At 44.4% G+C, this 71,929-nt stretch overlaps 1 protein-coding gene and 1 pseudogene across 4 annotated transcripts; both read right to left on the bottom strand.

Annotated features, from left to right (window-relative positions):
• Positions 1 to 1,132, bottom strand: part of LOC105106919 (ADP-ribosylation factor 1-like) — a 17,155-nt pseudogene extending 16,023 nt beyond the window's left edge.
• A 30,201-nt stretch (positions 1,133 to 31,333) lies between these two features.
• On the bottom strand, positions 31,334 to 58,680 carry LMO2 (LIM domain only 2). 4 transcript variants are annotated; one of them, XM_064492460.1, is made up of 5 exons: positions 58,415 to 58,680; positions 51,797 to 51,895; positions 41,228 to 41,453; positions 36,958 to 37,173; positions 31,334 to 32,331 (listed from the first exon to the last, which is right to left on the bottom strand). In XM_064492460.1, the coding sequence occupies exons 3-5, from the start codon at positions 41,266 to 41,268 to the stop codon at positions 32,112 to 32,114; spliced, it is 477 nt and encodes a 158-aa protein (XP_064348530.1). In that variant the 5' UTR covers positions 41,269 to 41,453; positions 51,797 to 51,895; positions 58,415 to 58,680; the 3' UTR covers positions 31,334 to 32,111. The 4 variants fall into 4 exon arrangements, with proteins under 4 accessions (XP_064348530.1, XP_031315676.1, XP_064348531.1 ...); XM_031459816.2 differs by lacking the exons at positions 51,797 to 51,895; positions 58,415 to 58,680 and adding an exon at positions 42,264 to 42,508; XM_064492461.1 differs by lacking the exons at positions 51,797 to 51,895; positions 58,415 to 58,680 and adding an exon at positions 41,709 to 41,846.
• Positions 58,681 to 71,929: the final 13,249 nt, after the last annotated feature.

The following is a 71,929-nucleotide window of genomic DNA, read 5'->3' as shown; positions in this document are numbered from 1 at the left end:
AGGAGGAAGCACCTACCTGTTTCCAGCAGCCATTAGATAGGGAGCAAGAATGCTATTAGAAATCGAATGCTTTTAAATTAACTTTGGTGAATATCTTTGTAAGCAAAGGATAGTGGCCCTGGGGTAGGGAGAGGCTGGGGCCTAGTGTGACTTCCTGCTCTGTGACCCTGGGCCTGGCACTAATACCGAGGAGTTACCTTGCTCTAAGGACAGCATGACAGCACATTTCTCCTTGGTGCCAGGTGCTCTTTAGGCAAAGGTGGTGCCCGAGGCCAGGGTGGACCACACGGCAGCTCTGCTGGCCCCAAGGGTTCCAGAAGAAGTTAGACACGTAGTGGTGTGTTCCCTCAAGTCACCCCATCCTCCCAGGTGAGACATGGCCGCCTTCTGCAGTTCCAAGTCTCTCCCAATGCAAACAGAAGTACAGGACAGGGCAGCACACCACTGCCTTCCTCCTGGGGGGCCGTTGTCATGGTTCCCATAGCCCTGCATTCAGAGATAAACTCGGTATCAGTGGAACCTCTTTTCAAAGTATCTTCACTCTCAAAGAGCATATTAAATGTGCGAATTAGTTCCAGAGGAGCTATCCCCACGCCGGGGATGGTTTCTGCATTTAGTTGATCCCTGTGGACTGGGCTGGGGAGCGGTCAGTGCAGGATCAGGCCCAGCCCTTAATCACTCAGGGTCAGGGGGCCAGGGACTGAAGCACACCTCTGCCATCAGTGCTGCCTTCCAGACCTCAGTTTCCTTTTGGTGAGAGATGGGTCTTCCCCACCACAAACCAGGGAGTGCGCTGGGGCCCTGGGTGCTCCCGGGAGGTGGGAGCTCAGAGGAGGAGGAGGAATGAGCCAGAGGTCCAGGAGAGTGCATGACCAGACAGCACCAAGGCCCCCTGGGCCTACTTGAGCTTAAAGGTCATGAGTTTGTTAAGCAGGGTGGGAGGTTTCTCCAGCCACCTCCAGCTGTGCTCCTGGAGGCAGGAGCAGGCCAGGAGTTGATCCTGACCGGGCTGCCACTTGCCGGCTAAGGCTAAGCTCAAGGACGGGAGACTGCTTGTAACAACAATGGAGTGTGAGCTGGAGAGGAAGAGGTGAGGATGAACTGAGGATGGATTCCACTGTACCCGAGTCATCTTTGGAAAAAAATCACTTAAACTCTCCGATTCGCTCTTTCCTCCTTTACAAAATGGGCATCAAAGCTGTGAGGCTGTGAGCGTTCAACGGTGTACTTGGTGGGCAATTGTTTCCGGCCTGGACATGGTGGGTGTGAGCATCGTGTTAAAGGCAGTCCGTGTGCAAGGACACTGATGGGGTGTTCCCAGGGCAGCAGCAGCTGGGTGTGAAGCAGAAACAAGCACCTGTGGTCATTTCACTTCCCCCAGCTCCTCTCCTCCCGCAGAGCCCCCTGCCGACCCCCCTTCCCCCAGGAGCATCACATATATGTTCTCACAAATGACCCCTCTCTCATCAAGCTTGGCTGCTGCCCTATGGGACCCTCCAAGGCGCTTCTCTGCTCTTCTTGCCAAAAGGTCTGTGATCAGATCTGGCCCAGATGCCCTCAGGGTGAAGGTTCTTCTGGGAGGCCCCTTACACTCCCACGAAATGGCTACCCAAACCGCTGGGGAGAGAGGTCTGTCAGGGCAGTCCCACCACCTCTCCTGCATAACTCACTTCACTTCTTTGAAATGCAGGGTGGGTGTGTGGTCCACTAAGCCTCAGCTTCCTGTCAGTTTCCTTCCCCAACCTGAGCTGTGAGTCTTGTGGACAAAAGCAGTCAAAGATTATCCTCTTCTGCCCCTGTGGAGTGACCGTCTCCAAGCCCAGCCCAGCCCCCTGTGCTGCTTGGCCAGGTCTCCCCAAGTTTCCCTGCTCCCTTCTCTCTCCTCCCCTTTAGAGCAGCGTGTGAATCTGCATCCCCCATCCCCGAACTTTCAGCCCCTGCTTCTGTCCTTCTTCTCTTGCCCAAGGCAGACCCCTGCACTCCTGTCCACTCCAGACTTCTTGGAGGCCTCCATCCATAACTGTCCCCTCTCTCCAGTGGGCATCCATCAGCTCCTCTGTCCTGTCCTTCCCGCCAGTGTCTCCTCTGCCTTAAAAATCCAAACCAAACCTTGACCTCCTCATCTGTCCCAGGCTGAGCTGTCTTCTGTTCCCCGGGAGATGAAGCAGGACTCTTACACACACTGGCCCCAGACCTGGGACTTCATTTTTGTGCTGACAGCTCCCAAGTCATCGACTCCTTCCCAGATCTCTTCCAGACTGCCCAGCTGTCCCACGACTCTAGCCGCCTGTGGGAGGCAGCCAACCAGAGGGCCAACAGGCACACGGAAACCTAGCTTCAAAACTGAGCTTATCTCGCAGGCTCCCACAAAACCCCCATCCCTCCCCCATGTGACCCTCACACTGAAGCCAACACCACCATCCTCACAACTGCCAAGACTCTCAAGTCCTCCTCTGGACTATTTCTTGAGTCTGCCCTTCTGCTCTGTGTTCAGGGCCAAGATCCCCGCCTCCTGCATGACCACCAGCATGCTCCTCCTCACGTGGAGGAAAAGGAGGCAGCTTTTAAAATAAATTGTCCTGGCTTTGCCTGCTCAAAAGACATCAATGGCCCCATTAGCCTCATTAAGACAAAGTGCAGGGGGAGGGTATAGCTCAGTGACAGAGTGCATGTATAGCGTGCACAGGGTCCTGGGTTCAATCCCCAGTCCTTCTATTAAAAAAATAAATAAGTAAACCTAATTACCTTCCCCCTCAAAACTCCAGAAGCTGTGAACTTCATTTCTGGAATGTGTGGTATAATTCGCTCTCCTTCAGTCCTTTGCAGAAGCTGCTGCCCCTTCCTGCAACCTCTCACCTGCCTCTCCCCTCCCCACCACCTCTCCCTTCAGCTCTTAGCTGAGACGAGACCTCACTTCTGCGCTATGACCTCCCAGGTGCCCCCAGCACCATGTGCTTCACCCATCACAGCAGCATCCCCCTGTCTGTCTTCCCGACAGACTGAATGGCCTCGGTGAAGGCAGAATCTCTGTTTTGTTAAACTCAACTCTCCAGTTAGGTCTAACACTTCATGGAGAGCCTGGCCGGATGGGGGTGTGGGTGGACAGAGTGCAGGCTAGTCTGGCCCCCGCCGGGGACCCAGCTTTGCTTTCTGTCCCCAGAACCCACCCCACCCCCAAGCCCTTGCTCGGATGCTGAGGTTTGCAGCTGGGTGTGTCCTCCCAGCTACCCAGACACCTGTGTCTCAAGACGGGATTCAGCTCGTCCCCCCTCAGAGCCAGCAGAGGTGCCACCCTTGACTCCTTTGGTAGAGTGATATATTCCTTTTCTTCATTGTCCAAAACTGAGTTCCTTCACCAGTGGCCTTGATTTCGGCCCTTCCCACACCCTAAAGGGCCTTTCTGCATCAGTTACACCCCACTGGCTCTCCAGTACCTCCTTCATTTCCCGCTCTGAATAAACCCCTTCAGGACGATTCCCACACCCAAGCTGTTTCCTCTTTCCTCCTTGGAACTTCATCCTTGGCCAAAGTTCTCAGATGAGTGACCTCCATCCACCACCTCCATTTCCTCTCTTGGGGCTCTGATCCAGACCCTGGGCTGCAGCCTCACATTGTGCTGCAAGCTTTGCCCCTTCCCCTCCCACCTTCGAGTGGCCCCTCCTCTGTCTTCAATCTCCTTGCCTTCTCTAGAGGCTCCTGCGGGTGGTGCGGGCATTTGGGCTATAGGGCTGCACAGACGTGGCTTCAAATTCCATCTGCACATCTGGCCAGCTGTGTGACCTGCTCCTACTCTCTTCCTATCAGCCTCGGTTTTCTCATCGATAAACGAGCTGATAACAGTTCCTTAATGAAATAATGCACTCATGTGCTCAATGTCTGTTTCCTGTTTTCATCCTGACCCCATTCTCTTTAAAACCCTCTCTTCCCAAAACTTCAGTGACGTTGCACCACCTTAGTGTGGATTCCAGCCTGACTACTCTTTTTTCCCCCTCCAAATGCACTCAAATCTAGCTGGCATCGACTGAACCCTTACTAGGTACCAGGTAATGCTCCCCACATTTTACTTCATCAATATGTGTAGCTTCCACCACAGGTACAATAATAGAACCCATTTAACAGATAGAGGTGTTAAGGCACAGAGAAGGTAATAATGGCTCAAGAAGACACAGCTAACAAGGGGCAGGACCAGTGTTCAAATCCATGCCATTGGCTCCAGGCCCCTTGCCTTTAGCCACGCCTCCATTCTGCCTGTGGCTCTGAGTGCCCTAGGCTGGGTCTGGGACTCCTCTTCCCCATGAAGCAATGCTCTCTTTCTCTGATCATTTGCTCACAAAGCTTTGTGGGTTTATTCCCCAAGGTCAGTTCCCTTCCCTCTTCCTGATCGCCTGCCTTCATCTCAGGATCAGAGAGCCCCAAACTTACTTCACACCCCTTCCTCTGGCCTCAAACAATGCAGTCTTGCACCTCTGTCACTGAATTTCTTTCCTTTAGCCTTACAGGCTAGTTTCCTGTGAGCCTGTCTGTCTCCTGTGCCCGGCATGAGCTACTGGAAGGCAGAACCCTGCCCTTATGGTGCCTCTCTCTGCCTCATGGACACTGATGGCAGATTCAATTCTCTCTCAGATCATATCCCCTCCCAATCTCTCGATTTCTGCTCAGGAACTGTTATTTATCCTTTCTTCCTGCCTCTGAAAATTTGCCCTTGTCTCTCCACCAGCCTCTGTCTCCCACATCCCACCAGCCAGGTCAGAGCTGCCTTCCAACTGCCTCTCAGATTCCTCCCAACTGCCTCATTCCAACTGCCCAACAGTCAACCAGCACCAACTCTTCACTAACTGACCATCCCAATGGCTTCCCTGCCCTTCCCATTATTTTTAAATGTTGACTCTAATAACCTAAAACATGATAATTAAAAAAAAATCCACCTAGTTACCTTGACTATAGCTGTAGGTCACCAGTTTACTCCCTGTGGGTTACAGACAAACAGCTGGAACTGGGAGGAGAAAGATCTTGGTAAAAGAGAGTGCTGTGTTCAGCCTCCAAGATGGCCCGCATCCCGTGATCACTGCCTTCTGGTGTTTATGCCCTTGTTTGGCCTCCTTCTACATTGTCTCAAGGTTGGTCTGTGTGACTGGCAGAAGTGATGGTATGTCATCTTTGAGGTTAGATTATAAAAGCCATTGGGGTCTCTCTCTCTCCCTGTTGCTATGAGGGAAGTAAGGATACTCAGACAACCCACAAGGCAAGGAACCGAGGCCTTCTGCCAAAAGCCACATCTCATGAGTGACCCATCCTGGAAGCAGATCCTTCAGTCCCACTGGAGCCTTCAGATGACTGCAGCCCTGACTGACAGCTTGACTGTACCTCCTGAGAGACTCTGAGCCAGGAGGAACCACTAGGCTGCTCTCAGATTCTTGGCCCTCAGAAACTGTGTGAGATAATAAATGTCTGTTATTTCAAGCTACTAGATTTTTGGGGGGTAATTTGTTACACAGCAATAGGTAACTAATACAGAAGATGGGATCCATCCTTTCACTTCATCATTTAACACATTTCTTTTGAGCTGCTACTATGGGTCAGCTACGATCCTGGGTCCTGGAGATAGAGCAGTGAACAAAATAGCCAAAGTCTTTACTGTCAGAGCTTTTACCCTAGTCAGGGGAGGGAGATAATTAAAGGAAAGAAAGAGATATGCCAGATGGTGATAAATGCTACGTAGAAAAATCAGTATGAGGATGAAATGGAGGGTATATATAGGTATGATGTTGCTATTTTGTATGGGTTGGTCAAGGGTGGCCTCCCTAGTAAAGTGCTATTTGAGCAGAGACCTGAAGAAGATGGACAAGCAGATATACAGAGAACAGCACTCAAGGCAAAGGGAACAGCAGGTACAATGACTCAGCATCCACCCACTTCTTAACATTCCATTGCTCATCCCTAGCACAGGCTACTTCTTATCAGGCATAAATTGCTAGAGTAAACTCCTAACCTTCTCCAGCTTGTGCCTTACCCTACTATGGTCCCTTCTCAACACAGCTGCCAAAGTGATTTTATTAAAACCTAAGTGAGATCAAGTCACTCCACTATTTAAACCCTATAAGGATTTGAGGGGAGGAGGGTATAGCTCAGTGGTAGAGCACATGTTTAGCATGCATGAGGTCCTGGGTTCAAGCCCCAGTACCTCCATTAAAATAAAATTAAATAAAAAATAAATCCTAGAAGGATTCTTCATTTCACTCAGAATAAAAATCATAATTCTTATCACAGTCTATATGGCCCTACAAGATCTGGTCCTGGTTACATTTTGACTCTCTCTCCCATTTCCTCCCTCACTCAGGCCATCCACTCCAGCCTACTGTTCCTACAGTATTAGCAAACTTCTGCCTTAGGGCAATAGTTCTGGCTGTACTTTCAGCCTGGAATGTTCTTCTCTCTTCCCTACTTCCTTAAAGTCTCTACTCACATCTCATCATCACAATGAGGCTGACCTTGACCATGCTATTTAAGTCTGTAACCTGTCCTTTTCACCTACAGGCCCACACCCCCTAATCTTTTTGTTTGTTTTCATATTCTTTTTCACCTTAAGTTACTACAAGACATTGAATATAGTTCCCTGTGCCATACGGTATGAACTTGTTGTTTATCTATTTTATATAAATTAGTTAGTATCTGCAAATCCTGAACTCCCAATTTATCCCTTCCTACCCCTTCCCCACCACCCTGGGTAACCGTAAGTTTATTTTCTACATCTGTGAGTCTGTTGCTGTTTTGTAAATAAGTTCATTTGTGTCTTTTTTTTTAGATTCTACATATAAGTGATATATGGTATTTTTCTTTCTCTTTCTGACTTACTTCACTTAGTATGATAATCTCTAGGTCCATCCATGTTGCTGCAAATGGCATTATTTAATTCTTTTTAATGGCTGAGTAGTATTCCATTGTGTATATATACAAAAACTTCTTTATCTAATCATCTGTCAATGGGCATTTAGGCTGCTCCCATGTCTTGGCTGCTAAACAGTGCTGCTATGAATATTGGAGTGCATGTATCTTTTTTAATTATAGTTTTCTCCAAATATATGCTCAGGAGGGGATTGCTGGATCATATAGTAACTCTATTTTTAGTTTTGTAAGGAAATCTCCATACTGTTTTCCATAAGGGCTGCACAAAACTACATTCCCCCCAACAATGCAGGAGAGTTCCCTTCTCTCCACACCCTCTCCAGCATTTACGTTTGTGGACTTTGCTATTCCTTTATCACTTAGAGTTCCCTTTACTTCTTACTAGGCAACCCTCTATTACTGAAATTCCTTATTATAGTTAACAATTCTTTATATTAAACGTCCTTGTTCAAATTACTGCATGGTGTCTCTTTCCAGATTGACCCCAGAAATCAGTTGGGGGAAAGGTCAAAAGAACAGGGGATGTAGGTCAGTTCTATGTTGGATAAGCAGGAAGCACAAGGTGACAGGGGCCATATCCATGTCCAGTGGAGAGAGTGAAGGAGAAGCAATATTATCCAAAGCAGCCTTGACACCAGGACCCAGACCCCTGAAGAGGAAATAAAAAATTGCCCCTGGGTTCAGACTGGAGCCACACTCAACACATTTGGTAGGTGTTGAAACGGAGTCTCTGAGGGGCTCATTGACTGAGTCTGTCTGACTCCAAAGTTCTTTCTGCTCTACTTTCTGCTGCTGCCTTCCCAGTGAGGCAACCAAGGGAAGCTAAGCCCTAAGCGGAGGGCTTTTCACAGTCATTAGGAAATACCAACCAAATAGCTATATTATGATGCAAAAGTTACACCTCTTAAAAACAAAACAAAATAACTCTCAAAGTCCCAGAGTAAATCTTAAAGGGATATATTAAGGGTTCAGTGAGAAAATTAGTGTTAGTGTTTGAAAAGTGCTTAACACACATCATGGCTAATAGTAAAGTGGAGCTGCCATATAATATTATTAATAACTATTACTGTCTTTCTTCACCTTCATTCAAAGCAAGGCTCAGAGACTTAATCTACATATACATTATAAAAACAGGTGCCTGCACCTGAGCCCTGGACCGTTGTTGGCTCCTCATTCCACTATCTTTCCACTAAACCACACTGTTCTTAACATGGGTAAGTGAAGCCCCATAAAGCAATGTCTTCTGCTTGTGTCGGATACACATTCATTTCAATTCATGATCTCTCTGATTCCTCACCTCAGCCTCCTGGGATAAAGAGGGGAAGATGTGTTCTGATTTCCATCCTGCACATTCACATTAGAGGCCTGAAGTCCAGGGATTTCCGATCAGCACTACCCATTCAATACAACAGAGAAAAGTTATCCCCTTTTTCTAAAGAAGCACACAGCGGGGAACCTGCTTTCTCATGCTGGAACATGGGCGGGGGATATGAGGAGACTAGGACATTAGGGCTGTCAACCTGAAGGTGTTATTCTAACAAGAAGAGTGGACAATTCATAACAATTGTGAAAGATACAAATTTAAGCATGTACTGACACCAGTGAACTGTTTTCACTCATCCAGGTGCTATAAACACTCAACCTGTGCTTTCACAAATTTCCCTTGTCACCCCTTGGCATTCACCCTTCTACATGAAGGAAGTTTTGCAACTCTTGGTAGTTATACCTTCTCACGTGGAATGTTACAGCGTTCTCATTCCTCAGTGAAACTCTGGCTCCTCCCAGGCTTTTATATTCACCTGTCCATAGCTCAAGCCGTTATCCATGCACTGTTTCCACCTTCAGAAAAATAGGTGTAGTTGTCCACATGCAATAGATCTCAAAATGATTAAGAGTGTTTGGCTTAGACCTGGGAACTATTGAATATTTCTCAAAAGATTGGCTTTTGCTGGCCTTTAGGTAATAATTTAGGTAAGTATCAGCTTCAGCCATCTTTGGTAAGTTAGATTTGTTCATCTGTCCCTTCCATGGCTCTTGCTGCACTCTCCCATCATGCTTATGAAGACTTAGTAATATTCAGTTTCACAGAGCTTCTTCTTATTCTTCTTTTTTTTTTGGAGGAACTCAGGATTGAGCCCAGGACCTCATGCTGCTAAGCATGGGCTCCACCACTGAGCTATGCCCTCCATCCCCCACAGTGCTTCTGATTGAGCAGTTAAACCTTATATAATTGTCTTAGAAAAACAAAACAAAACTATCCTCAGATAGGAAGTTGTTTTTAATAACGAAAACTGGAGCAATTTGAATACCTGGCAATAGAGTTCTGCAAATTATGGAAAATCCTTACAATGCAATATTATTTGGTTATTTGTAAGAAAGAGATCTTTTTAAACATTGCCTTGGAAGATGTCTAGATATGTTGTTAAGTGAAAAAAACTGGTCCCATGAATTATATCACATTTGTTAAAAAGAAAAAAATATATAATGAGCAAAGGGAAAATACAGAAGAACATTTGCCTAATTTATCAAAATCACCCCGTACTTCCTGTTCCTAATTCCAGTGGTTAATTCTCAGGCCTTACCTTCCTTGACTTATCAGCAGATTCGAAATGAGTGATCACTCTCTTCCTTGAAACACTTCCTTCCCTTGGTTTCTCCCATGTGATGTACCCTTGGTTTGCTCCTCCTCCTCTGGCCTCTCCTTAAGTGTCCTTTGTCACTTCCTTCTTTCCTTGACCTTCAAACATTGCAGCTCCCCAGAACTTAGTCCTGGGACCTCTTCCATGCTCACTCATTTTCTCAGACTTTAAATTCCAAACATCTGTTGATGATTCTCAAATTGCTACCACCAGCCCTGACCTCTTCCAGACCACTAGGCTCATATAGCCAACTGGCTACCTGACTTCTGCACTTGGAGGTCTAATACACATTTCTAATCCTGCTCTGACCCACCACATCTGATTCTCCCCATCTTCTCCATCTCCGTCTTGGCAAATTCCTCTCATCTAGTTGCTCAAGATCAAACCTTGTTGCTATTGACTTCTCTCTTTATTTCACATCCATATGTAAATCCTGTTGATTCTACCACCAAAATACAATCAGAGTCCGACCATATTTCCCCTCTTCACTGCTACCACCTTCATCCAAATCCTAGCCATTCTTGGCCTGGATTACTGCAACTGCCTATTGTTTCCATAGCTGTGTCCAGTAGCCTAACAGAAAAAAAGATCAAAAATATGAACAAACTGTTATTAGAAAAGAAACCCCATAAGCACATAAAAAGGTGAGCAGCCTCATTCATAATAAGGGAAACCATACTGAGTACCATTTCACATCTATCAGGTTGGCAAAAATCTGAGTTGACACCATACTCTGCTGTCAAGGCTTGGGAAACAGGCATGCTCTTACACTACTAATGAAAATGTAAAATAATCCAATACCTAGAAAGAGACGTTTCCCACTATCTAGCAAAATTACCTTTGTACTTGCCCTTTGACTCAGGGACTCCATTTCTAGGAATTCTATCCCAAAGATACACATGCACAAATACAAGTGAGATAAGTACACCAGGGGTTTTTGTCTAGTTATTTATAGCTGCATTCTTATTTTTTATATTTATATATATGTTATTTATTGAACAGTGTCCAGAGCATAGTAGGTACTCAATATTTGTTCAGTGACTCAGTCAACAGTTCCCTGACTCACTTGTGATCTTTACCAATGTTACATTGGTAGCAGATTTCCCTACTGCTTAAAGCTTAGACAATTTGTACTTTATTGGTCCCATTTGTTTTGTTAGCAAATGGGTTGTTAGCAAATGGTGAAACAATCATTTTATTCCCACACTCTAAGAGAATCCCAGCTCTCAAAATTATAGAACCTTCCTCCATGGAGCCCTGATTCATTTTAGTGGAGAAAGGTGTTAATGTCCACAGTTCCACGTACTGCGTCACTCTCTCTGGATGCTTGGCTGAAGAGAGGCTGAAGGGCTCGGAGCCCCTCTCTTCCCCATTCCCAGCCTGCTCTGCTCTGTACCTGTACCTTCTGCACAGACCTCTTGATCTTCTCAACTCAAATCAGCAGACAGACCAGCAGCAACATGTACAGCAACAGTGACAGTACTGCTCTTGGGGTCACCCTGAAGTGGGACTTGACATTATGCTGATCGCACCTGAACCCACAAGACTCCTATTCTGACACGCTCCCTGCCCCTAGTCCTACCAGGGGAGAGCCCACTTAGGATACCCCTTCTTCCTCACAGATCATCACAGGGAGCCTTAGAGTCCCCCTGCAGCAGGTTGGTATCTATTTCTTCCCACGGGGGATCTGGTGGTCCTATCCCAACTGGGCCGGATGGTCCCAGACTCCTGCAATGCTCTGGCTCAGACACTCCTCATCCCAAAGCCTGGTCAGTGTCATGATCTGGGGATGGAACGAAAGCCCAGCACCTCGAGGGGAACTTGCCCTCCAGGACCTCCCTGCTGGCCATAGTCACTGAAGGAGGCAGGAGGGTGAAACAGCAGGTAAAATTGCACCAGCTTAAAGTGGTTTTTGTCTTCTTAAATAGGTTGATTGATTAATCAAAACATGAGTCATTTTAAAGAAACAGCACTGTGCCTGTGCAAGCCAGAAACCCTTGTCTTCACGATGACCCTGGAACTAAGACTCTTTAGTCTACAGAACTCAAAGAATAGAACCATTGCCACCAGGGCCTTTTAAAAAGCGATGTCTTTCAATAAGGAAAATCTGGCTTCCAGCAGCAGGAGTAGCTTATAGGGACTAATTCAAGACTGGCCAATCAGTTTCTAAGTTTGAAATTCCCCTAACCCCTTAAATTTCACCCTGAATCCTGGATCAAGGAGACGGATTTGAGAGTTTTGTCTCTTGTCTCCAAACAAAACAGAAGCGTTCTTCCCCAATCCTTTCTCTGGGAAACATGGACCCTGGGAACAAGGGCCTTGGAAAGGCAGTTTGGCAACATATGTTGGCTGGTCATGTTCTGCTCTGGCCATCTCTACAAGAGGGGGAGGTTCTGTCCTCGGACCCATCTGAGTTTTCTCATCATCCTTCCCCAGTGCCACCCACCAGTGGGGTGGCTCTGGAGGCCAACATCCCCCTAAATGCTGGACTTTCCAGCTTCTATCCCAAGAACATCAGACTGATTTGGCTTGGAATATCTTTTGAAATTTCAGAGGCTGGCACAGTGCTTCCTGTGATACTCAGGGCTAGCCTCAAGTGGGCTCTCCCCAGTGAGGTTATAGGGCGGGGTTAGGGTCAGAATAGAATTCTTATGGGCTTAGTCGAGTGCAGTTTAAAAGCAGGTCCCATTTCAGGGCATTCCCAGGGCTACTGGACTCCGACAGGAGTCACTGCTGTTTTTGTTGCTGATGCATTTGTTATTATGGTGATTCAAGTTTAGATGAGGAGCCAGAGTAACTATGAACGGTCTGTGTAAGTGGCACAGCTGAGATGGAACCCGGGACTGTCTGATCCCAGGACCACACACCCAACCACTGCCCCACTCTGATCTCTCTGCTTCGGTCCTGCTACTGCAAAGAGAAATTTTCTATTTTTAATATCAACCACATCCATTACCTTGAGCCTGCTCCTTTCATGTCCGTTAGTACTGCTCCATCAATGGTTCCCTCTTCTTACATATCCAATCTCTCCCTCCTAACTGGCTCCCTGTGGCATAACAACAATGCTTCTTTGGCCTAAAAAAATCCCTTTCCATTGATCCTACCACTCAAGCTACCATCCCATTTATCTCCTTTTACTATGTCCTTTTACTTCTTTCTTTAAAAAAAAAAAGTAGCTCTAAAAACTAATCTATGCTGTTAGGAATATAAATATAAATAATAATATAGAATATACATTCTATATTATATTAATATAAATTATTATAATATATAGAATAGAATAATAAATATGTATTATATCAATAAAAGTTAACAAGAGGGAGTAGCCTATCTTCTGTACCCTGTCCCCTCACTCCTCTGCACTCAATCATTATCCTTCCTTGCAATCTGGCTTCCATGCCCACCCTCAAAGTCACCAGATCCTATGGCCCCTGCTAGACACTTCTTCGCCAGACACTGTCACCACGCTCTCCTGGTGTTCTCTCCTGTCCAGGACAACGGATGCCCCTGGTTCTCCCACTTCTCCAGTCTTGTTGCTACTGTTAACTCACCTGGGGTGCCTTTTCTCTCTATCTCTGCCTGTCAACATTCTACCTCCTTGTCAAGATCTAACTCAATTAACACCTCCTCCCTGAAGCCTTCCCCAGTTCTTCCAATTTTGCATCCTCTGTACTCTCTTAGCACTTTTGGGGTAACTCAGGAGGAGAACTGTTCTTATTCATTCAATTAATGAATGCCCAGGATGGGCCAGGTGCTCGGAGTACTTTCTGCCCTGTGTTAGTAATTGGCAATATTGAGTTTTACTATTTGAGTTATAAGGAACATAGACTTACTCAACATTTTACTTCACATATGTGAGATTGTATAATGGGCATTTCTTATCACCTTGCCATCTAACAATTTGTATTCTTCTGAGAATAAAAAATATTAATGGATTTATGACCATCATTTCTAAGCAAAGTATGCCAGAGGTTATATTACCATTTTCTAGCAAAATGCTTGTGAGTTTGCACGGAAGGATAACTAATATGTGTAAAGCTTCTTCGCTACTCCCACCCCCACCCCCACTTAAATTTCTCTTGTTCAGGGATCCTGCTGGCTCATCCCTAATTTTAGGCAGAGGTTTTTTTTCCCTTTGACTGTTTGCCTGGGCCCAGGCCCTCCACCACGCCCGCTCCCTGCAGAGTCAACGGCTTTAGCCCATAGGAGACTAAGTATGGCTCAGCCCTCTGTCCTGGGGCGGGTGAGGGAAGTCCTAAACAATCAGTCTTCCCTGCTGGAGTGAGTGGCCATTCTGTAGAGGCTGAATTGTAGGTTATGTCCCCCTCCTCGATTTATCTACCCAAAATATGAATGAGCAACACCAGACTGGACACCAAGAATGTCTTTATAATTGGAATTTTTTTCCTTTGGCAGAAGATGGAAAGCAACAAGAATAAAATCTAGATGGAGCTGGGACTGGGGCAGCCACCTCTGATTATTTCAGTTGGGCACTGAACACTGCTTCTCACCTAAGATGGCACCAATTCATGTCAGAGACACCTTTATTATTCTGAAAATGTTTGCATGTTTAGTACTCGTAAAAATGGGTGGTTTGTCTATTTATTACAACTTCCCGGCAGATGGCAGTAAAGTGTCTTGTTTTAAGAGGTTTAATTTATTTTGTTCAGCTTCCACACACAAAAGAAAAACGAGTCAATAATCAAAACCAACAACAGATCTAACGTCATCTAAAATTATTTCTGCTTCTAAACAAGAGACTGCTTTTCTAATTGACATGCTGAGAGGTAACTATTTCAAAAGTCAAGAGAAAAATCCCCATTGTTAGCGCACCAGCTAATCTAATGCTTGATGTCGCATCACATCATCTGCTGTTTATTTGCTGTCCTCAGAAGGTATTGCTGAGTTCCCAGTGTAAATCTACAAGAACTTTCATTATTATATGAATCACCATCAAACTACATATGCTCAAATTATCCACAAAATAAATTTGATGCGTGTCAGTCAGAAATCGCTATTTAATGATCTGGGGATTATATAATAGCAATTGCTTGTTGTTATGGATGGTCTGTTAGTAAGAATATTAACACTTGACGATATTTAGCGCTTGTTATGGATTTTGTATGTTACATACATGTAAGTTCCAAAATAAAATACTAATTATTGATTTTTGCTTAGACGCTATGAAAGAGTTTTTAAAATTGATTTCAAATCAGAAAACAGAGAAGAAAATCAAAAAGAATAATTTAGACCATTAAACACGTTTTTGGAGAAGATGGAATGGGGGGTAGACTACTGGATTAGGATGCAGAAGAGAAAAAGAACGCATTAAACAGGAGATCTATCTGTCTATCTGTTTATCTATCTATCTGTCGATCTCTCCTGGTACCTGGCTATGTAATTTGAATATTTAATAATTTTAATATTAACAACACTCTAGTTGAAAGTTGTCTACCTTATGTAAGAAATTATGTAATGTTTTATTAAATTTATTTTCATCAAATTTCATCAAAGTTTATCAAATTTAACTACCATTGGTACAGGTGGGAAGTTTTCAGAAATTGTTTATTCATAAATTCTTACTAATGATAAAAACCCCACATTATTCTACCTCAGTAATTTCTATGTTTTACCTTTATTAAAAATTCTTCAGGTACGGAAAAAAAATCAACTCAGAAATGAAAGCGTGAGCATGGACTGGCTGTGTACATCACATACCACTAATAAACAGAAGGTAAAATGCACTTCAATAATCGTGTTAAGAATTCAAAGTCGATATATGATTTGAAAGCTGCATGTTGAGAGAGGTACAGACAAAGAAGGATACTATCAAAATGAGAAACAACATTGGAAGCACATATTATTCATAATTCAACTTTTGGTAAGGCAACATCTAGAGAGATTATCCAGGAAACTACAGGTACAATGATGAGAATTGCCTTCCTTTGGCAGAAACTACACAAAATTCGATAACCTAATGGCACATTGATTAACAAATAACGTTAGACACATGTTTAAGGCATGAAATATAAAACTAAATAATTAAGATTATTGTGGATGCAATGAATGAATTACTTTTGAAAAAGGTTAGAAATGCAAATATTATTGGATTAGTTCAAATACAACACTTGGTATAAGCTATGGAGAACCCATAATATTATTAGATTTGTGGATTTCTAACAAGTAAATATTTTGTATGTGAATATTTGGACAAAGGAGGCTATCAAATAATGACAAGATAAAAGAGAGCATATATGTATTTTCAGACGACAACTTACAACAACTGAATCTAAAGAAAAATTGGATTCAGCAATGCCACAAGCATTGCTACAGAAGATCCTCAAAAAATATTTGAGGGCATTCTATATTTTTTGTTTTGCACCTTCTTTATATTTGATATTGAATAATGTGGCAAAAATCTATTTTGACAGCACTGAATTTTTTAATATCATCCAAGAAATTACATAACTACTCTTTTTGCTTCAACCAAATGTTGAAGTATATTGAAAATGCATTTACGGGACATAAAATTTTAAATCATTGTTGAATATGAGATGGGAAAATTGAGTAGATGCCATCTTGCTACTAAAACTTAATTAGCGGGAGTATGCAGCGCATATGGATGATATGAATAAAAACATAGATTCTCAAAAATAAGTCAAAAGTATACTTTTGAAAATATTCTCTTTAAAATGCATTGCTCAGTACTAATTTGAAGTGAAGGTAAAATTAATGTTGTAAGCAAAATTAGATGGGAGCCAAATGTCAATGTCTATTATTTCCTTGAAAGCATATAACCGGCTAAGAAAATCTTTTAAGAGAAATGAATTTATGGTAATTACAAAAGGATATTATTGCTGCTCAACAAACTGCAGTTTCTTGACATTGACCCCAACTTCTCCAACGGAAAAATACCAGAGAGCGGAGGGGGATTTATTTCAAATGGTATTTCCACAGTCGATCCACCTCTGATCCAAAATCTATTTCTGTTTTTTCTATATTGTTAACAATAACACTATCTTTAAAAGAAAGGTTTATATTGCTGAAAGAATTTCATGGCCTTTATAGGGACCTAGATCAGCACTTCTCACGTTTTCATGTGCATGAAAATGCAAATTCTGATTCAGTAATGCTGAGGTGGGACCTGAGATTCTGCATTTTTAACAAGTTCCTGGTGATGCCCGATGCCAGGCGCCTGGAGTAGCCACGTTCTAGATATCTCATGTGATTTGAAGAATTACTGTCAATATGAAGTACCAAAGCTGGGTAAAAACGTACAATTGAAATTGACTGATGAGCATATTAGAGAATTTTATGCATCATTCATCAATGCATAAAGAACTAAAAATATAAAGGGGTCTTTTTATAGTCTGATATTATCCAACTAAAATATTGTAATGTTTTTGTGACAATAATTTACCAGATCCATTTCCAAATAACTTTGAAACTTTCAAGGTACAACTAATTTTGCCAATATCCATATCAGTGAAGAATGTGGCATCTCAAAATTAAATATGTTAAGACCAATTTAAAGTTCACAATGTTATAAGAAAGACTACCTACCAATCTGGTGATTATTTCTATAAAATATAAGCTATCAAAATTAAGCATTAAAACTGTCAAAAAGAATTATTTCTACCAAGGCAAGATGTCTATCAATTTTATAATAAATGTTCAGATCCAAGTGACTTAAATTTCTGATATTATCATTAAACATTTGAATTTTTTCATTTTATGATGAATCATTTATCTATGTAATTTATATAAAATTACTATTTTCCTTTAGTAATTGTTATTATTGAGAAATAATTAACTTTTTTTTTTTTTTTTTTGATTTGAGGAAGGGTTAGCTTTTTCAAATTTGTATAAAATGCCATATGGGCTAGTGGTAGCCCTAGTTTGGATAGTGTACTTAATAAGGAATAAAATGATCTATGAAACCCATTTGCCAGGTGTCAGGGTTTTGGTATCTTGCAATTCCTGTCTCGTGTGATTAAAAGAACCAAAGTATGATCTGGCCCCCAAATAGATTATTATAAGGCTGTCCTTTGTACTAAGGAGAACAGGATTCTCTGCCATGGGTCTGCCTCCCTGATACCAGAAAGACCAACCACCAAGACCTCACAGTAAAAATAGGAATTGTGGACCTGATGTCATCGAGTCCCGGAATCAGAAGCTGGTCCAGGGTCTACGGCAGCTGCGGCTGTCAGGTTCCTTTAGTCCATCCTAAGCAGGCCACAGTCTGGCCATTCAAGTGGCTCATTCTTTCCCTCTTTCCTTCGCTTCTTCCGCCTTTGCTACTTTGTCTGTGTGGGTCAATTCAAAGGAGATAATCCAACTGGACTAATATGGTCACTTTTGGCCCTGCTGGACAAAACTCCTTAACCAGCATCCCTTTGCTAAGGGGATGCTAAGAGGACCCCCTTGCTAAGGGGCAGCTAATCTAAGCAGGGGCCAGTAGGCAGGAAGCCCTTGCTTTCAGAATGGGGGCTTATGGGCTGATTGTATAGTGAACTTTTTGAAAACAGTACTTCTGTTTAAAAAACTCCCCTGATGGAAATTTTCATTATAAACAGCATCTATTTTCCTGAATATAAAAGTAATAACTGTTTTATAAAATATAAAAGATTAAAAAAAGAAAAAATAATCACTTAATTTTGATATATTTTCCCCCTAGTTAAATATTTTAAGTATATCTACGTGCATATATAAGATTTGGGATTACATTTTTTTCATTTATGTTGTGAGATTTTTTCCTAGGTCTTAAAGAAAAAACTTCAAAAACACCCTTGCTAATGGTTCCCTCATATTCTAACAAGAGATGGGCCATCATCAGCTGTTTCACTATTGCAGGACAGATGTCAACTTTAACTAGACTTCATCTGTATGAAAATGTTGGAGGCGTGGCTGTGGGGACAATTCCGCATTGTTGTGCTTTGGGGCTTTCACTCCTAGGTCAGACTGAGGCAAAACAGCCGGCTTCTGCCTTCAGGTCAGCTCTGGGCTCCATCTGCACCAACGGAAGCTCAAAGAGGTAGAACACCTGGCTGGGGGGTTTTCTGCAAATATTTATGGGAAGGAGTTGTTGGTAATGGGTTACAGGATTAGAGAGCTAAGCTGAAGGGCCGCACCTGCAGGCAGTCCTGCACGCTGAATTTACAGCGGGATCCTGGGAGTCGTATAAATGAGTAATGCTTCATGATGCTCTTTTCCAAGCGAGCTGCAAAAATTGGCAGGGACCCTTCAGTGTGTGGCCGATGTGTCTGGAATTCAAATAATTTGATTTTGAGATACAATGACAATGGGAAGCAAGGCATTACCTTGAGAAAATGATGGCAGAGACAGCTGCTGCAACCAATATTCATGGAAGATGTGGCACTAACAACTGTTATCCATTCTCTGTCCTCCCAAAATCTCTATCATGCCTCGTTGTTATTGCCCTTACTCAAGGGCATTAAATTAAAAAGTAATGTCGCTGGTAATTCTTTTTATTTATTTTTTCCTAGTCCAGGCAGTGAAGAATGGGGAAAGTGAAATAAAAACCTTCACTGAAACTGATATGTCTCTTTAAAAAAATGATGCTGGCATTAGACACAGCTCAGCAGAGCCCATTTGAATATCAGGGCGGCAATGCAACGTATAGCATCATTTGCTTCTCCTTTTAGATTTGTCTTTGTTGACTGAACACGTTAATATTTTTCTAAGGTGTAATAGCTGGGAGGATTCCGCTGGTAATAACAGGAGATCTGGTCAGCTGGGTCCTGTTAGCTTTTGAATCACAAGGCATTTTGCTTGTGCTGGTTGTTGTATCTATTAGGGAAACTGATAAGCAGATTGGGACTTTATTTGCCCAAATATAGTATTCATGCCACCTCTTGTTCGCAGAGTGTCTAGCTTTTCAGAAGCGCTTATTTTAAAAAATCTTTTCATCCGTGGCATAGCATTCGGAGGAAAAACCCTGGGTGGAAACTATTGAGCATGATTTCAGGTTTGCTATTGTGGTTTTCTTTCTCTGTTACATCATTTTCTCTTTCTAAAAAAGGAAAGTGATAGCCTTTTCCTCCAGGTCCCCAATTCTCTGATTCTATTATTTTGTTTGACAATTTATTACTAATAGTAACATTGACAAAGTTCCCAGACATCTTGACTCCACATTACCTAGAAAAATCATATTTCTTTAAGATGAATTGGGCAAATTTAACATTTTGACTCTTCTTATTAATCTATTAATTAGTTCTGAGAATGTGAACATGTAAATAATAATTGCAGCCACTTACAGTGCATTTACTCTGTGACCAAAGCTACTCTAATACTTTATTTTGACAATGACCTTATGAAGTCGGTAAGTAGGAATTATTATTTCCAATTTTACAGTTGTAAGAAATAATTTATAATATCTTGTTTCTGCTACAGAAGTACTTTGGACAGACAGTCAAAAAGAGATAATGGTGTGTATATGGTTGACTGAAACATTCTGCTGTACACCAGAAATTGGTACAACATTGTAAACTAACTATATGTCAATAAAAAAAAGAGGGCAAAAAAAAAAAAAGCAAAAAAGAAGATAATGAATAGATAAAAATTCATCAAAATGTCCCCAGATTCTGCCTTTTTCCTGGATTCACGACTTAAGACATTAAACCAATGTCTAAGTAGCAAAGATAAATTCAGCAGTGGTATCCATTCACTTTCATGGAAACTGTCCAGGAATGTGGTCACAGATCCACACTGAGGCATTCTGAGTGCCTTATAGGTCTCTTGCTACGAAGTTAGTATCACAACTGGCCGGCATTTAGACCATTTTCCCTTCCTAGTTAGTAATCACGTCATTTGCAGCTGTCATGCCAGAAGCAGAGCCATGGTGTGCTGGGAAACCCTGGTGTGCCTAGGAAGGGTTACAGCTGGGTCTGTGTCATCCTTGAAAAGCTGCCGGATCACAAGCAGCTTCCTCTCATTACTACAGCGCTCTGTTCCACATGTTCCAGGATAGGGAAATGTTAGGAAGCCTTGGAAGAGCATTTATTCTCTTTTTCACTTGTGCTTACTGGAAGTGAGAATTCAACCATAATGTCTATTTCATTTCAAAGTCAGGAATTCCTTGCAGAACAAAAAAACCAGAATAGCCACACAAACTAACCCAGATTTATGCCTATTCGAAGAAAAATGAAATCCTATTTCATTAGCATCCCTGCCTCTCTCTCTCTCCTGAGCAAGATAAACTATACTTCCTGTATCCAAAAATATTTTTAAAAACTGGAGATTACGGCATAGGTCAGCTTCCTCCTGACATTTATTGTCACAATCTTGACTTACCACTAGAGCATGATGGCCCAGAAATGGTGCCAGGGGAGCCCACTCATTTGGGCCTACTTTGTTCACACTAGGGAATCAGGTTCTCAGCCTCACATATCTAGACGTGATCTGATCAGTGTCCCAGAGATGGTGGGATACAGGAAGGCAGATTATAGTTTAATCTCACGTGAGGTTAAACTATAATCAAGAATGCAGTCATAACATTCTGAAATAAAACCATCTAGGGAACTGGACACTCTTAGGGCCAACTCTCCCTGTAGGGAAACTACCGGGGAAGCCATGCCATAATAGAAGGTTGTTGAGGGAGCTGAGAAGGTTGTTGAGAAGACCGTTGTGTGAGTCAGAACAAAGACAAGAGGCTTAGAAAGCATTCCTGAGCTGGTGATTGAATTTTGTCTCAGGCACCATGCAAAGTGCTTTACATATATTTTTTAATTTGGTCCTCATAAAAATCTGTGATCATCCCTACATTACACCTGAGGAAACCAAGACCCAGAGAAGTTAATTAAATTGTCCAATGTCACATAGATATTGTATACGGTCAAAGGATACAGAAAGCTGTTCATATATTTCTAACTTTATCCGGTGAGAGATCATGTCTGGTTTTTTAAATAAGCTTTGTTGAGGCATAATTTACATATGATCAAATTCACTAATTTTAAGTGTTCAATGAATTTTAACAAATGTATAGTCATGTAACCATGACCACAGTCATGACAGAGAACAATTACATCATCCCAAAAGTTCCTTCCTGCCCTTCAGAAGTCAATCCATACCCCCTACCCCCCATCCCAGCTCCTGGCAACCATTGATTTATTTTACATCACCATGATTTTCTCTTTTCTAGATCTTTATGTAAATGGAATCATACAATTATAGCCTTTTGTGTCTAGCTTCTCTCTGTGCAATGATTTTGAGATCCATTCATGTTGTCTGCATCAGTAGGTTTTTGTTTTTCCTTTTTACTGCTGAGTAGTCTTCCATTTGTATACCTTCTTTAGTGAAAGGTCTATTCAAATCTTTTGCCCATTTTAGTTGAGTTGTCTTCTATTACTGAGTTGTAAGAGTTCTTTATTTGTTCAGGATTATACGTCCTGAATTAGACCTATGTTTTATTAGACATATGTTTTGCAAGCATTTTCTCCCAGTCTGTACCTTGCCTCCTCATTTTTTTCATGGGATCTTTGGAAGAGCAAAATTTTTAACTTTTGATAAAGCCCGTTTTATCAATTTTTAATTTTAGGATTTATGCTGTTAATATTGCATCTAAGAAATCATTGCCTACCCATAGATTGCACAATTTTCTCGCATGTTTACTTATGGAAGTTATACAGTTTTATGGGTTCCGTTTAGGTCTATGACTTGTTTCATTTTGAGTTAATTTGTTTACATGGTGTGAAGGATTAAGATTTATCCTTTTTTCCCCATACAGATTTCCAGTTATTTCAACACCATTTGAATGACCCTACTGAATTGCCTTGGCATCTTGTCAAAAATCAACTGACTATATATGTGTGAGTCTATTTTTGGACTATCTAATTTACGCCATTGTTTATTCTTACACCAATATTCCACTATCTTAATCAGGTAGGAGGTGAGTCCTCCAACTTTGTTCTTTTTTAGTATTGTTTGGCTGTTTAGATCCTTCACATTTTATACAAATTTTAGAATTAGCTTGTCAATTTCTAACCCATAAAAAGCTTCCTGGGATTATGACTGGGATTGTGTTGAATTTGTGAGCAATTGGGGAGAAATGACATCTTAACAATATTGTATCTTTGGATCCATGAACATAGTATTACTCTTAATTTATCAGGGTCTTGTTTAATCATTCTCAGCAGTGTTTGGCATTTTCCAGTGTACAGGTTTGGGATATTTTATTAGATTTATCCCCAAGTATTTAATATTATACTATTTTAAATAGTATTTAATTTTTTCAATTTCTGATTGTTCATTGCTAGTATATGTAAATACAGTTGATTTTTGTATTCTGTTACCTTGCAAAACTCATTAGTTCTAATTTAATTTTTTTGGGAGTCTCCTTCAAATTTTCTACAGACAGTCATTCTGTTTATGAAAAGACAATTTTATTTCTTTTCCAATCCATGTGCCTTGTATTTCTTTTCTCCTGACTTACTACACTGGTTAGAATCTTCAGTACAGTGTTGAAAAGAAGTTATGAGAATAGGCATCCTTGAATTTTTCCCAAACTGAAATTGAAAGTATTTCGTCTTTCACATTATGAATGAACTTAATTGTGGGTTTTTCATAGATGTTCTTTGTCAGGTTGAGGAAAATTTCCTTTTTCTCTTTGTTGGCTGAAAGTTGAATGTGGTGATAGATTTTGTCAAATGCTTTTCTAATCTATAGATTGATCATATGGTCTGTTTAATATGGAAAATTACATTGATTGACATTTGAATTTTGAACCAACTTTGCATTTCTGGGATGAGCCCCAGTTGGTCATGATGATTTATGCCCTTTATATGTTACTGGATGAGACTTGCTAAACCTTTGTGACAGATTTTTGTATCAATATTTACAAAGGCTTTTGGTTTATAGTATTCTTTTCTTAAAATGTCTCTGCCTAGTTTTGACAATAGATTAATGCTGGCCTCATAAAATGAAAGTATTCTCTCCTCTTTTGTTTTCTGGAAGCATTTGTGTAGAATTGGTATTATTTCTTCCATAAATATTTAGTAGTAGTATAATTTACCAGAGAAGCCATCTGGGCCTGGTGTTTTCCTTGTGAGAAGATTTTTATACTATGAATTCAGTTTCTTTTTAGAAATAGGATTGTTTATGTTATCTCTTGCTTCTTAAATGAACTTTGGTAGTTTGTGTCTTATGACAAATTTCATTTAAGTTGTCTAATTGTTGGCATAAATTTGTCCATAAAGTTCCTATTATCTTGTTAATGTTTTTATGGTTTCTAGTCATCTTGCCTGTGTGTCATTCCTGATACTGGTAATTTATGTCTTCTATTTTCTTCATCACTTTAGCTAGAGGTTTATCAGTTCTACCAATCTTTTCAACAAATCCAGCTTTCTGCACTTCCTTTTCTATACTCTCTAAACATAAGTAAAACATTGAACAGACAATGGTGGTGTTGGGGACGTGGTGCCTAACCATCCTTCCCTCAACTTCCTAAAGAACAACATATTTTTGTAGCCAACAATAAATAAGACTTGCAAACAATTGTAATCACATATAAATTGTGAAATATTAGTCATGGTTCTATTTATTCTGCAACAATTTAGAAATGTCAATATCTTGATGATCAATTTTAAATTTCTAAACTGCTTACTATCCAGTTAAGTTTTTTTTAATTTCTGTATGTTTTCTCAACTGTTTTGTAGTTATACATCTGACTTCTATTCTATTAGTGTTCATTCTTAACTTTTTAATAGAGTCTAGGATTCATCAATATCACTATTCTTCTGTTGAATAGTACAATGATCTCTGCACTCTTTACCTATCATAAGCCCTCTTGCCTTATATGTTGCTCAGGCTTAGTAATTTAGTTCCTTCTTGTTTTTATAATTCTGCATTCTTCATTATTTTTATCGTTTTATAAGATCAATGCTTATTTAGATTTGTTCATATAAACTTACCAATTGCTTTAAAGGCCACTGCTTCTTGTATTTTATTCCTTCCTTTCCCTTTTCCTTTAAGGAGTTCTTTCCATGAGAAATTGTGAGTGATAAACTCTCTCAATCTTTCTTGTCTGAATATGCCTTTATTTTGTCTTTTTTTTTTTTTTTGCCATAAATGCCTGTATTTATATCTTGAATAATAGTTTAGCTGGGTATAAGAGTTTTTCATCCTTCAGCAGTATGAAGGTATTATGCTGTTTTCTGGCTTTTAATCATTGCTTGTGTGAAGTCTACTGTCAGTGCATTGTCATCCCTTTTTTCAATCTATTTTTTCTCTCTGGCTCTTTCGATTTGCTCCTTATTTGGTATTCTTTAGTTTTACTACAATATATGTTCATGTGGATTTATGTTATATTATCAGTTAGGAACTAGTCATGTGTGATGGTTAATTTTATGTGTCACTTTGGCTGGATCACCATGCCCAGACGTTTGGTAAAACATTGTTCTGGACATTTCTGTGAAGGTATTTTTTGAATGGAGATTAACATTTAAACCAGTGGACTTTGAGTGAAGCAGTTTACCCTCTAGAATGTGCACAGGCCTCATCCGATCAGTTGAAAGACTTAGTAGAATAAAAATTGACCTCCCTGAGAAAGAAGGAATTCTATCAGCAAACTGCCTTTGGATTCAAACTGTAGCTCTTCTCTGAGTCTCCAGCCTGCCAGCCTACCCTGCAGATTTTGTTCTTGCCAAGTATCCACAATTGCATGAGCCAATCCCTTAAAATAAATTTCCCTTCTCCCTCTCTCTCTCCCTATATATATATATATATATTGATATATACATACAGTACATCCTGTTGGTTCTTCAGCAATAAATGGCACCTAAGATGATTAAGAAGTCCCTATTAATAGTAGTAACAAGAAAACAATCATCTTTTAAGTGTCTGCTAAGTAATTTCAGCTATTTCTGGAAGATATCTTGAACCTGACTTTTCTCCATCCCCATTGCAAACACTAGTCCAAGCCATTTTGCACTTGGATTATGCAGTGTCCTCCCATCTGGTCTCTCAATAAAAGGCATGTTTAATAATAATGGTGATAATAAAACTGCTGCTGAGAATCAGAATTTTATTGCTGGAAAAATTGCAGAAAGCTATAAATTTAGAATGGATAATTTCAAAAAGCTTTTTCAGCTCTAAGATTGTATTATTCTGATCAATAATTTTCAAACTCACTGGGGAGTGGCACCAGTTTTTGTTTTTTGGTTTTTGTTTTTTTAATTTTCAATCCACCATGGGCTGATACTTCAGTAAAACACAACAAAAAGTGAATGGAATTTTTTTTTTTAATTTAAAGGCTTACAAACTAAAAGCCCAATTTGTTTTTATCTTAGATTCAATAGACAAAAGATTACACATTCAAATTGCTTTAAAAGTTTCTAAATGTGTTTTAATTATGGCGTGCTACATAACTAAATACCTCAAAACTCAGTGGCTTAAAACAATGGTTATTTATCTTACATAATTTCTGTGGGTCAGAAATTCAGGAGCTGCTAGTTGACTGATTCTGGCTTAGGAGACTCCTGTGAGGTCATTTTCATGTTGTGCCAGGGCTGCAGTCACCTGAAGACTTGACTGAGGCTTGAGGATGTGCTTTCAAGGTGACTCCTCACACGATAGATAAGGGAGTGCTGGCTGATGGCCAGAGGTCTCAGTTCCCCTTTACCACGTGGACGTCCCCACAGAGCTGATTGAACGTCTTCATGTCATGGCAGCTGATTTTCTCCAGAGCAAGTCATCCAAGAGACAGCTTGATGGAAGTCTTTTAGGAAATAACCTAATGTCACACTCTTTGTCTGTGCATCATCCTATTGGTTAGGTTAGCCCTATCTGATGTGGGTGGAGACCACGCAAGGGTGAAGCCAGGAGGTAAGAATCACTGGAGGCATCTTGGAAACTGGCTACTACAAATGCTTATGCCCAATTTCCACACATCTGTAAACCAAATTTTGATTAGCAAGTTCCTAGAGATAGTCTATAATAAACTCCTTATTTTGCAGATGAGGAAACTGGGATCTGCCTAAAGGCACACCACTAATTAGAGGCAAAATCAGGTTCCCAATTTCCATTTCAACGTTCTTTCTATCGCATTACGTTGCCTTCATATCTATCTTACCTACTATCTATCTAAGGGGTGGGGTGGTGGCATTTGCCTTGAGCTGCTCATTAAGTAATGAGAACAAATCGGGTCGGGTCGGGTGGAAAGGCTGTGGGGTTTTCTTAGAATCACCACAAAGCTATCTTCAAGGTGGCCATCAAATAGGATAATTCAGTGAGCCCAGTTCAAAAGCTTCACAATGTGACAATGGAAATTGACTTGATTTAGCTTCAAAGATTCTATTAACTCAGAGAAATGATGGTTTTCTGGGAGAATTAACACACAGCCACTGGTAGAGGACGAAAGTCACTTTTGTGCTTTGAAACTTCTTTCAACTTAACTCTTAGATCTACATACAAAACATTATAGCTTAGATTCCTAGTCCTTTAATACACATATTTCAGAGCGAGGTGATTACATCTTGATCCTAATTTCAAAGGAAATGCAGAATTTGTAGCAAGCTCATTTTATAAGGTTGAGAAATAACCTGCTTCAGAAAATGGCACTAAGTATATCCGCCTAAACGCATCATTTACATTATATGTGTATATTTGGAAGGAATTGCTGGCTTGAGACACAAGACCTCTATTTCTAAGGTCAAAAATACATTAAAATTGTAACAAGCAAATAATAGAATATCTCTTTTTCCTCTCTTTAGCTTTCCTGTTCTTTTCCTCATTCAATTAAAAGCCCAAACAAGAAAAAGTCAAGATTTCTAAATTTAAAAAAACCAGCTTTTTATTTGCAGAAGTGTCAAACTTACAGAAAAGTTGCAAGAAGAAAGATAATGCATCTATATATCCTTTACCTGGATTCGCCTGTTAACATTTTTTACCCATTTGCTTTGCCATTTATTCCTCCCACCCCGCCCTCTCTCTGTCTTTCCATACATACAACACAGACACACACACATGCATGTAAATTTTTCTCAATTATTTGAGAATAAGTTGTATATGTCATGACCCTTTATTCCCAAATATTTCAGTGTGTTTCCTAAAAATTGGGATATTCTCTTGTGTAACCACAGTACAGTTATCAACCTCAATAAATTTAGCATTTGTGCAATAATTTGAACTAATCTACCATTCATATTTTGATGTTATCAATTGACCCAGTGATGTCCTCGATAGCATTTTTCCCCTCCAGTACTGGAGTAAAGGACCAGGTGCTGGATTTAGTAGTCAGGTCTCCTTTGCCTTCTTGAATCTGGAAAACTGTCACAGCCTTTCTTTGTTCTTTATGACACTGACATTTTGAGAATAGAGTCAGTCCATCTCCTCCCTTTTTAAAAATACAATGTTCATCATCTTGAGTTTGTCTGGTAATTAGTCCCATACTTAGATTCGGTCCTTGCATTCTCAGGCGGAATGCCAACAGTGACTGTGTGTCCTGGACAGAGAATCACATCTGGAGGCACACACTGTCCATCTGCCCCTCATTGACCACCTGCTCAAGGTGCTGTCCAATTTCTCCACTGTGTAATTACTGATTTCCCCTGCTTGCAACTAATAAAAATATATGAGAAGGCACTTAAAGACCGTGCAAGTATCCTGCTCTTTGTTGAAATTTACCAACTATTGATGATTCTTGCCTGATTCTGTCATTACACTGTGCTAGTGGCAGAGTGATGGTTTTCCAACTCCCATACTCTTTTTGCATTTATCGGTTGGCACTCAAGATTCTGTTGTAAACAAGAGCCTTTTCTTCTCTCCATTTATTTGTTATTGGTATGAATTCACAAATTCTTATTTTCCCTCAATGCTTTAATAACTCCTTACTGTTCTATTTTGGTAGTCAAATTGCCCCAGATTTGGCCACTGAGTGTTCCTTCAAGCTGGCTTCTTTTTCCCTGTGACATGTCAATATCTTTTTTTTTTTTTTTTTAGTACTTCCTTAATTCCTAGAATAGTAAGATGTTCCAGGCCCATCTGTACCTCCCTTGTGCCCTCCCTCCGCCCCTCAGAGATTCCTGGGTTTGGATTCTGACTTGCCATTCAGTCTCAAAACTATGGAAAACCTCATCTCCCTTGCGTATTCCCTTATGGGCTCAGCCTCTCTCCAGCCAAAGCTCACCACTAGCACCGCCACCACCTTGAAAGCTCTGGGCTCACCTGCCCTCTTGCTCTGCAAGGTCAAGGTCTCTGAGCCTTTGCTCTTGCCCACCTCATCTCCTTGCTGTCCTCTTTACTCCAGACAGCCACCCGTGGGCTGATATAATTGTTCCCTTATCTGTTTCCCTGGCACTTTTTACACATCTTTATTATGGTGCTAATCCTGTATTGTTGTACTTTATTGTACATCTTTGGCTAGGCTGAACTCAACTATTCTCAAATAACCTGGGTAGAAAGGTATTCATCTTCCCCATTTTGTCGATGAGAAACCAGAGGTGCAGGGAGGTGAGCCTGAGAGAGGCTGAGGGCACAGGGTGAGGTGGTTATAGCCTACTTCTGCCATGTATTGGCTGTAGGACTTTAGGTGGGTGACTAAGCCTGTGTTTGTTTCAGTTTCCCTGGCAGTCAACACGGATGACAATAAACAGAAGCTGCCACACAGGGCTGTTCTGGGGCTTAAAGGAGTTAATATTTGTGCAGCCCATACAACAGTGCCTGGCACATGGTAAGTGCTGTGTAAATGTTTGTTAAGTAAATAAAGACATGTCATTGCAATCCAAATCCAAGTCCTCGGATGATAAAGTTCCCAGCCACTGCTCTGTTGTAACTTGGTAGATTTCCAAGATTCCGTAAGAAGCAGTGATTCTACCAGAGACAGCAATCAAAGGAAGCTGATTCAGGATATAAGACATTATTAAGGTGAGAGGAAGCAAGATGTTCCAGCAAAATGCTGAATTAGGGCATGGACTGGGGAAGGGAGCAGGTGCCTGGTTCCCTGACTCTTGGTCTCAGGCAAATGGGCTACACACCCAGACAAGGGCCACCAGGGTGGACTCTGGGAGCCTGTTCCTCATGAAGGCCCTTTACATGTCCTTCCTCTCAAGTCAGTTGTGGGTTAGACCTTTGGGCCCCTCAGGTGACTTGCCACAAAGACTCTGCCTGTGCATTCACAATTCTACAAGATGGTGCCATTGACAAATGGAAAAGTTCATTATTGCTTTATCAAGGATGGCAAAGGTATTGGCTGAGTTCTTGAACCTTATGTATGTTGTACTATCATGGAGACTAAGAATAAATTTACATTTCAAAGGCAAGAATCATTTTAATTTTTACCTAATACTGCAAGATAGTTTACATAACTAAAATCTATTATTATTATTATTATTATTAATGACGATATGGTTAAAAATGGTGGATTGAATTGGGATTGATCTGGTAGATGACAACTGCTAGCTGAGTGACAAAATAGGTCACCATGGGTAGACAGGGTTTGTCTACATGTGGAAAAGTTACTCAATGATTACCCTTTGGGTCAAATATTAGGTAATGACAACTTGGAGAAAATGATCTGTCTAACTGGGAAATGTTTAAGAACAGCCATTTGCAAGCTCGAGCATGAGTCAGAATCATCTTTAAGGCTTGTTAAAACATGGACCGCTGAACCCCTATCCCCAGCGTTTCTGACTCACTTTGTCTGGGACGGAGCCCATGAATCTTCACTTTTAATAAGTTCTCAGGTGATTCTGATATTGCTGGTTCAGGGATCACCATCTTAGAACCACTGCCCTTTGTTGATTTAGAACAAACATCCCCTCACTGGCAGCCCCTTACCACCATCTGAGCTGAAAGGCAATATAATTAGATTTGTTTTAAATAGGTGACCATAAGCAGTCAAATTTCCCAACCACTCTTAGTAGTTTACAGGCCAAGAGAGCCATCACAATTATTTCTCCTCATCCAGAAGAAAATAACCAAACAAACCTCAGTGATGATGGTTTTTAAAGGAATATCACAATTAATTGTAGCATTAGACGCATGTTTCTGACATCTTGATAATTACACACACTCAGACTTCTTTGGTACTTGCCAATATTTCTTCTTATTATTATTTTTAGTGGCGGTACTGGGGATTGAACCCAGGACCCTGTGCATGCTAAGCATATGCTCTACCACTGAGCTATACCCTCCTTCTGCCAATATTTTTTTAATGTAACAGTTGAGAAGTATGTACATCTCCTTTTGTCTTCCATTGGGCCATTCTTGAACTAGCGAGCTGAGAGGTGATGAGCAGCAGGTGGCGCTCTGAGCCAGTTCATGGCCACCTAGAAGCCGTGAGAGGCAAATGCACAGAGGAGGGTGCGTGCTTTAAATCCTCAAAGTAAAGTTCTCTTAACCACTTGTCATAAAATACCCTGAGACACACGTCTTGGAAAATCGAAGTGTCAAGCTCAGCATCTTTGCCACATTTCAAACTCGGTAATTACCTTCTCTCCCAAAGGGAACCTGTTTTATGTATTTGTGTCCTTTCTAGGTTACAGGTTTCCCAAAGGCAATGATCCTGCATTCCGTTCACTCTGTACAGTGCTGAAGTGAAATGCATGTTTTACAATAACAATCTAATTATTCCACATCCCTCTGAGCTACATGATGACCTGTTACATACTAATTGCTAGTAATATAGAAACGTACCTGCCTCATATAAACCCTAGCCATAAACGCGCATTTTTATTTGACTTAAAAGTAAATTGCTTATTTACTTCTCCTTTGCAATATAAAAAGCCATTTTTCTGCCATCCCAAATTGTAAGTCATCACCAAATAAACCACACTGCATTTTAGTCAGTCATTTTTATTGTCTGCAGAGTTTTTTCTAACTACACACAACAAATACTTTGATATAATCTAAGATAATAAAATAGTTGAACAACTTTTTTTTTTAGATTTACATTTATATAGAAACAATCTGTGGAACTCCTTACCTCAAAACTAAGGTGTCTAAAAACAGTGATTCATCAGCATTGCTTTAAATAATTGTTTGGTTAAAAGTTGCAGTTTTCATTCTCAACTGAAATATTGTCTCCATGCAGTGTCTCTTGGGTCCAAAGCTTAAGGCCTTGGGAAGGTGGCCAGGAAGGAAAGGATGGCCACTCTTCTCTCTGTCCTTCCCTTGTGCGGAGGACAGTGATTGGAACAGGGTTGTCATAAAAGCCAGGAAGAAAAGAAATCAATTGCACGTCTCTAGTTTTCAAGGGTCAAAGACATAATGAGTCTTGACGGAACAAGTCCCCATCTGTAGACGGGAAGTCCCACCATGATGGCCCAGTGCCTCCCAACACTCCTGTCCTTCACTAGTCATGTCAGTTATTACCAACAGGCTGTGGGCACTGTCCTTAAGTTCTCCCTAGAGGCCAGTCATTTTGTCACCTTTAGTTTTGTCCCTTGCATTCTGTCCCTTGGATGCTGTGTCTCACTTCTTGGTGCCCAATCAGGGTCTACACCCCCTAAGAAATGCCTCAACCCACCCTCAAATCCCCCAAAATGCCTAAGAGTGAAGACCCCACGGAGACAGTGACTTCAGTGAAATGCCTCCCCGGGGATGCTGGGCCCCAGCCTATATCATCCCGTTGATCTTAGTCCATTCGTAGATGTCCTGTTCACACACTATGTCGGAGTTGACGAGGAGGTATCTGTCGCCCACACAGAAATGCTTCTGACAGGCGGCACACTTGAAACACTCCAGGTGGTACACTTTGTCCTTCACCCGCATCGTCATCTCATAGGCACGGATCCGCTTGTCGCAGGAAGCGCAGAGACCGTCCTGGCCAAAAAGCCTGGAGGACAAAAAAGAGAGAAAAGCCAAGAAGATAGTGGCAGAGAACACTGGAAGGCAGGGCTTGAGGATGGATTTCCAAGATGGCGGGAAGCAAGGAAGAGCTGGGTCCAGACAGACGGCCGACTCGTGCGTAGTTGCTCTTAGAAGGAAGAGGGTCCTCTGGGATGAAACTGTATCTGTGGCATTTGTGTTTGGCATAACTCACATCCCTTTGCTGAGCTCTCTCCCTGCCTGCTGCAACCACATTCCATGCCTACAGGCTGCCCTGGCCCCGCCTCTGTGGAAAAGACTCTTGGCTGAAGTGACTTAAGAGGATTAGGCAAGTGTGGTGTGCCTCCTCCCAGAGGAACTTCTCATTTTAGAAGAGGAGGAGCAGGCGTAAACCCCTGGGGGCCCCTTTGAGAGGAAACTGACCAGGAACGCAATGAAATGGGCATCTCTCTGAGGCCCCCAAATTCTATCACATCAACAGCCACTAGTTCCACCCAGGGGGAGGGTTGGTTTTGAAACTCCTCCAAAGCTACAAAGGCCATCTCCACATGGTTGTTCACTGGGAGACAGAGGGAGTTCAACAGAAAACATGTGGTGTGGTTAATCATGCCGCAGAGATCTGGAGGACAAACAGCATCTCGCCACACAGAACAGAAGGACTGAATTCAAGATCCTCGCTGCCCAGATGGCATGAGGCTCTGGAGAAACTCCTCTTCTGACATTGAAATGTCAGAACTAAGTCTCAGTTGATTGGTCATTGATTTCAAGCAACATTCAATGTCAGAGTGAGAGATGCAACAGGGCAGAGCCTAGGGCGGTGGTTTCCGGAGTGTGGTCCTGGACCAGCTGTATTTGCATCACCTGAGAACTTGCTAGGAATGCACACTCATGCTGCCCTGATTGAGACACTCAGGGTGGTGCCCAGCTGTGTGTCTGTGTGTTCCTGAACACTTCCAGGTGATTCTGATGCAGGCTGAAGTTTGAGAATCAGCCCGCAAGAGTGGGATGGCACAAGCACTGGAATCAGAAGACTCGGATTCAGTCCAGGACTAGCCCTGAGTACCTGAGCAACCCTGGCGAGACATCTGATTGCTCTGGGCTAGTGCAATGGCAGTGATCAGAGCGTTCACCTCATTTGGCTGTTAGAAGGATCAACTGCAGCGTGTCAAAGCACCAGTGGCCAAGGGCAAAGCCAACGCTGGCTGTATTTTAACGCATCTCAGGGGTATTCCCAATGGTGGCAGTCTTGCTGCAGGAAGTCATTTTTGCACGTGCCTGATCACATGACATGTCAGCAGGTCCTTCCCACGTAAAACCTTTAGGGTAGTTTCAGGTGAATGCATGTTCTCCCAGGAAGTTCTTATTAACTTCAGAACAGCAAAGAAACAGCTGGTACACTCTGGGGGTTGTAGGGGAGGTAAGGACAGTTGACAAATTTTGAAACATGTGGGCAAAATGAATGGAATCAGGAAGACGTGGTGTGTGGGTAGAGAGCTCGTGGCTACAGCCTGGCCAGCTAATTTCCCTCGACATCCCACTTTTCATCTGAAGATCTCTGAGTGTTTTCAAGGCACCACCTGGGAGCAAACTCATTACTAGGGGAGAATATTTTATCCCGAGGCAGCAGATGGTGGAGCTGTAGGGAACTGCCACCTTGGAGGTCACGGAGTGGAAAGACAGTTCTGGTTTCCTGACTATTCAGTAAGTTGAGTTTGGGCCCGAGCGAGGATAAACGACTCAAACCAGTGTGTGTGGAATGAAGCCAACCGCCTGGGGGTGTGACCCTTATGGAAGGAGAGCGTTTATTAAAGGGAAGTCGGGGGTAAATTACAACACACATCAGGCAGCTAACGAAGGAGAGGATGGAGGACTAACATTGGGGAGACGAGTTCAGGTCCCAGCATCACCTCTAACTAGCCAGGTGCCCCGAAGCCAATGATGTCCCCTGCCCTGGCTTCTGTGTCTGCAGATGAAAAGCAAAAGAGCAGAAACAGAAAGGCCTCGGCAGCCCCTTCCAGCTCTGGTGTGATGAGACTTTCCTAATAGTGAAAATAGCCAGGACTTGACATCAAACTTGAGCATTCACCCCTGGTACCAAGAATTGGTGCCTTAGGCTGGATACCCCTGAAGTGGACCCTGCAGCCAGGATTTATTGAGGATGTGTAATCAGGGGAAACCGGTAAGGTGGCGAGGGAAGCCGGACAAAAGGGGTGGAAGGCAGGCAAATTTGCAATCTCTGGGCTGAGTCCCTCGGAGGGGAGATTCAGCCTGACTGCACAGGGACTCAGGAGTATGAGTCACGTCTCCAAGTGGCCCTGGCTCCAGGCAAGACTGCAGGACTTCAGTCTCCAGCAGTGCCAGTCATTACTGGGCCAGGTCCGCTGGGCATCTGGGGAGTGGAGTGGGCAAACTTTTGGTTATAACAGATGCAGGTGCTGGATGTTGAAAGTAAAACACTGGGAGGGAGCGGGAAGGGGGTGCTCCTCATAAAAATTGGTTAAAAAAAAAAAGGGTGGGGATCCAAGGGGATCTGGGCTGGGCACTGGCATTAACAGCTACTGCTTGGTTCCCAGTGAAACAATATAATAGCACAGGGTTTCTTTAGGTTCTGCATGGAGGTCTCATAATATCTGAGGCTAAGTGTCTGAAAAGGACTGTAATTGGAAATTACATTGGAAATCATCAGAAGTTCTCCTGGGACTGGGGAAGAGGTGAGGGGGGTGGCTGGGAGAAGGACTGAACCCCATCACAGGACCCGTTTAGTCCCTCCTCCAACTTGCCTTTTGCAAAGACACTGCCAGATATGTTAAGAATGCACGCAAACAAGTGCATGGCTAAAGGGCCATCCCTGCAGCAAGAAACGGTTTTTCTCCTCTGTCAAGAGGTGTCATGTCTTAAGCTTCCTCCTGCCCATTTTAATAACAATAACATAAATATGAAAGGATGGCTGGAACCGCCTGCACTAACACAGAGTTAATTAACATGTTGCCTAGGAATGTAGCAGGGAGAAGAATTATTTCGTGTCACCAAGACACAAGTTAATTAACATTGGGTTCTCCCAGACTATTTTTTCCCTCTCCTTTTTAAAAATGCAAAAGATTAACAAGCCCAGGCAGCGCGGGGTTTATTCCTGAATGTTACATAAAACCACAGAGATAGGGAGCAGCCTGGGCTCTTTTGACCTGACTCTATCTGTACTTCATTTAATAAGATTCAAATGATTTGACAGGCTGTAGTCAGGGGGTCCAATGGGAATCATTTACCCGTCTGCTTTCTGCACTGACTTGGCAAACTGGTAGGGAGCAAAATCTCTATTTATCCTGCTTCTATTTTCTTGCAACTTAATAAAAAATAGACCAAAATTAAAATCATGATCCTTGGAAACCTGACTTCTTTTCTCTGAACCACCAAATTTGCGAGGATTTTATCAGGGAATTTAGGAGGGGAAAAAAGGCTTATTCTGTCAGTCTCTGGGTAAACAGATAAGCTTCCTTCACCATGGAATTGCTTGCTTTCTTTTTTTTTTTTTTTAATGTAAAATGCTCTGAGGGCAGGTTTGGGAGGAAGAGCTGGCCTGGCAGCCAAGGGCACTGGAGTCTAAACAAGCTTCGCTGGGTTGGGTGGTCCTAATGTATCAGGGCTGCAAGCTCCATAGACCCGCTGCCCCAGGAAGATGGCGAAAAACTGACAGTTACACAGCTGAGCAGATTTGACAGCAGAGGGCACAGAGTTACCTTTGCAGCAGCTAATATAAAACTGGAAATGCTAGAACATTCGGGGCAAAGGGAAATTCACATAGCCAAGAGTGTGACCCAGAGCATCCCAGATGGCCTCAGTGCCCATCTCAGTGGGTGTTCTAGAGTTCCTATTTTGCCTTTCCATTCCTCCATCTCTTTGTTCATTAGATAGTTAAAGAGTGTAATGATGGATGTCACGAGGGTTACTTGCAAGAACAGCTAACACCTATTTGACACTCATGCACTAGGCCAGGCCCTTTACATGTATCAGTCACCCCATCTAATCCTCACCACCTTCGTGGAAGTAGGTATCACTATTATCCCCATTTTACAAATGAGAAAAATCGAGGCTAAGGAAGCTTAAATAACTTGCCCAAGGTTACAGAGCTAGAAAGCCATGGTCCTGGGGCCCAAACCTATAGCTGACTTCAGGGCCTGCCTGCTGTGCCTTGGCAAGAACATGCTTTCTATTTTAAAATTTCTCATCACATAATATTGGAACCTTACAAAAGCATATTTAGATCCTATGTGTATGTTTTGAAGCATGAAATGAGCTCCTAGGAACCCACCCTCAAACTCAGAAACTACAAAGCCCCCGTTCCTTTGGCTTTCCCTGTGCCTTCCTGCCTGACCCTCTCCCCCTGTCTGCCCCCCAGAGGGAACCGCTGTTCTGATTTTGTGTTTATCATTCCCTCGCCTTTAACATATCAGAATTTTACCCCATAGGGATGTATCCCCGAGACCATGCTTCTCGAAGAAGAAGAAAGGCCACCTGCTTCTCTGAGTGGGGCGGCTGAGACCCAGCCTCTGCCGGACCTCGCTCAGGTGGGCTGCGGCAGGAGCTGGGGGAGACAGGCCCTGCCCGGGGCTCCGGGGTGGGGGCCAGGGGTGGGTACCTGAGATAGTCTCTCCGGCAGAGCTTCCGGCCCAACTTGTAGTAGAGGCGCCGGCCCACCTCGCCCAGCCGGCACCCGCAGAGGTCACAGCTCAGGCAGTCCTCATGCCAGTACTGGTCGATGGCCTTCAGGAAGTAGCGGTCCCCGATGTTCTGCTGGCAGCCTCCGCATGTCAGCAGGGATGGGGGGATCTGCAGCACCTCATCCACTGGCTCCCTGGGAAGAAGGCCAAGCATTAGGGACAATGTCATCCCAGGGAGACGAGCGTGGGGGTCAGGGATCACCCTGGGCCCAACAGGGAACGTCACTCAATTGCCTGTTGGTGACATAAGGAGAAAGGAGAGGACATCCACCTAGGCCAGACTGCAGAGAGGCCCGGCCAGCCTTGGTAGGACCTTACATTCTAGGCCCCGTAAGAAGCAAGTGCAGGGCGCCAAGAGGCACTCAAGGCGACTGTAGCTGGTACCCCAGCCCCACACACAGTCCAGCTGCATTCTCAGCACCTCTGTCTCCCTCCTTCTTTATCCCATTCTCCCTCCTACTCTGTCTCCACACTTCCCTTTTTTCCTCCTCACATCCCCAGGACCCAAGGGCACCGCCCAACCCCAGAGGAGACATCTGGGACTAAAAAAGTTGCTTGCTGCAGGGATTACCTAGATGGCTAAAAATCTGCAAACTCCCTTTTGAATCTGTGTGCCATTCTGCCTCAAGGCCCACCAACTGCACGAAAGAAGAGGTGAGGAAGAAAGAAGAAAAGGGACCCCTAATTATTGTAGGCTGCTTTCCCTTTGCAAGATAAAAATTCCATCAGGATATAATAGGAATTCTCATTATTACTACTTTTTAACAGAAATTCTGCATCCCGTCCTTCTTACTGAATGAACCCTTGGAAAATCCCAGGTGTTAATTAAGGCCATTGTTAACCCTACAAAGGACATCAACTAGACCCTTCTGCACGTGAACATTTTTACAACAGCTAAACTGATTCAGATGAAGATGATTTAGGAAAGAAAATGAGGAGGGGGCAGTGATTGTTTCTGATAGAGTGGAAGATAGTTAAAAGGATTCAAATCTTTACTCAGGCAATTGTTAACAGTGAGCCTGAGATCTGTGTTCTTTCATTACGAAGTCACATAGCATCTCTAGTTCACTTTGCTTAATCGGAATCTGAATACTTTTGTTTCTCATTTTAAAAGAAATAACTTTATTTGCCAAAAGAAAATAAAGGGAGTGGAAGAAATGATTCTTGCGCCAAGTGGGACACAGGAAAAACCGAATACCTGTTGATCAATTAACAAGTACTCTTTCGAAACTTACTCAAACACAAATCTATTTTTCAAAAATCTATTACGTTTTGAAAAATGGACCTGCTTCCAACTGTGAAATTCCCAAAGAGAGCTTCCCCCTCAGTACCTGGAGGCTATCAATCTGCGTCTCCCATTTCCAGCTGACACTAACTTACCAAGTGACCTTGTGTCCTGATTGGCCTGTGACCACAACCATTTACACTTGGGATGGTGAGGCTCAGGGAATCACTGTTGATAACACACTGTGACAGCCCCAGGCGACTCTGTCTGTAAAGTGCACACCTCCCTGGGAGTATTTCAGAATACTGAAACTGAGCCAACACTTTGTAGAACATGTGTGCTTTGTGTGATGATCTCCTTTTAGAACAAGGAAATGTGAAATTCAAACAAGTTTTCTCCTAAAAATTCAAGTTTTTAAGAATTCACTGAAGCCTGACTTGCTTTGCTTTGTTTCCACGGGTTATACGTAAGGACTGCCGTTCTCCCTCCTGAAAAACAGCACACCCAACGTTTTCCTGTGTGTCAGCTCAGAATTGCGTCTCTTCCCTTTCCACAGCCCGTGGTCTGACTCTAAGGCTTTCAAAAACACTCGTGGAGCCTCAACACCGCTGAATGCCCTAATGCTGATCCTGCCAACCAACTGTGAAAGGAGAGAATTTGCACTTAGCTAGTGCAAAACTGCCTGGAATTAAAATGAACTGCTCTTGTTACTCAGGGAGGCGGCAGGGGCCACTGATTGCACAGTAGAGGAAATCACCGTGTTCATGAATTCTGGCTGCCTTTCTGTCTAACTATTCCACATGCATATACCTAGGCAAGCTACTCTGTGTAATTTGGAGATGCTGATCAGACTGACCCCAGTTGTACTGACCCAAGTAAACCCACAATAGAGCATCTGGTAGGATAGTGGTCCTCAGTAGAAATGTTAAGCGAAAGAGCTATTGTGATGGCCTGACATGAGATAGGAAAGGACAGGATAAGATATTGGCTCTATCTATCTTTCTATAATTAATGATAATATCACATTATCTTTGGTGGATATTCCAAGCCAATAACTGAGTAGGATTCACCCTCAAATGAATATTTTATATTCTCCTAGAGCCCATCTGAATATTACACCTGAATATACTTCAGCCTGGATTTCTGGGATAATTTCTCAACAATTTCCAAGAGAGATAGGGGAGGGGGGGATGTGCTGCAGTAATTTCTCAGCTAGCTGGTCCATCTCTTATGAAAGCCTGTCTTCAATGGGCAAATAGTAAAGCAAAGGATGGAGCAGACGAGCATCCTTCAGTAGTGTCTGCTGTGTTACGAGGTTAAGATGTTTCAATTTTCTTATCTCTGTGAAAAAGCACAAACTTTGAAAAGAGCAAACTTCCTCCAGGGAACTGAAACCTCCAGATTTATCTTCTAATAAAAAGATTAGTGACTAAGTTCTGCTGACTGAAAAGACATTAGGCACCTTTCAAAGGTAATTCATCCAATTCACTCTTTTATTATAGCACTATGGTCTTGCCTAGGCTCTAAAAACTCAGGGCTAAGTTGTAATTCTAGGTTTGTAAAAAAATAAAATAAAAGAGCAAACCACCCCCCTTTAAACCCAGTGTTTTTGTAGATATTTACTTTTAAAAAGGAATGTTATTTTTCTCCTGCGAATTTAAGGAAACTGGGCTTTTTGATAGACCCAACCTAGCTCCTTATAGAACTGGCTCTGAACCTTCAAGATTGAATAGTGATGTTTATATTCTCACTGGATCATGGTACTTCCTGTGTTTTATGAGAACATGCTGAGCTTTTATGCTGGTAACTGAGGGTAAAACCCAGGTATATAAACACCATAGGAGACTGAAATTGGGAGGAGGGGCTACTTCAATCAGGAAAGCACAATTCTTTCAAAGCAAGAAAAGAAAAGAAAACAAAACAAAATAAATGCCTCTTAAAAGCACAAATGGACAAATCATTAACCAGTTCCTTTGGTCTGTGTAACAAATCCCTTCAAAGGATTAGTTGGGGACTTCAAAGGAATAAAAATTCTCAAAACCAGACAGCTAATGAATCTTAAAAGGGCATTTGCACTGACAGCGAAAATGATATCTTAAACAACCCTTTCTCTCCAATGTTAACACTAAGGAACGGGTTGAAGGTATATGCTGGGAAGGGGATATTTCAAACCAGTAAGAGGCTCAGAAAACAAATGCAGTTCATTAGCGCTCTGGTTCCCTGACCCTAAACCCTTTGAGACTGTGATAAAAGTCGTGAAACTCTGCTCACCAGAAAAATTCACCTACACACAAAATGGTGCACTAACTTTCTAGGTTCAAAGATCCCCATCGGTGGACCCCGAGAGGCGAGGAGGGTACGTGTATCGAGATTAACTCCGTACTTAGCTACTCTAAAGCCTCTGGAGGCCTGCGTGAGCTCTGAGGTGAACGCTCGCACTCCCCTCTCGCGCCTGTCCCTGGCGCTGCAGGCAGCCGCCCCACCTGCGGTCCGGGAAGGGACCATCGGGGACTCGGGAGGCCTCCACTTGGAATGTCCCCCTTTCCAGGACCACGTGGACAAAGAAAAAGGGGGACCGGGAAGGAATGAGAGGGGAGAAGGGAGCAGAGTCGAGCCTCTAATGCTCTCGAGACTGCACCTGCGCGCCTCCGAGTTTCCCCTGTGCCTGCTCCTGTGTAAACTTTCTGGCCGGCGATGGCTTTGGGGAGCGTCCCAGGTTGCGGGAGGGGCCCGCAGAAGCGCTGGGCCGACCTCCTCTCCCTGCCGCCCGCCACCCAGCCCCACTCCCGGTGCTCCGGAGTCACCCGAGAGAACAGGGGAGCCCCGCGGAAGGCAGAGGGAGCCAAGGGCACGTTGCGGGCGCGCACCTTGAGCCTACTCGCCAGCTATCCGCACCACCCTGCTGCCCCCGGGCGCGAGGCCATGGATATCGTGGGTGGCGGAGGAAGGGGAGCCACACTTACTCAGACGGGTCCAGGCTCTTCCTCTCGATGGCCGAGGACATTGGGGAGGGAGGTGGCGTGCCAGGCGGCGGGGGCGCTCCCTTTGTGGCGCGGGGTTGGCTAGCTGCCGGGGCTCGGACCCCCTCGGGTGCTCGGGCGCCGCCGCCGCCGCTCCTGCGCCTCCTCTTGCTCCGGCGCTCTGGCGGCGAGCTCGCCACTCCGCGCTCAAGGACAGTCACCGCGCTCCCTTCAAACGCCAAAGAGAGAGAGCGAATCACCGGGCTGCCGGCGCGCCGCGGCCGAGGCGGGGACCGGGGCGCGCAGCCTGGCCCCGGGCGGCTGCAGCTGCTGCTGCTGCTCAGGACTTAACCTTCCATCCTGGTCCCACCGCCGCCACCGCCGCCGCTGCCGTCCGGTCCGGATCGGCTCGCGCGCTGTCGCTGGCTCCGCACCGCCCGCGAGGATCGTGCGCGCCCGCCCGGCCGCCCCGAGCCCCTCGCACCTTCGGCCCGGGTCGCGGCGCGCAGCTCGCCGCCGAGGGCAGGGAGGGGGTGGCAGCCTGGGGGCGGGGAGGGGACCGCGCCTCTCTCCCCGGGCTCCCTCCTCTCTCGGGAAGGTCTATTTTCGCTCAGCTTCCCTCTGTCTCTGGTTTCATTTCCTTTTTCCTGATCACGATTCAAATACAATAGAAGGAAATCACATTTAAAGAGACAGCTGCCTAGTCCTCCCCCTTTTTTTCTTCCTTTTTTTTTTTTTTAACGGGGCTCCTGGGATTAGCGGTACAAACAGCAGCAGCAGCAGCAGCAGCAGCAGCAGCAGCAGCAGCAGCAGCAGCAGCAGCAGAAGGAATGAGTTGGCTTCTTAAAGGGGCCAGCGTCGGGGATAGGGAGAGTCGCTCAGTGAACACCTCTCTTTGGAGAGGTGGCTGGGTTGCCTCTAAATCATTCTTTAGGGTTTCCCCTCTGTGGCGTTTCCCTTTTGGTAAATTAAGGTTGAAACTAAGCAGCGGGCCGCTCAAGGAAAAAAGAAGAGACAAAAATGTGAAATAAACACATACTGAGATGCACGCGTTCCGAGTGGCTTTCGCGCCTGTTCCGGGGTTCGAGATCCCAGGTCCGCGGACACCGTGCGCGCAGATGCCCGGGACTGCGCGGCTCTGCTGGCTGCGGGTTTGTGACTGCGTCTGGGCTCCAGAGAAGCGACAGGAGATGTGCGAGCAGGGACCGCACGGGCTGGGTACGCCTGAGCAGTGCCAGGGGCAGCTAATCCCGGGGGGAGGGTGGTTGGGAGGGACCACGCTGGTCTGATTCTCCACTCCATCTGCTGGCGGCAGAAATCCCTCCCTCAGCATCTTTCAAAAATCGGACTCCTGCGATTAAACTGGCCTCTGTAAGGTGACAATAGTACTCTGCAGAGAAAAAAGTGCCTCTCCAATGATGGAGAGCAATACTCGGGAGGTTCTTTTGCCCTGGGTCAGGGAAAGAGAGAGAAGCCACACTTGATTTTTGAGTTCAAGTTTCCCCTCCAACCCCAAGGGCAGATTCTGGGAAGTGAGAGAATGCAGAAGGAAAGAGGAGGAGGCTAATAGCCTGCCCTTTTGTAGAGCAAAACTTTAGGTCCCTTGGGCCTCATCAGAAGTTCCTTGAAAAATAATTGCATTCAGAAATGATTACTGAAGGCCTCCTTGTGCATGACATTAGTCACAAGTCTTGTAAAGAAGAAACTACCAAGTGCTTTCAGAATCCATAGATTTATATGAACAATCTGGATCATAGTCATGGACATTTTATTCCCATTTTAAAGATGGCACTGAAGGGCCTGCATGAATTCATGTGAAAGTTGGTGGTTGAAATCAGATGTGCATCCTTGTACACTTCATTTTCCTGGTTCAGAGCTGATCCTTACTAACTTTTCACAAGTATAACCAGAATTTACTATAGTCTGCATGCTATTGTCCTTTTCTTACCTCCATGTCCAAAGCTCGAGTCCCTAATGAGTATAATTAAAATCTCTCCTAATATCCTCCCCTCCTCTAAGTGTGTGTGTGTGTGCGCGCGTGTGTTTGTGTGTGTGTGTTTGTGTGGGTGTGTGTGGGTGTTTGTGTGTGTGTGTGTGTGTGTGTGTGTGTGTGTGTGTGTGTGTGTGTGAAAGGAAGCCTTATGAGCAGCTTTGGGTCCAACTCAAGGCCTTCAGTCTCTAAAAAGACCTTCTCCTGCTCAGACCCTTGTTTTTAATTTTAAAAGAGAAAACTAGAATTTTTAGGCCAGCCTAAATTATGTGATATATATGTACAACCTACTACTCTACAATCAGAAATGAAAATGCACTTATAGGTTGTGATCAGCAGTTTACTTAGAACCAGTCAATGTGTTGTTTAAATGCCAGGACTTGAGAATCAGACTCCCTGGGTTAGATGTAGGCTCTTACTTATCAGCTAGTGTGGCCTGTGTAGGAAATTTCCTTAATCTGCAGAGAGAGAATTGTGTAGTGCCTCTGGAGTCAGACTGCCTGCATTCTAACCCACCATTTCCCACCTGTGTGAACCTGGACAAACAGCAGGAATTTAAACTCCCAGTATCCTCATCTGTCAAAGAGGGGTGCCAGAACCTATTGCATTGGTTATTGTGAATATTAAATGAGTGAATGCATGCAGTGTGGCCCATGGACTTGTAATGTGCTGGGGGTAATAACAGAATGAGATTACATGCATGGAAAGCGTTGGTGTATATTAAGCGCTCATAAATGGTGGCTGCTATGTTATGGCAAAATATCATTGGAAGAGTTGAAAAAGAGTTTAAAATTAAATTTAAAGGTGAAATGGGGGTTAAAAATAAGAATTTCTGACCAAAATTTAAAAAAAAATCCCGTTTTTATAAAGCAAACAAAGGGGGTCCCTTCACCTCACCGCCTATTGCTCCTAAACAAAACGTATATGTATTTTCCACTTTAATGTTCACTATCTTGGTGACTAGATGATACATTTGCATCTGCTTGCTTTTATTAAATCTGATTAAGTTGCTACTTCCCTTGCTATATAATTTTGCATGGGGCTCAAGATAGCTGTTAAATTAAATATATCCTTGGGTTCTGGGAAGTAACCTCTGAATGGCTAACTTTTGGGCATGAGGTTTCCTTTTAATAATATGCTTCTGTTTTGACCAGAGTGTGTAAAGAAAGAACAATTACTATCGATGACTTTGGGTCAGTTTCTTATCTTTCACAACTCTTTGGGGAGAGCTTCCTTAGAGAAAGTGAATATTTGAAATGGTATCTTAAGATTTCAATTTCACACAAAGTGGTTGTAAGAAATAACTGCCTACCAGTGGGATTTCATTTCTATTCAACGGGCAATTAAATTGCTCAAATTTAAGTTTAACATTTAGAATCAAATCTCTAAATGTGTTTTTATTATGAATAATTTTAAAGCAATCATGACCTTATTGTATCCTTCCATAGCAACCTTATGCCTGATGCAGAAGAGGGACTCAGTAACTGCGAGGCAATTCGAACATGTAAAATGGTTCTTGAGAGCTGGGGGAATCTGTACTCGATCCTAAACCAGTGGGATTGCAGTTTAATTCCTTTTACCCTCCCCCGACTCCTTGCAAATCTTAAATACCTTAAAATTTAGAAAATTTCCAGTTTTCTCTCCTGAGTGTGAATGTCAGAGGAAGACTGAATCAGTTCGCATGACGAATCCGACCCTAGGTGGATTACTTTCTTCCTGTTGGCATTTTTCTATTCTTTTTGTGTATTACATCTACAATTGTTTTCTGGGGAAGAGCAGTTTCAAGTGACTAAGGCTCCATTTTTTGCTAAAATGGGCTTCTAATAGAAAGGAAAATGCAAATGTCATTGGGAACATGCCAAGAATGACAATTTACCTCTTTTCTTATTTCCCAACCATTAAAAGCCAAGTTGCATCGTATGCCTGTTAGTTGTGACATTCACATATGGAAACAAAAATAAAGATTTGTCTTAATATGGCTTCAGTTCCCATGCAGAATTCTTTAAACTACTCAGTTGTCTCAGGCATCTGGCTCCTAAACCATTTCAGAACATTTCAGGGCATGTTAATGGTTGTTTTCAGGATGTTGGACTTATTAGTGATAAATAAATCGGGTGTCCTATATAGTGAAAAGGCCCCAAAAAATCTAAAAAAGAGAAATCTATATCAACTGAGTTTAGGAGAATGAGCATAGGTGTCAGAAGACAGCTCAGCTATTTACTAGCTGTGTGATTTGGGGGAAGTTACCTAACTTCTCTGAATCTCAGTTTCTGTATCTGTCAAGTGGAGGTGATAGTAACGCTTGGCAGGGCCAGGACTAGGGTGAGGCCACTGGGATGCCTGCTCACGTCACAAGATTTTTAAGAGGATTCAATAAAATAACGTGTGTAAAAATGCTTCATACAGTGATGGTGCATAGTAAATGCTCAGAAACGATACCTGTTTTACCGCCCCATCTTCTAGAAGTCATCATCACTGTATAAGGAAGCAACGATCTTCCAGCTAGTCAGGACATCTGCCAAAGGAAGCTGAGACTGGGGTGCTGTAGAAAGAGCTGAAGTGAGCCTAAGAGACCAGCTGGCCTCAGGCTTGGGGAGCCTCCATTTTTTCAACCAGAAATGCAGGCTTGTGTCCATTTAGGACCTGAGTAGGCTGCTCCATTGCTTCCCTACCACATTGCCTGCTTCAGCCGCATCCCTGATTTTATCCTTCTTCCAACCACTTCTAAATCATCTTTTACAACTAAGACAAGAGGCAAAATCAAGTGCTAAAGTAACTGCCCCTAAATATCACAATTCCACAGCGAGGTCTTAGCAGACTGAAGCTCACAGCCTGTCCACGTGGAGGGAGCTTCAGAAATGTGATTTCCCAGCCTGCTCCCTGGAGCACGAGGGGTTCTGAAGTGCCTGCTCCAGCGGCAGCCGCCCAGCACTTACTGACCTCGGACATGTTGCGCTACCTCTCTGGAATTTAGCTTCTGCATCTGTAAAGTAGGCATATTCAGATTATCTCATGGAGCTGTTGTAAAGGTTCTGGGACATGAAGCAGATAAGGTGCTTGGAAAGGAGACTGGCACATAGTAAGCTTCTGTGGAAGATTTTGTTTATACACAGAGATTCCAGCTTTAAAATCTTTGAACACCCATTGGTGATCCAGACTCCCTTTGATGGACAAGGCAAATGAGACAGAGGGTCAACAGATCCTGCTTCTGCCTCTGCCATCATCAAATCCTCCCCTACTTTTTCTCTTGGGTAGTGGACCCTGAAATTATTTGCTGTTCCAAGTTCGAGGGGGAGTCAGAGCTGGGTGAGCTGACTCACTGAGCTGTCCTGGTACTCTTTGTTCACTCGATCCATTTTCTCCCTTTAGCTCCTCAGAGGCAGCTCCACGTGAGTGACACCCACATTGCCTGGGGCCCTGGAACAGAACATTTGAAATCCAAGCTCCTTTCTGTGGCCTAGAAAACCTTATACTATCTGACTATCTGACCCCTACTACTTTTCCATCACTCCCCTGCTCCCTACTGTCTCTGCTCAAACCTCACTGACCTTTTCTCTATCCTTAAGACAAACCAAGCTGACTTCTATCGGAGGGCTTTTTCACTTGCTCTTTCCTCTGCCTGAGATGCTCTTCCTCTAGCTCATTCTGTGGCTCCCACGTACTTCACTTAGGTTCAAATGTTTATCCTCATAAGAGCCTTTTAAAACCCCATGTCTCATCATTCTCCATCCCCTTATCCTGCTTTAGTTTTCTTCCTAGTATCATCATTACTTCCACTTTTTAAAAAATTATTTTACTTTCTATTGTTTTATTTTTGGTGGGGGGAGGTATTTAGGTTTATTTAATTTTGGAGGAGGTACTGGAGATTGAACCCAGGACCTTGTGTATGCTAAGCATGTGCTCTACCACTTGAGCTATACCCTCCCCACTTCCACTTTACTACATTTGTATTTGTAGTTTTTTGTGTGTTTTTTTCTTTGGCCTTTCTTTGCAGCTAGAATGTAAACTCCATGAGAATAGAAATTCTTTGATTTTTTTTCCCCTTTGTGTCTTCAGGACTTAGGATGTGCCTAGCACATGGCAAGCCTTCAATAACTGTTTATTGAATGAGTGAATGAATGAATGTACAAATGGCAGCCCTGCCCTCCTTGGCCAAAGCATGCCTGCACTATGCTCTCTCAGCAACAGCTGAGAAGGAACTTGAAGATCCCTTGTCTTCCTTGAGCATCACTCTGGGGAGAAGAAAAGGGCCCAGATACTGTTCAGATTCAGACTGAAGCGTTTGGTTTGGGAAAGCAATCAGGCTCCTTGCTGCTGGGAACACTCAGATACAGGTGGTGTCAGGAGGCCACAAGGTCCCTCTCTGAAGCTTGCTTCTCCACTGCAGGGCCCCCGTGTCCCCAAGGAGACGTGGCTACAGAGGACCGATGTGCAGAATGCAGTCAACTATATGGGTAAAGGCACAGGCTTTGGAGATAGACAGGCTTCTGTTTTAGTCCTGGCTCTTTTAGCTATGTGGTTTTAGGCAAATCATTTGACAGCTCTGAGCCTCAGTTCCATCACGTGTAAAATGGGGATAATTATATCTTCATCACCGGGCTGTAGGAATAAAATGAGATCATGCATGGCAAATGCTTAGCACAGTGCTCAATGAACGGCAGCTATTATTAGAATTAATTAAGCAAAGAGAACCTCAGAGGAGGATAGTCAACCAGGGCAGGCCTTTCTTGACTGCACAGAGCGTTCTGCCACAGGGCTCAGCCCAGGAAGGGTGGGATCAGCCTCCTTGCCTGAGGGACCCTTGTCTTATCTCATCTGCACTGGTTATTCCCCAAGGGAGAGGTGCATTCAGCAGACACCTGGCCCAGCTTCATGCTTGGGAAGGTGATATAGAGGGATGGTGTCAGGAACTTGTCCTGGCCCCTGGCTCCTTAGAGTCGGGGATTTCTGGTCTGAGATACTGCGCTCCTTCTGTTGGAGGAGGGGCCAGGCTGCTTCTGGGGAAGCTGAGTTTTCTGGCACTCATGTCTAGCCGAGGGCACTGAGCCTGGCAGGGGAAGGAGACTCTGACCTTCCTAATGATGCTTGACTTCCTAAGCTCCTAACCTCAGCGGAAAGGAGCCTTGTGATGATGCTCTTAGAAATACCTATTGCTGAGGGAGGTATCTTTCAGCAAAAAAACAGGGAAAGAGCTACTTGCTTCTTCTCGCCAGTTTTCTCTGCTTCTCTTCAGCTGCCCATCATGAATCTGCCAAACTGACCCATCTGGAATACTGTTTTCTTCACTGTCACCACCCTGCTCAAGAATTTGCATTGGCTCCCTATTGCCTCTGACCATGGGGAAGTAGCTTCACCTTTTAGGAGCTTGATGCTCTCATTTAATAGAGGAAAAATGTGAACTGAAAGGTTATAGCCACAGCTCTATGTATGATTCTGTCCTTCTAGCAGGTCAGGACCAAGATCCTCACACTTCCCTCGAAGGCGCCCTGTGATCCTGCCTGCACCATTGAATCAGCTTCGTATCCCAAACGCTTAGAGCCTGAAGCTTCCCACCAGCCAGACTGCTCCTCCTTGATTTCAGACCCCCTGCTCACGCCCGTTTCTGTGCACTGTCTTATTCTGTTCTTTCTTTCTGGAATGCCTGCTTTGTCTGTGCTTCAAAACTTTGGTGCTACAATAGTAGAATGGTTAAGAATAGAGATAAATAAACCTAGTTTCTCGTCTCCACTTCACAGCTTCCTATCTGGGTAATTAATCTTAGGCAAATCTCTGTGCTGCAGTGCTTGCAATGATAAAATAGAGGCAATGATAAATATAGGGTTAGGAGGTGTAACTGAGATAATGTACGCAGCAGGCAGAACACAGAGCCGGGCACGTAGTAAGTGCTCAGTAAATGGCAGCTGTTACTGCGGTTACTACGAAATCCATCCCAGTCCTCTCTGCCTCGCCAAATGTGTCCATCAACCTGGACCCAGCTCGCGTCACATCTTGGTGCTGAAGGTTTGTCTGTCCTCTGAACTCAACATATTCCCAAGTCCTCACAGCTCTTGGCTTGAGGACCTGGTTAGGGGCTCATTAGCCTCTGCCTTGCAGTGCAATGATTTTGTGTTTGCACCATCTTGTCACCTCATAAGTGACTTACGTTCTTAGAGAAGAGAGGCCATGATTTTCATTTTTACTAGCTCCCAGGGTACTGATGTAAATTTGGAGATACTCAATACTCAATAATTCCTTTTGAATTAAAGGCTTCAGATATCACATCCATGCTATCCATTTCCCACTTCCTAGATTCATGCTGACATTCATCAAGCCCTGAGAATCCTCCTGGAATCAGTATTGAGGATGGCCTGTGCATTGTCAGTCACAGACCTCTTAAAAACCTGGTAACTAAAAACTATAAAACTCTTAAAAGGAAACATAGCTGAAAAGCTATTGGATTTGGCAATCACCTCTTGAATATGACACTAAAAGCACAGACTGCAAAATTAAAAACAGATAAATTGGACTACAATCAAAATAAAAAACTTCTGTGCATCAAAGGACAGTATCAAAACAGTGAAAAGGCAACCTATGGAATGGGAGAAAATATTTGCAAATCATATATCTGATAAGAGGCTAATTTTCAGAATGTATCAAGAACTCTGATAATTCAGCAGCAAAAACCCCAAACAACCCAATTTAAAATTGGACAAAAGAACTTAAAGAGACATTTCTCTAAAGGAGATACACATACAGCCAATCAGCACATGGAAAGATGTTCGACATCACTAATCATTAGAGAAATGCAAAACAAAACCACAGTAAAGTACCACTGTGCACCCATTAGGGGGGCTATTATCCAAAAAACAAAAAATAACGTGTTGGTGAAGATGTGGAGAAACTGGAACTTTTATGCTCTGCTGGTGGGAATATAAAATGGTGCAGCTACCCTGGAACACAGCATGCAGGTTCAGTAAAAAAAAATAAAAAATAGGATTACTATATGATTCACCAATTTCACTTGTGGGTGTATACCCAGTAAATAAATATCTGTATGATGGAATATTATTCTGCTTTGAAAAAGGAAAGAACTTCTGACATGTGCCTCAGCATGGGTGAGACTTGAGGACATTATGCTAAATGAAACAAACCCATCACAAAAGGACAAAGACTGTATGATTCCACTCATGTGAGGCACCTGGAGTAGTCAAAGTCATGGGGACAGAAAGCAGAGTGGTGGTTGCCAGGGGCTGGGGGAGGGGAGAGTTACTGTTCAGTGAGGACAATATTTCAGTTTAGGAAGAATTCAAGTTCTGGAGATGGATGGCGGTGATAGTTGCACAATCATGTGAATGTGCTTAATGCCACTGAACTACATATGTGGGAGTGGTTAAATGGTAAATTTTATGCAATGTGCATTTTACCACACACACACCTATGCACAAAACCTGGTAAGAGTTAGACTTTCCCTAGGTGCACACCTGTCCAACAAGCAGAATTTTACCTGTCACTTCAGGGAGCTCACAACCTTCTCAGGTTCATCCACGGACCCATGTAACAACCCCAGTGTTACGGTGAAGCTGTCTGGAGGGCTCTGAGACATTCCTCAGGGTCCCCAGTGACCATCCCGGCCCACTCAGGCCTCCGTCAGCAGTGCCGGCCCCTGACTTCCAGAGGACCTGTTTTGCAGGAGCCCACTAGGCCCCAAGGACACGGGGAAAGGGTGCAGTCTGTTATTATGGACAGTCACATCCATAAAGGGGCTCAGTGCTCTCACAGATGCCTATCTGCCCTGTCCTCTGAGAAGCTGAGTATAGCAGGCACAAGTTTCATTTTGGGTGGTGCAGGCAGGAGTTGGAAGGGGGTCTCATGTAACTAGAGCATCTTTAATGCCCCTTTCAGGCCGCAGCCCCTTTCCAAAGGCCCCGCAGTGCCCATGGGCCAGCTCAGCTCCTCTCACACCTTCAGGCTACAGCGCTTCCCATCTCCTTGTAGAAGGCCGCCTTGGGTCACATCTTGCAAAGGAAGAGCTATTAAAAATGATTCCATTTGTATTTCCTGCGTGGCCCTCCATCTGGAAATATCTTTTATCTGGCAACTTTCGCAAAGCGAACTGAATCTTAAAGGAGGTCCTGGCAGGTTTATGCTGGCCTCTCTATCACTCCAATAAGTCATTTCCATCCTAATCTTCACCAGGGTCGAGTAATCGTGACTTGGTACCAGAAACAGACTGGCATGGCATGGTAGCACATCTTTTGGACCCTGAAGCATCTTTTTAACCTTGAAAACACCCACTCTGAGGGTAAGAGCAAAATCTAGAAGATTATTATATACACTTTCTCAGCTCAAGTGTTACTTCTTCAGGGAAGCCCCCTGGTCCCTCATGACTAGATTAGGACCCACAATTATATGATCTCCCTCCCAGTTTGGATCCCAATTTGTAATTGTTTTGTGGTTGTTAAATATCGTTCGCCACCCACCCCTGCCCCCGCAAAGACTGCCAGCTCCTTCTGCTTGGAATTGAATCCAAGAGCCTAGCCCAGCACGGAATAAGTACTCAATAATTATTTACTGAAGGAATGAATGAATAAAACTCATCTTACCTGTCTCTCCACCAGTTACTTCAAGCCCAGGTTGAAAAATATCTTCTTTCAAGAACTGTTGTTATTGAAAGAAAATGAGAGGAGCTCTCTGGTAGGTAGCTACAAGAATGGAGAGAGAGAAGGGGAAAAAAAAAGTTCCTTATCTTCAGTTAGAGAAATGTTTCCCCAGGTCCCTGATAAACTAGGGACAAACACCCCCAGGGCCCTCCGCGAGCCTGAGTGTCCGTGATAGAGCGGCTGGGTGGGGCAGGCCGAGCTTTGGCATCAGGGCAAAGGGATGGATTCTAACGGTTTCTTCACTGGTTGAAAAGGCTGCTTCCTGCCCAACATTTTTTTTTTTCTTCGTTATGTACCAGCTCAGCTTCTAGCGTGAAGGTGCGGCCCCCTTCTCCAAGTGAGTGGAGGCCAGTGTATCGGGAACTGTTCCGCCCCTGCTGCCCTGGCCTTTCAGTTGGATGGGCCGGCTGGTCTGAGAAGGAGAGTGTCCTGTTTGTGCCTCACACTTTGCAAATCTCACATCCCTTTAGGTCTCAGAAATCTCCTCACCTCTGCCCACTGAATTAGAAAGGGCCAGGAGCCAGGTTCCCGTTTGACAGGGGAGGAAATTAGGCCAAAGCCCTTCCAAATCTTAAACCTTCCTAAACTAGACAGCCACGGACCCTTATATTCACTGGACTCCGGCATTCTTGCTTACAAAAAGGTCTTTTGAGAATTCATTTTTCAAGAGGAAGAGTTTCACTAGGCAAAAATCAACTCAGAGGTTATATTAATTCCCTATGAAGTGTTTGTTGGGTCTATCTTTTGAGTAATTCAAACAGAAGATTATAGTTAGGACTATATGGGCCGATTGATGCAAGTTAATAGCTGCATTTATTAAGCATGTACTATGTGCCAGAAATTTTATATGTTTTATCTTATTTAATCCTAATATAACCTTCTGAGATGAGTAGTAGCATTATTCCAATTTTCCAGATAAGGAAACTGAGGATCACAGAAGTTCAACAACCTGCTCAGCGTCACACAGCTGTGTAAGTGTAGGAAATGGGGTCTGAACCCAGGTCTTCTGACCAGGTAACCTCACTCTTACTCACCATGTCAGTGTTTTCCAAATTTCCTATATTTGCTTGTTAACAACAAGTATTCTGAGACCCACCAAAACTACCAGATCAAAATCTCTGGGGACCTCAGAAAGTCCCAGGACACCCACTCTAAAGTAGCCTCCTCCCCAGGCACTAACACACCACTCTTTCATTTTCATCACTGTACTGATCACTATTGGCTATTTTCTTGTTAATGAATTTGCACACTGTCTTTCTTCCCAACTTAGTGACAAGTTCTATTAAGTACAGGGACAAGACGCCCAAAATTTTGTCCCCAGAATACTAAATGGGAGTATGTACTGAATACATATTTATTGAATACACTGGTAGACATTGTCCAAAGCAGTGTGTTAAGAAGGATTCTGAGTCTGGACCCAGGTTCAGGGGGAGAAGAATTATTAGTGAGTACGAGTGTGTCCCAAGGCTGTGGGGTGGGGAAATGGTGGCACACATGCCATATATTTGCCATTCTAGGGAAAGACACTCAACCCCAAGAAAAGTAAGTGCAAGGTGACACAACAAGGCAGCAGGAGAGCCAGGTGTAATGTAGTCCCTTCCTTCAAGGACCTTCATCTCTTACTTGGGAAGTCAAAATAAACACATATGTAATGGAGAACAAATACATGACCAACAGTGCAGTGCTGGCCAAAGATGCAACTAGACTGGGTTAAGAAGATGGGGTGGAATAGGCATGGAAGGCTTTCTGAAGGAAGTAGAAATTGAGCTGTCCTTGATGAGTAAATACCTGGGTATTTCCTTTGTGTCAGACTGGTACTATGAGCTTTACCTACAGTGGGCACAACACCCTAATGAAGTAAGTACTGTAATCATCACTTTATGGATGAGAAACTGAGTCACAGAAAGGCTAAGGAACTTGCTCCAGGTTGCAGAGCTGAGGAGTGAGTACGGATTAACAGACCTGGGGGCCTAGACCAGTCGCATTGGTATTGGTGGTTTTGTGGGCCTTTTTCACGAGCCTTGGGTCATCCGGCATGGAGTGAATAGGAAGTGGCTTGCTCATGGGGGCCAAGTATACCCAACATTGTGTGAGGTCCAGCCACTGGGGTGTAACCTTGGCCATGTGTACATACAGACTAGCCTGGGGTTAGCCTTAAGCAGTAGGTTTGCTTTAGGAGGTCCAAAAGGGAAGTTTTATCCACAGTGGTAATGGGGTTTATTGAGCCCAATGGGGAGCATGGGGAGGAGAGAGTTATAAATTTGGAGGTCTGTCTGGCGTTCACCTGTTTCAGGTATGTGGTACACACTGAGTGGAGGATCCCTTGAAGGGAAAATGCCTGTGTTCTGGCAGAGGACACCTTGGTAGATGATATGGGTACCTGGGTAGTCATCCTCCGAGATGCAGTGGTTGTTTGGGCTGCAGTCTTCACCTGCAACGCGGGCTCCTGGGGCCAGCACAACTCCTGAGGCAGGTCATGGAGGCATAGGTTGACATCCAGAAGGCTGCCACAGGACGCACAAGGCAGAAGGAGTGCTCGAGGGCACGTGTGGCAGCCAATTGGGCTTCACAACTATGGTAAAGGTAGCCTTCAGAGTGTAGGACCACATTCCTTTTTGTTTTTCCTGATGGCTGCTCAGGATGATATAATACGCTTGGCTTAGGGTGCTGTGGAAGAAGAGTGGTAAACACCAAAGAGATAGGGATGATGCCGCGGGGGCCATATTGCCCAGGTGCCCTGGTATTGAGAGGGAAGACTGTGTCCCAGCCACATCAGGCATAGCCAGCTTGTGATAACCTCAAGGTTCGACAATAACATTTTCAGGTTTTTTGGCTCCACAGTAGTATTCAGGGTTGCCCACTTACAGTGCTGGGGGCATCTGTATCCCACAGCTGTGGGGGCCAGGATCTCTTGCTTTTCTCCAAGAGCCACATGGTGGTAGGTGTCAGTCCAGGGGCCTTCCCTGTGAGAAGGGCCTGAAATTAGCCAGCCTTTAAATGCATCATAAATTCCATTGTGGGGGACATTTTAGGGGATGGTGGTGCCTATTCTCCAGGCTGGTAGAAACATAGTATCAAGGATTTTATTATTCCGTGTGTGGCCAGCAGGTCCCCGTTTATGATCTGCCCTTGGTCTGGGCACTAGTCCTTTGTGGATTAAGCACAGATTGGAAAAGGATAGAAGGATGGAGGATTGGGGGAGCTCGCGACAGGCAGTCAGATGTGGGCATCCATGACTGAAGCCTGGATCTCCTGTTAGAACCAGTAAAGGTGAAATGAGGGCATTTTGCGATGGGTGAGGGGCCTATAGGGGCAGGTATCAAGGGAGATAAATAAGAGCAGTAAAACGAAACTGATTTGGGAAACTGTGTGCCATTTTGTCACTTTAAGAGAAGACCCATTATTGTGGAGTCCATGGTAGCATGGTGGAGAGGCGAGCCAGTAATAGACAGGTGTACATGTCCTGGCTATTAAATGGCTGGAGCATACAGGTGGCCCAGGGAATCTGGGGGAAGAGATTTGTCATTGGGAGTGTGGTTAGTGTCCTCAGTCATTCTGCTGGGAGTGACATAGTGTACCTGACTCCCTCTCCTAGTATTTAGTATTTCTGGGAGAGCAGCAGAATATGGGTGGGAGAGGTAAATGTAGCATCATACTAAAGATGGTCTTGAATGTCAGCTTCCAAGAATGTGAACTTAATGAGCCATTAGTCCTTTTCAGACTTTGGAGCAGGGAAAGGATGTGACCGGATTGCATTAGGGCTGAATTGACGTGGGAGAGGCAGGAGGTGGGGCTCCCATCCGAGGAGCTTCAACATCAGTGAAAGGCTGGGGAAGGAGGTGTGGGGCAGAGGGAATGACTGGGTGGGCAAGGGCAGGAGGGACCCTGCACGACTGGCCAAGACTTGTCTGCAAGAGACAGGCAGCTCCAGAACCGTCTGTGGCAGCCCCCTGGCTTGAGCGCCTACTCCATGCCAGATCCGTTCAAGTGTTAATATACAATCTCACTGGTTCCTCCCAGTAAGCCTGTGGGGTATGAATGACTGGCCTGCTTCTGTCCCATCTGTACAGGACACTCTCCATGTAGCTGCTGGAGGGATCCTCTTATAAGATCCTCCATCAGATCGTCCCACTTCTCTGCTGGGAGCCCCTCAAAGCTTTCCTTCTTGCCCAGAGTAAAAGCCGAAGTCCTAGAAGGCCCTACGTGTCTGGCCGCAACCAGCCACATACCCTCTTCTCCAAATTCTCCCTTTCTCTGCTTCGGCCACACAGACCCCCTTGTCATTCTTTAGACTCTAGCTTTAAGGCCTTTGCTCTTTCCCTCAACCTGGAATCGTATTCTCCAGATGCAGGTTCTCCTTACTAGAAAGGCCTTCCTTCATCACCTGAATAAGACACTGACAGCCCTGACCGGCCCACTTCCTTTCTCCGCAGCACCCGTCCCCGCCCAACATGCTGTCTGTTTACGGGCTTACTTGTTTAGTGTCTCTCTCTCCCTCCCTCATTTGCAGATGCTGTTCGGGCAAGAGCAATGTTGTTTTATTCACATCTATGTATCCCCCAAGGCCTAGAACGGTTCCTGCCGTGTATCAGGCGCCCAACAAGCACTTACCTGAAAGGATGAATAGAGTGTATGATTATCCTCATTTAATGCAAGGTGAAACTGATGCTCAGGAGGGGTAAGCAACCTGTCCAGGCAGGACAGCCAAGAGCTGCCACAGCCAGGATTCGAGCCCAGAAAGGCCTGACTACGAAGACTCCTCTTTCCATTAGGGAACAGCACTCCCGAGGAGTTTAGGCCTTGTAACCAAGAAAAGGGTCTTTAATAAACAGAAATGGGAACGTCTATGGAAGAAGAGGGTTAGGTGGTGGTAGCGGAGGGATGATATATCTGCTTTGGGGTCTGCTCTCCTTTGAGACCAGGTGGACGTAAGAGTCCACAGGTAGCCATTTGAGCTTTCCTTGTGCACTTGGTGCAGTGATGGACACTAAGGATTTAAAAGCAAACAAGACACAGCCCACACCTAGAGGAGCTCACCATCTAGGGGTGGCGTGTCTTGTGAGCTGGTGGGGTAGACGCAAATCCTGGCCCCCGCCCAGAGCAGGAGACGGGTGTGCAGCCAGGCTCCCTCGGCCAAGCCCCGGCTGAGCAGCAGCACCTCAGGGTCCTGTTCAACTGTTCAACAGGTAACATTAGAGATACAGAAATGAGTCAGACAAGGGCCCATCCTCAGGAGCGCACAGAACTGAGAGGAGGCAAATCCTTTGCTCTTATTCATTCATTCACCAGCCAGAAAATGAGTGACTTCCACGCACCAACCAATCCTAGACTGTGGGTATAAAACGACGAACTAAGTAGGCACTCTCCCTACAGCTGAGAACTTACATAGTGGTAAGTAATAATACGTGCTATTATTATTACTATTATTAACAAGAACAATGGTGACTGACAAGTGCTAAGTGCCAGCCACTGTCAAAGCCCTTCCATGATTTATTTCATTTATTCCTCCAATGACCCCATGGATACCTCAATATTACAGATGAGGAAACTGAGGCTGCCATCTACCCAAAGACTATGATTTTCTAGGGGCACAAAGGAGAGGATAACTAATTTTACTGATAAAGTCAGGAAAGGCTTTACAGAATGTTGCATTTTTCAGGCGGTACCTGAGGAAGTAGGGATTTTCTCTAAGCAGAAACATTGGGACAAGAATCTGGAACAATGAAAGCATAATACCTGCTTCAAAGGGTAGCTGGGAGAAGTCAACAAGGTAAGGGTGAGGAGAGTATAGCTTAGTGGTAGAGCGCATGCTCAGCATACATGAGGTAATGGGTTCAATCCCCAGCACCTCCACTAAAAAATAAAAAACCTCAACAAGTTGAGATGAGTAAAACGCCAGCCCAGTGCCTGGCAAGAAGTAGATCTTCTCAAATGTTTGCTCCCCTTCCCCGGTCCCCCGGGGCATAGGACCACATGACCACTGTCCCGCTACACCTTGGTTTGTAGAAGATGGACAAGTCGTAACCTCTGGGGAGGCCACTCCATGATGATCCCTGCCCCCGATTCAGAATTCAGATGTGTTTGTAAATGCTAGCCAGGCAGCGGCCCCTCCTTTTCATTGTGTAAAGTCGTTGTGCAAACATACACACACACATGCACACACTTACGCACACACGTACGGTTGCTGGGGAGTTCGTGGTAAACACCAGCCTCTCTTTTGGATCAAAATAACAGTGGGCTCCCTTTGTGGCTGGCATAGAGGAACACATTAGATGGGTAAATGAGCAGTTCCCGACAACCACGAGCCTCGCCCTACATGGAGAGTGCCTGACATCGCGGGGCCCCTCCAAGTCGTGGGCCATGAATAGGCAGTCTTTCTCCCCTGGAGAGAGAAGCCACAGTGCCCAGAACACCGGGGAAGCTCGAAGGCTGGTCCCCTCTTCAGAACGGTTTTATTTTAAAAGACAAATGTAATGATCACTTCTTCTGGCTCCTTGAAGAAGAAGAAAAAAGTTCCCTGGCAACGGTCCATTCATCGGAGAGTTAATCAAGCCTACTCACCAGCAGATGATGTAATCCTGGTGGTTTCCCCAATCAGGTCTAGGCTGCCTGCCCCCCTGACGCCTCCTCAGCTAATTGCCCTGCTTCGCACCTGTTCCTTCTCAGGGGTGGGTGGGGGACGCCTGGCACCCTAGCGCCTGGTGCCTGTGCCACCTCCTCTCTCTGCCAGGACACCTGCAGGCCCTTGTAGACGGCCAAGCCCATCGCATGGCCTGGGGTGGAGGGGGTGTTTCCTTCTCACTCCTGCTCGAGGCTGGTTGCTGTCCCTGGAGGCTGTTGCAAGTCCATGGCTCAGAGGCCAGGCCTGTGGGCTTCCTGGTTGTCTGCCTGATGGGGTGGAGCCGTGGCTCCTGCAGTGAGCTCTCACAGCACATGTGCTCCGGGTGGCATCCCTGCGTCTTCAGGGGAGAGCCTCTGTGCTGTGCACACAGCAACTGCTGGTTGGCCCAGATCCTAACTCAGACCCTCCTCCTCTGGCTCAGAAAGTGGAGAAGACTTATGATCTACAGCTTTGAACCAGCTCCAACAGATCCCCAATGCCAAGAAGCCATCTTTGACCCTGTGTGCGTATAGCACCTACCCCTCCTAGGACTCCTCCCTTTGAACTTCTCCCCTGCGCCATTGGCCAGCATTTACTGTTCCCTCTTGCTCAATGCAGCACCGTATTATTCTAGTACAGGGATGCTTCAGGCTATACCAGAAAGTTCGGAGGCTCCCACAGACTTGGATTAGAATCCTGGCTCAGCCACTGACTAGCCGGACAAGTTTAGGTAAGGTACACAGTCTCTCAGCATCCTCTAAAACAGGGACAGTGGTCCCCACCTTGTAGGGTCGTTGGGTGGATTAATTAGGTAATGCAAGGGAAGAGCTTGCACAAACGCCATATTGCACAACACGAGAAGTATCATCTTACTCAGTAGTAATCTCACTGCATAGATCTGATCACCTCTTAGTTAGAGGAGAAATTCTCACTTAGTTCTTCCTTTGAACCCCTCAGGACCTGGAACATGTACAGGCGTACAGAAGTCACTCACAAGTAGTTGGTCCTTTATCGGCTGAATAAAAGAGACTCTTGTCTCTCCTTCCCTTGTCCACAAGGCTCCTATCAGCAGTTCTCCTGGTCCTGCCTCTTTGATCCTGGACTTTGGGGCCACACCAGGCTCTCCTTTCCTTGGCCTTGCCCCCTAGTCAGCTCACCGGCTCCTGAGGCTCCGGTTTGCATGCTGTTGTTGCCATCCCCCAAAATGACTGCTTCCCCACGTAGGCCTTGTCTGGCAGCTGCCTCCTCCTGCCTCCGTTCTCTGTCTGCCGGGCCAACCCCTATCCCAGGGTGGCAGCTCACCAGGCCTCTCCCCCAAGTCTCTTCCAAGTATCAGCATCCCACCCTGGACCACAGATATCTTTTATAGCTGACGATACCGCCTACCTTCCAGTTAGGAGCTTGTCAACACCCTGGCCATCACTCTTTCCACAGCGGCTGACAACACAGGCACCCGCCAAGGCTGCTCTGGGAGAGTGAAGCAAAATGCTCTCCACGGTGGAGGTGGTGCTGAGCACAAGAGCTGGAGCCTAGGTGAATCTAGTCCAGCCTCCTCATCCTGTAAGTGAGTCCCTCACCTTCTTTGAATCTGCAGCAACCAGCACAGTGCTTGGCATAAGGTAGGTGCTCAATAAATCAACACACATGAGTTGAAGGAGCCAACGACACATTTTTTTTTAGCTAGCGGATTCCCTTTCTCAATGCCTGCTGAGGTCCAATTCATTTCTTCCCCTTGCAAGTAAGAAATTTCTCTTGCAAATAAAGTTAGCTTATGACTAACCTCTCATAATTTTTTCTTTCCTTTACTTCTGTGGTTGAAAATAAATTCATACCAGAAAACAGAGACACCTGATCCCTTGTTCCTCCCTCTTCCATCCTCTCCAAATCTTAGGATCATGGCCAGGCTCCCTGAAATTCAGGGCCATTTTCAGAAACTGGAGCTGATGAAGGAAATATGACACAATCAAACATTTTTCTTATCTGGCAGTGTGGTCTGGTGGTTTGCACAGGGCTCTGCAAGTCGGAAGTCTGGCTTTCTATTTCTAGGGCTTAAGGGAAACTGTGTAACAACAGTCTTTGCAGCCCCACTCACTCTTGCTTTCTCTTTTTCTTGTTCCCTGTAATGAGCCCAAACGGGAATGGCCAGGACAGTCGGCACTTCAGCCAGGAAAGGCAGTGTACCGCCCTTCCGGCCCTGGCTGCAGCCTTGGTTGAGGCCCTGAGGGTTAGCAGTACACAGATGAAAGATAATCCAGAGAAATGGAAAGTGGAGAGCGGTTTGGGGCTGAGAGACTGAAGACGCCGTGATGACTGGCTTAACCACATCAAACTAAACCTTTTCTCCTACCACAACCTGAGAGCCTGAAATCGCCAGGGCTCTCGGGGGCGGAGATTTTCATCGGCTAAAGAGCAGCCTCGTGTGTCTGGAAAGGGAGATGGGAGAAGTTACTCTGGCTTTGCCTTCCAGGGAGCAAATTCAGAAGTGGGGAGATGGGGAACTCCTTTGATCTGAAGCAGAAAGGCCGGGAAAGGGAGGGAGAAAACCAAAGTGGCAACGAATTTGATGAAACCAGAACTGGACAAAAAGAAGAGAGAATTAAGTTGAGATCCTCGGAAAGCAGAGGACACACTTTCTTTAGAGCTGGCCTAGGAAAGTTTACATAGTGGCTTGGGAAAGGCTTACGAAGAGGGTATCTGTGTCAAACCAGCCTAACAGAGATAGAAGCACAAATCTCCTAGGAATCCTACTGCACCCCAGACTTCAAAGTACAGTGAGATTTGAACAGCCTTGACACTGGTAGAAAACCTACAGCATTTGATCGATCAAATTATCCCACTGTAACCATGCAAGTTCTGGGGCTATATCTAGAAAGAACAGGGCCAGTTGGGGGAAAATAGTCATTTAACAGGCCATTTCCTTCCTCATTTCTACGCTGCTGATCTTTAAGTCTCAATTCCTGCTACTGTAGTTGTTGTTTTAACAACCAGGAAGCTGTGAGAACTTTTGGGTTATCTTTAGAGTGACACCCTGCAGAAGGTTTTAGGCTGAGCCTTGGGCGGGGTGATCAGATGGCCTTTGCCATGGGAGGACTGTTGCCTGGAGGTTCCCTCTACCAGGATGCTCCCCCTGGTGCGTTTTCCCAGTTAGTTGTGCTCACATTATGCAGAGTCTCCGACTGTGGTGGGAATATGGTGTTTTATGAGCTCCCAGTGGTAACGTACAGAGAAGGAGGCTATATTGTGTGATTTGGGGTGCTTTAAAGAGAAAATGCTCACTGGAGGGGCAACATTAAGAAAAGGACACTAGCTTTGTAGTTAGAAAAACCTGAATTTGAACTCTGGGGGATCTCCACACACCTCCACTTCTCACCAAGAGGGGATTAGAAAGCCCTCTCCAGGCTGTTGTGAGGATTTAATAAGATACACAAGTGGTATCATTTCTGGCACATAGTAAGTCGTAATTTATTTCCCCTCTGTCCCAAAGTGCAGCCTGAGACTTAATTTTTAAATATTCAAAAAATGTTTTCACCATGGAGATTTCCCTCCAGTCTATTGATGTTTATGGAAAAAAAAGCTTTCAATTGCCAAAAACTATCGAAGTGGTAGAGCCCATTTCAGGATGGTGACCAAGACCAGTGATTCCCTCCTGTTAAGTGGGGCCCAGCAAATGCTAAGCAAGGACCCCGCCTGCCCTACTAGACAGCAGCAAAGAAAGGGCAAAACACGTGTGTCATTGTCTTTCCAATGTGTTACCATCTCTGTGTAACAGACAAGGTGGCTTAAGCTGGGTCCAGACTTGTCAGAAGTACCCTGGAGGACCAATGGGGCACCCTCCCTGCCTCAGGATCTAATTACCTGCAGGACCAAGTTGGTTCTCAGAAGACAACTTGTCCCATGGAGAAGCTAATTTGAGGGGCATTTGTCTCAACCAAAGACATTGGTGGCAGTGGACAGAGGGCAGAATGTTTCCAAGGACAACTATGGCAACCCCAGTGGAGTCCTAGAACAAGAGAGGTACAGCAAGAGAGTGAGTAAAAGTTGAATCAAAGTGTTTTTTAACTGAAATATTTGGAGGATACAGGGCACAAGACATTGGGACTAGCTCCTTGGCTGTGAGCAAAGATGGCGCTGGTGGCTTCAGAAGATGGTTGCCTTGGTTTAATGAAGTTAAGATTTGTTTAGTTTTCATTTGAGAGTGATTAAAATATTAATATTTTATGAGACTACAAAGTACATCCCGAAAAATATAACACCAGGGCTCTGATTCACTACGTCTCCAACTCAGAGCAATCTTGCATTTTTTTTATAAAAGAATTGATTATAAATGACATAGATATCAGTATTTTGTCATGATTCAACAATATTAATCTGAGAAGATTAAGTACTGCAAATGACAACGTGTATAAGGAAGCCACACCTGATTTTGGTGTCACTCCATGACTTACACATTCATTTATTCGTTCAACACATTTACTGAGTGACTGCCTATAACTTGCTGAGTTGGACCTCAGTGCCATCAATGCGTGCGAATCCACAAGAAACATCCCTAGGAATTTGTTCCCGAAACTATGTGGTGGGGGAGGGGAATATGATGGGTCTGGAGCCCCCACAGAGCTGGAGCAGGGAGCCAATCAAGTCCCATCTGGTCACAAGCCCTGGGACACTGTTTTATCTGCAGGCTTTTGCGATTTGAGGGGCACGATGTTCGTCTGTAAAGTGAATTCGTTCAACCATTTGATCTCTAAGGTCTCTATTTTGTTTAAACTTCCACAAACGGAAACAGTAATTCCTTATTATAAGCAATAATGAATGACAAGCCAGGCAGTTTAAAAGCAGCTTACATTACTTTGGGATCCAGTTCGATGGCTTTGGATGGTCAGCTTCTGAAGTGGTCCACATCTCTCCTTTCTCCCTTTCAACTCTCTTTGTGGCCTTCGGCGCTACAGGCGCTTGCTGCCGTGTGGACTTACAGGCCCAGAAATGACGCCTAATCTGGATCACAAAGTGAATTTGTCTGGTTTTTAAGAATAGGCAAATAATTCAAAAATATTTTTTAAACCCTCCATGGGCCAAATCCTCCACTGTGTATGTTTAAAAAAATACAAACAAAACCCACCACCACCACAACAAGTTGACTTCAGCCAGTGACCACCAGTTTGCCACCTGATTTTTATCATTAGAACTAGATCAAGCCAGAATTCGGTTTTCCTTCCAACTCTGAAAGTCTGTGCCTATGTTTCAGAGCAGGACACCATGAATGGGTATGTTGGATCATGAATATGTTACCTAAATCTTATACTCAAGACTAGACAGTGTGTCCACGTCCTTTTGGTTGGGCGGCGAGGAGGTTCTGAAGGAACATAAAGGCTTACCTTTCCTCCTTCTCCCCTCTGGATTAAAAACAGCTGAGAAATAGGCCAGGCAGCCAGGTGGGAATTAAACTATAATATATGCTTTATTGAGGGTAAAGCTGAATAATGACCTCCCTTTTTACCTGTGGTCAAAGTTGGAGCCTCCCATTAACCTGTTCCCAAGTTTAGGCCAAGGGACCCACTTGTGGACAGTTAAGGCTGCGGAATAGAACCTTACACTGACAGCCATCATGAGAACCTGGCTCCCTATCCTCGTGGGAGCATTGCTGAGTAACAGCCAGCACCCAGCACGCCCTCCTGGGCCATGCCCCAGGTGCAGACAGGCCACCAAGGACAGAAACTTCAGAGGAAGCAGAGCTGCTGGTAGCCCTCCTGACGCCTTGAGGAGAATTTTAAAAAGCTGCCCCTGCCCCGTGCACATGGGGGTGCACAGCTTGGCAAGCAGGAAACAAGGTGTATTTCAGCCCAGCTCATCCAGTCGGCTGCACCATCACAGCAGCGGCCTGCACGGGAGCTCTGGTTTTACGGGCTGGGGATTGGACTGCAAGGCGAGACCTGGAGGGCTCCCTCTACGTACTTGAGGTTATTGTCATAAGTCTGATGGCGGCGCTGTCCAATATGGTAGCCACCAGCTGCATGTAGTTGTTTAAATTAACATCACAAATAAATAAAACTAAAAATGTCATCTCTAAGTCATACGAGCTTCACGTTAAGAGCCCAGTAGCCACATGTGACCAAGTGGCTACCATATCGGACAGTGTAAATATAGAACATTTCCATCACAGAAAGTCCCCTGGGATAGCATTGTTTTATGGGTTTACTTTCAGTCATACTAACCACCTCTAAGTCTTGACCAGCTTGCGTCTCTCACCTCCCTCTTAATACTTCCCATCATGGGCCACATTCTCCAGCCCATTAGACCATTCACTGTGTTCCTGATATTCTGGATCATATCCAATCACCAAACTTTTTGTTCGTGTGGTTCCCTCTTCCTAAAATGTCCTTCCTTTACCAATTACTACCTACCTAGGAAAATCCTGCTCACCCTTCAAGGTCCAGATTGTTCACCGACTCCCCTGTGTCCTCTAGGTGGACACTGTTTTCTCTTAAGAGCTCCCAGAGCGGCACATTCATCTCAGCACTCTTAGTGCTGATTCTAATCAGATGTCTGCCTGGCTTGTCTCCCTGCTCGCTGTGTGCCCTGGAGGGCAGGGACCTGCCTTATTCATCTCTGCCTCCAGGACCTGTGTGAGAGAGACCCTCAAAGCTGCCTCTCTGAAAGGAAATGTACCATTAAGGCTCTGGGTGGGACAGCTGTGTAATAATATTTTTAGATACAATGCTTTGAGCTTGGCAGGCGGTGCTTTGCACTCTCTGGCTCTAAGCCTCAGAGCACTGAAAGGCGGGCACTATTTTCCCCAACGCCCGGATGGGCAGGCATCGAAGATGACTCAGCTAGAAATGGCAGAGTGCCATTTGGACAGAGGTCTTCCTGCCTCCAGAGTCCAGACACTGGGGTGCCTCTTGTTTGAGGGGGTGGTCTGTGGACATGGCCTGGCAGACCTACATTTGTTTACTTTAGGCAGAAGCTAGGACGAGGTGCTCCAGTTAAGCAGAGAGTTCACAGCAGCTGTACACGGAAGCCTGCCCCTACCCGCCCACCTACACCTGCCCGGGGAAGAAGACTGGTCCCTGGGAGGCTCTCACGGGCTTCATTCCTCTGGACAGGGCTGGGCCAGGGACCCCCATCTGTCCTCCTCTTTTCCTCCCTGACTGCCATGTGTTGCTTCCTGCTAACGTGGGTGTAGCAGAAAGGCCCGTTTGACTCTTGGCTGGGAGGGGACATGTGTCCCCGACTTTCCCTTGTGCCTCAGCTTCAGGTCAGACATTCGCATCTCCACTCTGTCCTCAGAGCCACCATTTCCACGGCAGGTTTAGGTGAGCTGGGCAGTTTTACGATGACATAAAAAAAATATTTCCTTCCTGCAAGAGGCTTGAGTACCATAACTAACTCTGGGCATCTTATTACTGAGGCTCCTCCTGCCTAGGGAGAGATATTTTGGACTCAAAACTCATTAAAAAGAGTAGACAAACTAGGGGAAAGAAGCCCAGACTGTCCAGCACAGCCTGTCCTCTGACCTTTGCCCCCCACGGGGTTCTAGGGGCAGCACTGAGGGGCAAGGCAGTAATTATCAAAGTGTGGCTCTGACCTCCCATCACAGTCACCTTGGTTTCTTCCCTTGCTTTCCTTCCTTTCCAAATTCTCATTTTCTTATTTCCCATTTCTCTCCTCTGCATACACCTTAAATACCTCCGTGAGTCCCCCAGGCATTGTGTGGCCCTGAAAATACTTTGATGTGGTCTCCAGGCTCTGGCTGATGACTTCTACCCCCTTCCAACCCACTGTGAACTATGCTTTGAGGTCCAGATTCAGTACAAAGGGGTTGAATTGTGAGCCAAGATACACACAGGAGGAGGGCAACACCCGCATGTCAGGAGCCAGGTCCACTGCCTCCTGGCTCATCACCTTTTCCTCTGGCCCTGCCTGCCCAGCCTTAACCCTCCTGCACTTACTATTCAGACCTTGGTAACCTGATTCTGAGCTGGTGCTCCTGGCCCATCTTTCTCCCTGTATGTGGCATTCGCTGAACCCAATCTCTAGTTTAGGACCAGCCTGACCTGTTGTCTTCTCCTGGTGATGCTTCTGCTTTGGTTTGACACTTTCCACCTGGGACTGTCCCCCAGCTCTGTTTAAGCGCTTTATATATCCTGAGTCTCTTCTAAAACTAAGCACTGTGATGTAGCCCCTGGGGTCAGACTAGCTGTGTTTGAACCCTAGTCCTTGTCACCCACTGGTTGTGTAACTGTAGATTTATTATTTTACCTTTCCACACCTCTATTCTCTTACCTGTAAAAGGTAGGGATTATGATACTATTTCATGGAGGTGTTGTAAATATTCAATGCAATGAAATATGTAAAGGGCTTCTAACAGGGCCTGGAACATAGAAAAGTTTCAATAAATACCGCTATCATTATCTTTTTAGGTGTTTTCATTAATTTTAAAATAAGAAACATTTTTTCCCTTTTTTTCTGAAATCTGAAAGTTTCTTCAAGATGGTTTTCATGGAAAACCAACCACTGAAGGATCCTGAATTTCCCCAAGATCAATGATGGCGGCCCTGACCATGTGGGGTGGCTCCTACCACGGACCTCTGGGGAACTCACAATACTTCTGCCACGTCCAGCTGCTCAGGACTCAGGATGCTTTCTGTCCATGAGCTGTCTCCCAGCTCGTACACTGATTAACTGTAGACATATCTGCATTAAAAGTAATTTCATTTTCAGATCTACAGACAGCATCAGTCTTCCCATTTAACAAGGCCAGAGAAGGGTCACGAGGTCAGAGATCTAGCACAATTCTAGAGAATGTCCCCATGGCCCGAGGAGGTCCAGCGGACACTTGACTGTCCCTCTCTAGGCTGCTGACTGCCCAGCCCTTACATTCTCTGAGCTTACAGGGCCGGTAGGGTCTAGAGGGGATTAGGGTACATAGCAGGCCTGTTGTGTGAGCAGGTGGGACTGAGGTTGGGAGAAGGAGGAATGCAGGAACCAGAAACACCATGAGACCAAACGGATGAAACCTCCTCCTTGAAAATGTGACAGTTAAGTCCAGAGGCGCGTGAGCAAAACCCAAGTGCAGTTTCGGCAGGTGATAATGACCAAGGAGCCCAACCTGAAGGAGCAGGCAGAATGGTACATAGGGACTGGTTGGCACCAGAGAACAGAAAACAGAGCAGTGAGAGAAGCCAAAGGCAGGATCCATAAGCAGGAATTCTACTATAGAGCTCAAAGCTGCCCACCCCTACCCCCAGTCCCCTGCGGGATTAGGGAAGCCTAGAAACCAGCCCAGAGCAAAGGCTCAGACAAGTGGGACAGGATTTGTAACCTGCTGCTGGAGTTCGGAACTAGGGCTTTAGTCTCCCTTCCTAGGTTCTAGGAGGGCCAGGGAAGTGGGTTAGCATCACATGGAGCAAGGAGGCATAAAACCCCAGCACAGTGCTATGACCTGAACTTAGTGTCCTGCTCACCTTTTGGTACCCAGTGTGGTTTGCCTCCTTGGTACCCATCCCTTCTTTATTGGTAATAGCCCTTGATATTCCTTTGGGGAGCCATCACTTCCCTACTCTCAGTCCCTGTGCTCTATGTACAGTTCCCAGATCCAGCTCCCAGGATAGACCATGTGACCACGTCTGGCCGGTTAAGGCACTGTGCCTCCCCGGCCACTGAGCTTGGTTCAGAGAAGAGCAGTCACCTTAGGTAGTGGATGTTGCTGCAGCCACTTGCCACCAGGCAGAGCCGAAACTGAAGGATGAAAGAGAGCAAAGAGAAGAGAGTTTCTAATGACACCATTGGAGCCCTGAATAAAGCTGTGCCCAGAGCTAGTCCCTTCTCCTGGGTTTTCAGTTGCACGTGTCAATAAATTCCTTATTAGCAGAAATTAGCTTAGTTTGGGTTTTCTATCACTTTCAACCAAAGCATCCTAACCAGAGGCGGAAGCAGCTGAAGGGAGTCTATTTCCAGACCCCATTTGCTCACAGATAAATAATGGGTTCCTGGTGTAGTATGAGGACATGCTCCCATCAGCGCAGGGCCTGGGTAAGGCTCAGGCTACAGATGCCTGACATTACCGTGGGTACCCTGGCAGGGCTGGGTTGGCAGAGCAATGACCAGAGATATAGAAAACCAGGTTCTTCCTACCTTGTATCCTGCTTTCATATCTCCATCCACCTGCTATTGAAGGAGTTCAATAGGTTGCCACCAGTTTGGTTATAATGATTCCACTTTACCTTTAAAAATATCTTTATCTATATCTATCTATCTATCTTCCCTCTTGCCACAGGAATACCAAGGCAGGGAAAATTGTAGATGATCTCACTAGAAGGCAAGTCCCTGGGACAATCAGAGTGAGAACCCCAGGCCCTTTGAACTTTTTAATGACAAATAGCAAAAGCACCCATTGCTGCTAAATCTCTCTGTTACCGTTCCTCATTTCTTCCTTTCTTACTGCCTCAAATGGGAAGACTCAGTTGCCACATGAATTAGTTAAATGAGGACAACTGCTGAAACAACAGACCCCCAATGTCTAATGACCCAACGTAATTGAAATTGACTGCATCTTCACATAACGGCACTGGACTGGTGAGCAGTTCACAGGGAGGCCTCCTCTGGGCAGTCGTCCGGGGGTCCAGGCTGATGGAAGCTCTGTTATTTTCAACATGTGAGGTCCTTGGGATTCCGCCCAGCTGCACGAGGTAAGGAGTATCACGTGGGAGGCTTTCATGGGCCAGGCTTGAAAGGGACGCACAACTTCTCACTCTATTGACTAGAGTTCAGTCATGTGGCCATTGCAACATGCGAGGGGGACTGGGGAATGTAGTCCATCTGCGTGCCCAGGAAGGAGAGGAAAACTTGTAGCCATCAGTCCCTGCTCCTGCATTTGCTGTTTGCTTTCTGAATTACGAATGGCACTTTGACCTTGCAATTTCTTTTTCAGTTTCTTCTTGTGGATCTTTGCAATGCCCAATAGATTTGGGACTAGAAGGCCCACCTGAGAGAACCTAATTATTTCCTCCTTGTACATTCAGCTGGATACTCGATACATGTTTGTTGAATGGATATGTGAATTCAGTAAGCCTGTCTGAAGGGAATATATTGTTTATCAGATCCAGCAGTTTCCATTGTTAACTGGGGAAAATGAGATGAAATGTATTATTTAACCCTAGAAATCTAATTTTCTTAGAATTTTTGCATAAATGGTCATCATCTCTTCCCATCTTTGTCTTACAAATACATTAATATCATAGAAAGGAAAAATTAAAGAATTAGAAACAGATACAGATGCTCTTTCCCATTTGACTCAACTATTATCAAGTTCTTGGGCAGTCCTTTGTATGCTTAAGAAAAGTGCACTCTCTTTATCTCTCAGTGCTGCCAACGTGCTGAAGTCCCAAATTCTCAGCTTGTTCTCAGCTTGTCTCGTAAGCAGCTGCTTGGATGTTGAAATTCCTCATCAGAGCTTTTCAATAGTATGGCTTCTTCCTGCAATGTTGAGCCTTACGGCTTATTTTAAAAACATTTGACTCTATGTTTTCAAAGTCCTTCCACAGCCAGGGTTTTATTTGATCCTCCCCACAACTCTGTGAAGGTGGTATGAGGTCATCGTCATCACTATCCCGCGGAAGGGACCAGGTTCACACACTAAGGTGGCCGTAGTGCTAGAACCAACACCCAGTTCTGCCTTCCCACTAAATCATCTCCTGAAGGAGTGCTGTTCTAGTAATCCCAGATAAACGCCCTCTCTTCACCCTTGACTCCTGTTTTCCATTCCAGATAAGAAACAGGAAAAAAAGACAAAAGCTGAAGATCAAGACAGACCTCTTTTCCTCCCATCAATGCAGAGTCTATATCCAAGCAGCAAAGTGCTCCCCTAGCAGATGAGTAATTTGTTCACTCGGCTTCCTGCCTACATTATTTCTCAATAAGAAATTTGCATGAATCTTCCTCACTGTAAACTTAGAGTCTTTCTACTATTACAGGTTGCCTCTTTCAGGAAATAGAACCTCTTCGCCTCTGAACGTTTGGAAACAGATTTTGAAAATATAACAGAACAGGGTGTTGATTTGTTTTGTTTTTTAGAGTATACAGTGGTTTCCTCACTTCTCTAAGTTCAGTTGAAGTCACTTGTTGGCACTGTATCACTAAGGGCTTAAAGACAGCAACGGGGTTGATTTCCACATAATGATCCAAATAAAAAAGCCTGAGAAATGAGCCCTGAGCTGCTAAGCCCACTGCAGTGGATATAACTGGTTTATGTTTAGCAGCGGCCACAGCAAGTTTCCCTGATTTGTGAGCATAAAAATAAAGCATTTTCCTGTGGATTATTTCTAACCTGAAAAATTTTTCCATACCCAGATTTGCCTTGACCCCAGGGGTAAACTTTCAGTGAGCAATGCTTCTCACCAGCGGTTCCTATGATGCTGTCAATCCCATTGTAGGACCAACAATTAATTATAACAATAAGAAAGGCATTATTCATCCAGGCCTCCCTTCCTGCTCTTAAATTCATAAAACTCCCTGCCACCTGGATGGTTGTTGGGGGGTGGTGTGTGTGTGTGCACTTAAAGTGACTCGATTAAAATTATGTGTATAACACACAAGTGAAAAACTCTAAAAGGGAAAACATCAAAATAATAAGATTGGCTGTTCAAGAGTGGTAGGAGATGTGTCTTTTACTTTACTTCTTTTTCTAGAATAACTATTACAGTCTTATTACTGAAACAACATTAATATCATTAATTCAAATGTAAATATTTTTAAGTACTTTATTATTCCTTCAATGTTTATTGAGCGCCTTCTCTGTGTCAGTTTCTGTTCTGGGTCCTAAGAATACAGGGTGACTAAGATGGACCCAGTTCCTTCTTCCATGGGGGTTCTAGTCATAAACTGGGGAGAAGGTCATAAACAAGTCATTATATAGATTTATTAATTAATGTAGTTAATAACTATTTATTGAGTACCTACTCTGTGCCCAAAATGTTTCTAAGCACTGTGGTTCAGCAGTGAACAAAGCAGGCAGAGGTCCTTGCCTTCAGGGAGCTTACATTCTACTTGATGTAAATACTGATTTATTTGTAGTTAGAATGAGTATCATGAAGAAAAAGTACCGGGGACCTGCCTCGTCTGAAAAGTCAGAGATGACATCCTAAAGGAAGTAACATCATTTTATTAAGTGCCTCCAATAAAATAGGGATTTGTTTTACCCTCCAGGACTGAGAGAACCTCCCTGGACAGGGCAGGAGTTTCCTTAGGTGACTAAATTCTGGCGGACGCTGCCTCAGTTCCGTCTGCTGCAGAGGGTAGCTGGTACGGGAGATGTTCCAGGCCACAGGCCAGTGGTGGTTTGGGATTTTGAACCGAGTCTCCATTAGTAGTCACCATCCATTTGTGCCTCAGTGCATTGTGTCTGGGAAGTCCTGATATAGAAAAAAGCAAGACTATCCTTCCCTTGTAGCACAGACAGTAACTAATGGACCTTCCTCTCC

Source organism: Camelus dromedarius, chromosome 12, assembly GCF_036321535.1.
Source record: "Camelus dromedarius isolate mCamDro1 chromosome 12, mCamDro1.pat, whole genome shotgun sequence".
Lineage (NCBI taxonomy): Eukaryota > Metazoa > Chordata > Mammalia > Artiodactyla > Camelidae > Camelus > Camelus dromedarius.
This window is presented reverse-complemented; position numbering and strand designations above follow the sequence as displayed.

Bases quoted from the DNA above. Each gene is read 5' to 3' on its own strand.
- LMO2 (XM_031459817.2), bottom strand. The intron at 37,174-41,227 runs GTAAGTGTGGCT...CCTTCTTCCCAG, and splicing joins AAGAGCCTGGACCCGTCTGA to GGAGCCAGTGGATGAGGTGC. The intron at 32,332-36,957 runs GTACCCACCCCT...TTTGTCCTCCAG, and splicing joins TGCCGGAGAGACTATCTCAG to GCTTTTTGGCCAGGACGGTC.